The sequence below is a fragment of the Homarus americanus genome, unplaced genomic scaffold (genome assembly GCF_018991925.1).
Source record: "Homarus americanus isolate GMGI-L3 unplaced genomic scaffold, GMGI_Hamer_2.0 scaffold32095, whole genome shotgun sequence".
Classification (NCBI taxonomy): domain Eukaryota; kingdom Metazoa; phylum Arthropoda; class Malacostraca; order Decapoda; family Nephropidae; genus Homarus; species Homarus americanus.
This window is the reverse complement of record NW_024747861.1, coordinates 1-65000: the sequence shown is the minus strand read 5'-3', so window position 1 is coordinate 65000 and position 65000 is coordinate 1. Positions and strand designations below refer to the sequence as shown.

Here is a 65000-nt window from a genome sequence, read left to right as displayed (position 1 = left end):
TACAGGTAACATGGGAACAGGAATGCTATTTCCTTTATTTTTGTTTATTTATTTATTTTTAGTTTTTCATGGTGAAACCTGCCTTTATAATTCCAAATTCTAGTGAACCAATGAGATAATGTTTTATGGGAGGAAGAGGTAAGCCTCTTGAATAGCTGTGTACTATACTAGTGTATATACCCTGTGTAAGTCAGTGAAGTTAAGTGTGTCTGAAATGTGTAAATACTTGCCCCATTTTAACCATACTAAATCAAATCTAGTTTGGTTGATACAAATGGACTCCAGCTCCCACCCTCCTGATGATCCATATCAGTAGCTAATCACTGCTTGGTATAATTTCTAAATTATTAGTCGTGTGATTTTCTTTGGAACAGTGAACTCGCTAAAATTGTCTTTAGGGAAAGTTTACTAATCTTGAAATTTTTACAAGATCATCATAGTCAATTCAGGCATATATAAGCTAATTTTTAATTTTTGGACAGACTTTAGTCTCTCAAAATTTCAAATAAAGGCTCAAGATCAGTGATTGTGCCCCATCTCTGCCATACATCCCTTTGTGATACTTGCCCATTTTTAGTAGCCAAAGATGGTACTATTTATTTCTTGTTATAAGACACTTGTTCTTTGAAGTGTCAAAGACATTGTAGGTTGTATCCAATTCTGAATTATTTTAATTTTATAAGCTATGATGCAAGTTTGCCTTAGAAAAAAATTCCTAACTTGAAACCAACATTCCAGTAATGGTGATTATCTTCAGAATGAGAGTAGATTTGATTTCACCTAGTCCTACCCTGGTAATGTTTTTTCCAGCTATCTGAAAAACATACATATGCTTACCAACAAACACACACACACACACACACACACACACTAGAGATTAGATAAATAGTATATGCTCTTTTGTGATCTTATATATATATATATATATATATATATATATATATATATATATATATATATATATATATATATATTGATAAAATCACACGGGAAAATGGAAACAACGGAGTACCTTAGCTTTCGTCTTTATTCAAGACACCTTCAGAGGCAACTGTTGCCTCTGAAGATGTCTTGAATAAAGACGAAAGCTAAGGTACTCCGTTGTTTCCATTTTCCCGTGTGATTTTATCAAGATTTATCTTATCCACGTTTCCATTGTGGATTTACATGAAATATATATATGTATATATATATATACTTTTTCTTATTCATCTTTAGTTCAGAACTTAAAATTTTCATACATTGATATCAATCAGGCATTAATGTTTGAAACACTTAACTTTCCATATACTGTATATATTATTAGTCATCAGTGACATTGTTCAACTGTGTGAAGTACAGCCAATACTTTCAGTGATCATTATTCCCTATATGTACACAAAATAACCCAGTGACAAATAATCCTAATTATGAAATGTTTAATGTGGCAATTTGTGCTTTTGTCATAAAACAATCAAATCTGAGTATTAGTCTTGAGATCTTGCTGTAACTGATCAGTTTGGTCAACATTTCACAATATCCTGTTGCTCCACAATTTCTGATCTTCAGTGAGCTAGCCAATACTCGATTATATATATATATATATATATATATATATATATATATATATATATATATATATATATATATATATATATATATATATTATAAGGGTATTCAGAAAGATGTACATAAAATTTCAGGGTGTATTCCTGGGACAATTCAAAGCCACAACAAAAATGTCGGAATCCACATATTTTTGTAACTACAACACTTGAAACAGGTTGAGGTAATGATAGTGAGATTGGACTGGTACATCTGTAGCTTTTTGTAGAATTTGATGCACACAACTATAAATATTATGATGCAGAGGGGGGAATTTTCAACATTTACTGTAAGTAATAATGCAGCTGTATTAAATTTTGTAGAGCTATGTGCAAAAAATTACACAAATCTACAGCAGTTTCATCCAACCTCACCTTACATCTTTCATGTGTTGTAGCTCCAAAACTATGCTGATTCTGGCATTTTGTTATATTGACATTATGGCTTAGCATTGCCTCAGGAATACACCCTGCAATTTAATGTACATCTTTGGGAATAACTCTGTATATATTGATGACAAAAGCTATCCATTATTTAATTTGTGTTTTCCAAAGAAGCTTAATACATTTCCACCAAATCAGTGTGAAAACTAAAACCAAGCTTCTGGATTATGTAAACAAATAAATACATTAATAAACCTTAAACCTTTTTATTTGTAAACAAATAAATTAGTAAATTACTCTCCACTATTCCAGATGTTGGTTAGTTCAATGAAGAAAATACCTAGTGGTAATGGGATTTTGTGGATACTTGCACATGTACAGTCTCCAAAAAAAATTCCATAATTTTACTGCCTTGGCAATTTGAAATGCGGGACAAAATGTTTTGATATACTCTCCAGAGCATTGTTTGTATACCTGCTCCCATATACTATACACAACATGATGTATCTGCAGGAATGAAATTTAAATTACCCAGTACTGGTTATTTGAAGAAGCTGACAATTCTCTACACAAAAGTTTAACAAAATATATAATTTGATCTACATAGATAATGGTGTATGACAATACTTGTTGAATGTACCAACCATTGCAAAGCTAGTGGACTAACAATGCTCACAAGATCACAAACTGCTTCGACTCCATAGGTAACACTATTGTTTGGGAGGGACTGTACACGAGGTCTATACGGTACATTCATACTGTACAGTATATTTGTTTTGGAAAAATGTGCTGGAGCTCTAGTTGAAGGTAAGTTGCTGATGATTACTGAATAATATTAATGTACAATAGAACCTTGATAAATGTAGTGAATAATTCATTACCTCATAATTTGTCTCTTCATCAAAATAAATAAATAAATATATATATATATATATATATATATATATATATATATATATATATATATATATATATATATATATATATATATATATATATATATATATATATATATATATACACAGTAAAACCTCGATTAACCGACTTTCGGATTAACCGTCAATCCCGAATCCCTATTTTTTTTCCCACGGGGATTAGCCCACCCGGGCACAGGTCACTGACCCATATCGGGGCCTGGGGGGCGATAATGCTAATAATAATAGTAATAAAGAACCACAAAGAAATGCAAAAGTGAAAAAAAAAATCAAGAGTGAGAAACAATGTACCTGTATGTATGTTGTGTTGTCAATAGTAAGAGAAACAATTGAGACCCTGCAATTGTGTGTAAATGAGGCAGAAAGTCAGATCAGCAACCTGGGACGTGGTCACAATTTTTGTGATGACATGTTCTTTGACTTTTCAATTTTATATTCACGGTTTCTGTGCTGGTTCATATTTATTTACTAAAGTGGTTAATGTTTTAAAGCAAATTCTATTGAAATATGAATGGCAAATGAACAAAAATGAATAGAGGGACTTAAATGAGGTAGGTTAGGGAAAGGTACTTTGAAAATGTATGTTTTATTTCCGTAGACTTTATGTACTATTAACCGACCTTTTCGATTATCCGTCGGCCCCTTCCCCCCATATGTGGTCGGTTAATCGAGGTATTACCAATGAATTAACTTTCTTATATATATATATATATATATATATATATATATATATATATATATATATATATATATATATATATATATATATATATATATATATATACACACACACGATGAGAATTAACAAATAAATTTTACATATATGCAATTACATTCTCGTAAACAGGAAAATTATTTGTGTGAATTGACATAGTAAGAACTTCATGTGGTACTCTGTGATATGGTACCAACAATTGTCATTCACTTTTCTTTACTGAGCATTTACCTTGTACAAAAAAGAATATATATACAGTATATATATATATATATACATATATACATATATATATATATATATATATATATATATATATATATATATATATATATATATATATATATATATATATATATATATATATATATATATATATATATATATATATATATATATATATATATATATATATATATATATATATATATACACACACTCGCCCCTGAAGATGTGAATTACACGAAAGCGCTTGGGAACTTCGTGTTTTCTTTTTTCTTTGTGGTTATCAGCATATATATATATATACAGTATATATATATATATATATATATATATATATATATATATATATATATATATATATATATATATATATATATATATATATATATATATATATATATATATATATTTATTGATGAGCTGCTTTGAACTTTACCTTTCAAATCCTAGCCATTATTGATAAATTATATGATTGAAGCTTGGGATGATTTTTTTTTCTTTACAGGAAATAAAGTTTTAATTGTATTTTTCTAATAATGTACAGTATATTGCCTTGTACAGTAGCTAAAACAACTATCTGTGCACACATTGTGGGAACAATATGAGACCATGGACGATAAATTTTGGTATATGAGGGCTGTCACTAGTCACACGTAAAATTTTGGAGCATATCGACCCCCACCTGCACAGATAGTTGTTTTAGCTACTGTACATTGTATGTTCTAGTTGTTGGTGTTAAACAATGGAAAATTGAACTTTTTGATGTCATTCCCCAAGTATCTCTCGTATACAGTACAGTAGTCCTATGAATTTATTTTCTAGAAACCTCTAAGAAAAAAAAAAATATATATATATATATATATATATATATATATATATATATATATATATATATATTAGTACATACATGTAAATATTTCGGTGTGAAACAGTTTTATCTAAATCTTTAGTTTGGATGGCATTATGTGGAGGTTCTACTGTTTGGTTGAGTGAATAGCATGTTTCAAACATATCTATGCCTTATTTTGATATATAAATTGAGCCAGAAGTGACTTTACATCAATTCCTTGTATAAATCATTATATAAATATACTTCTACAAGTTGGTTGTTCTGTCTACTTTTATTGTAAGTTTCAGAGTACTGTATCTTCTCAGTCTGGAATAATGAACAATAAAAACCTTTTATGTTGCTGATGCCTTTGCATATCTAACTGTTCATATGAACACAATATTGATTCCATCTTCCAAGTTTTTGCCTTCTGGGATTATTCTTAAGAAATTGTTTCTGTAAATATTAGTGGCCCTTGCTCCTGTTAATGCCAATTATTGTAAGTAAATGATTTATCTTGTTGTAGGGAGGACTTATTTTGTTAAGAAGATTAGTCCTCTGACATTGTATGTACAGTATAATGGTTGATGAATTAATAAATATAGTAGAATGGACTTAAACCTAATTTTTCCCATAATAAAGCATATGTAAAAGCCTGTATCATACTTCATAACATTGTATCAAAATTATTATTTTGTATAAATTTGAGTTGTGTCCCTTACTTTAACAAAAATCGAAGAAATTGTTAAAGAAATTTTTTGAATGGGATCAATGTTATTTTGCTTGATTGCAAATCTTTAAATTGATGTATACTGTATACAAGTAATATGTAGTATGTACAATAAACCCTTGATATCTTGGCACCTATGAGGCTCTTGTCTTGCAGAATTATCCCAAATTCAAAATATCAAGGCACCCCCCCCCCTCCCCCCCAATATACAATAATGCAACCATAAAACATTATCGATCCATATACATGTACATGTAATTACTAAGTTTCTAAAAGTAACTCCAACACTGCAGGGGAAGAATAAAGCAACAGAGGCACAGTAGGTGATGAAGGGGGAACACTACACAAACAGTGAACATGTAGTATACTGTGGGGAACAGGTTGTTTGGTTCACACTCAGGATGGGATGGAGAAAGGAAACTCACAATGTGCTCTCTGTATACATGTTGCATTGGATGTACAATGCAGCTTGGTGCTGGGAAGGCAGCATGGTTACAAGCGTTGAGTGGAGAGAGCTGGTTGGTGAGGGTGCTCAGAGGAGGACAAGCTTGTGGGTCGCCATGCTCGCCGGCGGGAGCGAGGGCCGCCAGGCAGCTGCGGAGGTGGTGGTGTTGCTTGCTGCGGCTGTAGCTAGAAGAAGAGAGGTAGGTCACCACGAGGTCAGGTCTTAAATAGCAGAGGTAGGCGTGGCTTAGTAGTTGACCTCCGTCGTGTAAGGCGGCGCTGGTTGACCTAGACCACGAGGCATGCACTGGGAAATTCGTGGGGTCGGCTACTCAGCGACAAGCGTTTGTAGAGGAGAAATCCACTACAATACTACTATAATGTTGTCACTTACACAAATAAAGAATAAATTTTAACAAAAATAATTGTTTTCTCTATTTACAGTATATAATTAAAGTCTCAGTATGTAATTAAACATCTAACTTATATCACTCAGGATATTATAGTCCACCCTAATAAAAACAGTTTTCTTTAATATAGAGCAAAAGAGTAAAAATTAAAACACACTATTGTGGCTTGGAAATGACAATATCATATACGTAAAACTATAAAATAAGAAAAATGAAGAGCATAGGTGTGTGTGTATGGGATGCAAACGTATGTGGAGGCAATGAGTTTACTGCATGGCTAACTCGCCCGCCTCCTTCCCTCCAATGTGACATCATGGCGTGCACACACTCGCACATGTCTCAAGTCAGTGGGTTGACTGCCTGGCTGAACTGTGGCTTCGCTTAGATGATGGTTTGAGTGTGGAAGGAGCTATTTTTTGTACATAAAATAATTTATGTACTACAGTGGTCCCTCGGTTAACGAGCACAATCCGTTCCAGCAGGTTGCTCGTTAACCGAAACCATTGTTTCAATGGGTTTTGGGTAATTGGTTCCAGCTCACCGAAAATTGCCTAAATTCAACAGAAAAGGTAGAAAAGTACACTTACTTTGAGGTGTGTATGTAGAAGGCTCCTGGATGATGATGATGGGAATTAGAATGGGGGTGGAGGAGAAGGGAGAAGAGAAGGCACCCCATGGTGCCATTTCACCCATAAAATTTTAGTTCACTTGGTGTAATTCAAGATTATTTTCTTTAAATCAACACTGCACTGCATTATATATTGTCAATATGTAAAATAAATTTCAAAATGACCAATAATTTGCTTGGAAACAGAAAAAAAGCATTTAGTTGAAGAGAGTTTCAAGCAAGATGTTACCTCCACTGAAAACAGAGACTAACGCCTGTCTGGTGTGTTAACAGGCTGGATGGCACGTCAGAAACTAGTTTCTTTACCTTCAATTATGTTCAATAATTGTTAAAATGACTAAAAAAGTTAATATTAAACTTTTAAAATTATTGAATAGTATAAACTTATTGATATTTACTAAAATAGTAAGGAATTTAAGCCCTAAAACCGATTACTGTATTGGCGGACTAATACTACAGCTGGTGGACCTCCAAATGCAAGCGAAAACATGTTGAAGTCGGCTCGTAAAAAACTCGTTAATCGAGGGATTGCTCGTTAACCGAAGTTAAGAATCTTATGGAAGGTAAATCGTTAACCGAGGGATCACTGTATTGTATTTTATGATATGCTCTGTATCAAATTTATTATCATAGCAATTTTTGTTAAAGCAGTATAGCGCTACTGGTGTCAGACTTTCAAATACCTGTACTGTAAATTCCGAGAGTATAGCTGTCCTGAGTTATATAAAATTCTGACTGATCAAATGCAGAGTTATCCAGGGTTTACTGTATTAATAGTTCTGCCTGTCTTCCTAGGCCATTCCTCAAGTTAGTAGTTGTCTATTTTTATTTTCCAAGTATCTTCTCAGTCTGGAATATTAAATGGCATAGAGAGGGCTTTCCTGTGTTAAGTGCCCCTCATCTAGAGGACTTCCTTTTAGCCACCTCAAACTTATCCTCAGACATTTGCCTCAATGCCCAGGCCCTCCATCTTCAAATAGCCATCTGTCTTACACCTGCCATTTACATGCGAGACATAAAAAAAGTAAATGACATTAAAGGAGTCTATCTACTGTGGATACAAAAGAGGTTAACTTATAAAACGTCGACCAGGGTAATTTGGGACTGATAATTTTAACTTTGTAATGCTGTCAAAACTATAAGGCCATGAAACTCGTCATGAACATGCATACAGTATACTTACAGACTATTATAAACCATAAAAAATTTAAGTACAGTATATAATAATGGTAGTGTACTTACCAAAGTTATTGCCAATTTTTGTGTCCCACTCTAAGCTGCCAAGGGGTAATTAGGGACAATGCACATAATGTTGCTGGATCTTACTCTACACTTTACTTACTGTTCCTAATGCTCTTAGATATAATGTATGAGGATACATACAATTTTTTTTTGTATTTTCAGTTTCTAATTAACTGATTAACTTGCTACACATTTGTACAATGCTAATTACATGTTGTGCACTTTTCACTTTTTTCTTCTTCTTTTTTGTCATAGGAATACTGTTTGTGCTTCCACTCAAGGAACTGTTTGCTATGTCTCTTCATGTTTGTTTCATCCAGCAGCTTGAACTCCTTTGAACCTTCCAGTTTTAGGGATACAGAACAAGCAAATATATGCCCTCACAGAACTGTTTCTTCCTCGGGGTTTGGTGGCTAGAAGTAAGAATTTGAATTTGAATTGTTCGGTAGTTGGTGAACACTCCAGGAAATGTCTAATGTAGAAAAATTTGTCAAAGTCCACAAGGTAGTACTCATCAACCTGTGGCCTCTGCTGAACTTCTTCAAAGTCTTCCTTATCCTCTGGTAATGGGACGTTGTCATTCGTGTCATCTGAGTTATCCAGGTCAGCTTTATCCTCACTCTGCTCCTCTTCACAAGTTGTGCTGCTCTCATCTTTTCTCTTCTTGGCTTTTGGTTTCTTGGAAAGTTTCCTTTTCGCAACAGCTTCCTTTTCAATGACCATGTTGTGGAAGTTCTAATCTGTGGTAACTCTGGATTCTTGATCGATCTTAATTCTTGTTGGTCGTGTGTTTGTTGACTTTGGAGTGGAGGTGCTGGGTTGAAGGAAGGAGTCTGCAATTATCTGGTCCAGGGTTCATGATGGTGAAGCACCTGGCTCCTTTCTTTGAGTCATAGCAGTGCCAACTGAGGCCCTGTCATCACCAATTCTGCTAAAATTGTACGCCTTGAGTAAGGCCAGATCAAACGTGACTGTTGGGTAGCGATCAGGGTCAACTGGATAGATCCCCATTTTACAGAAAGCAGAGAGGAAATTATCCTCGGTGAAGGCAGTATCCCACACTTCCCCCACAAAGTCTGCCTTGTTGAAATGTTTGGCTTGTGTTTCACATTGATGGTGCACAAGATCTTTATCCTACTGTGGCTTCAATGGGAAAATACAGCACATGTTTAGTGGCTAGTGTGTCAGTACTGAAGTGTGAAGGTGGAGCTTCAAGATCACTACATTGTTTTTCAGCACAGTCTTGATAAGCTTGCTTGACATATGAGATGCATGCCCATCATAGATAAGCAAGAGTGAACACAGTAGCACAGAAGTGATCAAACCATGAGTTTAACACCTCTGTGACCATCCATCCATTTTCTGAGACAGCATATTGTGTGCCTTGATAGGCCTTTATCATTTAAGATGCATATACAGTACAGTGCACAGTTTTAATCATTGTCCTGCTTTACCCCAACAGGGCTGTCTCAGAAGGAGTTTGTAGGGGTATCGAGATATTAATGTTGTCTAGCACTCAGGATGGAAGGAAACTCTAATGTGGTTTTCTTGTATAATATATAAGTTATATGAAGACAGTCTGGTGCTGGAGATGCCGTGTAGTGGGGAGCTGCTCAGTAGAAGACGTTCGGTGAGTAGCGTGTTGAAGGAGGTAGATGTGCAGGAGCTTCGTTAGAGAAGATGTTGCCTGTTGCTGGCCTCCTGGTTGAATAAATGTTAACAGTTAGGAGCTTGCTGGAGGAGGTGTTGCTTGTTCAGGAAAATGGGCAGAATGAGAGTTGGTTGGTGAGGAAGCTCAGAGGACGGCTGGTGGGTCGCCATGCTCGCTGGCGGGAGCGAGGACCGCCAGGCAGGTGAGGAGAAGCGAGGGGCTGCCAGGCAGCGGCGGAGGAGGTGTTGCTTGTTCAAGAAGAATGGTCAGAATAAATCTCAATGGAGAGACAGAGCTTATATACCCAGCAGCAGCTATGAGTCATGTTGGGAAAACCCGAGAAGTCGCCGGTCTTTTGGCTCGGTTGCTAGGATACGGCGGGCATTGGAATGCGGATACACTTGGTTGCTAGGGAGGCGGTAGCAGGTGGTGTGCAGCTACGCAGTTTGTAGGGGAGACGTCCACTACAAGTTATTTGAGACAAGAATATTTTGTCAATATTGTACAGTAATATTGTACGTGAAAACTATTACATACGGGGTATACTGAAATTTGGAATTTGCATTGCGATCTACAACATTTCTATTATATTTTTAAGGTATTTCGGGAAATCAAGAACCATGCAGACTGTGAAGAGCTGCAGAAGGATCTTTGTGAACTCCAAGAATGGTCGAAGAAATGGTGTAAGAGGATGCACCTGGGGCGTACCAACGGCAAGGAGGCGTATCATAATTATGTCCCAACGGGATGAAGAAACTCACTATTTGAGACAATGTGAAAAGGACCTAGGTGTGTATGTTGACAATGAGCTGAAGTTCTCGGGCCATTGCGAGAAGAAGGTAAATCAGGCAAATAAATTATTGGGTCTTATAAGAAGGTCGTTCAGATATCTAGAGGGTCCGTGCCTCGTAACGTTCTTCAAGAGTGAAGTGCTTCCCCATCTGGAGTACTGTCACCCCGTCTGGTCCCAGAGATATGCTAGGTACTGTCAGTTGGTTGAAAATGTTCAAAGGAGGGCTGCCAAACTAGTGCCTGCATTTCGGCACCTCAACTACCCTGAGAGATTGGAGCGCCTGAACTTGCCTAGCTTATAATACAGACGGGCAAGGGGCGACCTAATTAAGGTGTATAAGCATCTCAAGAGGCAATACTAAGTCGAGTGTCCTTACTTGGAGCTGGCGGACGCTCGCCCCACAAGGGGTCACAGCTCAAGACTGAAGAAGTCGTAGGTTCAGAAAACTGTGAAGGCAAACTTTCGGAGTGAGAGTTGTGAACTCTTGGAGCAATCTACCAGAGAGTGTTGTGACGGCACCAAGTGTGAGCTCTTTCAAGACCAGACTTGACCAACACTGGAGCAGGTTTAGGTACATTCAGGTGCTGGTGCATGCCTCGTACTTGCCAACAGTGTGTAACAGAGACGTGACCGATAGCCCAAGCGGCTAACGAGCCGATCAGTGGTGAAGAGGATAGAAGTAAACACTTCATTTTTACCGAGACTTCACTTTTAACTGCAACACCGGCACAACACTCTCTGGCAGGTTGTTCCAAGAGCTCACAATTCCCACTCTATGGGCAACTGAGGAGCTGTAAGTTCAAGTACAGTCTGAAAAGAAGAATATACGGCCAAATTTATATGAAAAATATATGAGGAGTTTCTCTTATAGCAAAATTATATAAAAATCAATGAAATACAGACAAAATAGGCAATAATTTAGGATCACCTGAAGAATCATCGCCCCAGCTTATTTCACCTAAAGATTAAACCACCCTTAAAATATTTTGGGAGGATGAGGTTAGGTTAGGTTATGTTAGGTTAGATTTAGGTTAGGATAGAATAGGTTTAGGTTAGGTTAAGTTAGCATTAAGGTAGTTAATCGTCAGGTGAAATAAGCTTTGGCGATGATTCTTCAGGTGACTCATTATTATTATTATTATTATTATTATTATTATTATTATATTATTATTATTATTATTATTATTATTATTATTATTGCACTATCGCTTAGGTTAATATTGTACTGCTGTTCACTATAGTATGTATGCACTGTCTATGTGCACATACGACTGTATAAGCTAAACCAACTTGAATTTGTATGATGACTTTAATTATTATTTATGTGTCTATCCATTTATTTATTTATCGCTCTAACTATTGTCCCTTATTGTTGAACCTCAGTAAAATATATATATATTTTTTGTAAGGATCACATATATAATTTCAACATACAATTTTGCCATGGATCAGTTATTGTTAGTTGTGACCCATAGTTATCAATAAATTGGCTAAATTATGTATATATATAATATATGTATATTATATATATTATCATGGAAGGGATAATCTTCCATCACTTTATAAGCCGTCCCCCTTAGACGCCCAGGAGACATGGCGGATGATCTACCCTACCAAGCTGAGTACGCCAAGAGTGGCCGTGCTTCTTGTAAAGGATGCAAAGGAAATATCGAAAAAGGTTCTCTACGACTCGCCGTAATGGTGCAGGTGATTAACTTTTACTTTTTATTGTATGGTAGTTTGATGTTTCATAGAATATACCGTTGTGAAGCGAGCCATGTCTCCTTCCCGCCAAGTGTAGGAGCAGTGCTTGGTGGTTACTAGGTCGGGTTTTAACATGTGAATAACACACTTCTCATAGTAGTACAGTATTTGCCTTTACTAACGAGTTATTTATGTAAAACACAAAGTATTATTTTAAGTAAGACATGTCGTTTGACGTTTGCTAAGATGGATTAAAATGGTAAAGAAACAAGACGTTGCAGCATGTGTCATGTTGGGTCTTGTTTGGAATGTTTATATGAAATTGATTTTTACTCTAAACTATATTAATTATGATAGTGTTAAAGCTGTTGTTACAGCATATAACAGAGTATAGAATACTGTACGTACTTATAATTGGACAATTGTACAGACTATAGCGGAGTAAAATATGTTACAAATACTAGTACCGTTAGTTACAATGCTTAGTCTTGACCTCTTATAAGTACAATACCTGTATAGTACCTTATACACACCTATGGGATTGTATTATACTGTATATTATTTTTAGGATATTCTAATATTTTTTTCCTAACTGTACATGTGTTTTCCCTGTTGTAGCTATGGAGACACTGCCTATTTTTTTCATTACATACTGTATTAACTTAGGCAGAAATATAATTATTTTGTCTATTGTCTCCAATCTCCATTCATGACCAATCCATTTGTGATGCTGTACTGTATCTCCAGGTGTTGTCATTTATCACTGTCTCTTCCTCCAAACAAATCCAACAATTGCATTTCCATTAAGTTATGTTTGCAACCACTGTACCCACAATATAGTAATCAAGCATATTTTGGTAAATTTACATAAGTGCACCCCCACTCTCTGAGAAAGTCAAAAATATATTTTTCTAGTGTAGTGGCTGGGTTTTTTTATCGATTTTTTTCCTTGGGACGTTTTCCGAAAAAAAATAATGGCTAAGCGAATACAAAATACACCAAAAAACACTAGAAAAACATAAACCTAACCTAACTGACTCTCACCATATGATGCAATCACCTATTTCTTACCTTATTGCCGTCTCTTCTTTGTCTTTGGGATAAGGGATGAGTTAGGACAACGGCACGTATGTTGGTTTTTGCGATATTTACATTGTCTTGTACTTAGGACACTTTACTGAGGTTGGAAGAACACCATGCGATCGAAAAAATGCTAGAGTTTCTTCGTTTTTTTCCCCAAAACTCGCAATCAGCTCCATATAATTTAAGTGACATCCATCACAGACTTCCATGGTCGGAAGTTAATATGAATTTGGAAATATGAGAGACCCAAAATAAAAATCGATTTTGATTGGGCCAAAAATACAGTGAATTAAAAAAAAATCATTTTAATTGGTTGCAAAAAAAAAAGCTTTTGATTGGCTGCGTGATGTGTACGGGAATGCATGCGCGTGATGATTTATGAAGGAGACACACAGTGTGGGAGGTGAGGTAGGCGATAATGGCGAAAGATTAATGGAAGAAAATGGAGAAAATTTTGGTTACGTATTATACATTTGCGACGGTAATGTAATAGATGAAAATTATCTTATAATTAGACGTCTTATTCGAATATGATAATAGATTAGTGGTAGGAATGTGGGGTGTGAAAATGCAAATATAATCATATTTTTACTTGAATGTTTATTTTTGCGATATAATTCTTTGGCAGACCATTGTTTGAATGGAAGTCAGTACTGTAATTATTTACTAAGTACCTACCGATGCGTTTTTATATTAAATTATTTTAAAAGCGCCACAATTTCACTGTGTATTGTAGTGGACACACGTAGTCTGGGCAAATGTGTTAAAAAGTTATTTCTAAATTAAGCCGAACCTAACTTAGTTGATAAGAAAAACAAGTGGCAGAAGCAGTGTTAGAAGGCCTCCCTATCCTAACCAAAGAAACCCACCTAACCTTACCTAACTTCTTAGCTAGGGGGTTATGTCCCCCAGACCCCTCAGCATATTAAACAGGAAGAACTTAATATGATATGGTCTAATTTAAATTTTTTGTGGCTGTGAGAGCAGCCACCCAGACCAAGTGGCTCAGAAACGTAGATTGAGTGTAGGCGTCAATCGGGGCGCCAGCAGAGCACAGTGGAATGTTTTGGAATCCTGTGCATCAATATGATGGCAGTTTACATCCGGGATGCGTCATCACCTCCGAAAAAGACAAAGTAGCGTGCGTCTAGGTGCCTAAATATCTACCAAACGAAGCATTTGCCCAAGAAATGAATATCAAATCAGAACTCAATGATGAAATATATTAAGAAAAGGAACATGAAAACAAATATAACGCGGCGTCAGCGGGTGTCTCGTCAATAATAATCTGTAAATCTTAGACAGTACATGATATTTTTATTAGCCTTACACCAAAGTCAGTTGTTTTATACTGGTAATCTGTGGAACTAAAAAAAATATTAATTTTTCCAGTCTCCAATGTTCGATGGGAAGGTGCCCCATTGGTATCATCAAATGTGCTTTTTTGGGAAACAACGGCCCCGAACTGTTGCTGATGTTGCTCATTATGATTCTCTGAGATGGGAAGATCAAGAGAAGATTAAGGCAAAAATTGGTATGTAATATTAATTATGTTAGAATTTAATGGGATAATATATTAGGATATGAATAGTTGATGTGATTTTGTGAAGGGAAAATATTAAAGTTTGATTTGTTAAGCCTGTGTTTGTGTGTACTGTATTGATTATATTACTAAATGATGGAAATGTGAACTGCATGTGAACTTAAAGTCATTAGTTTTCTTTTTCCTTTGCATGGCTACTTGTTTCTTGCCATCATTTTGATAAAGAGAAATATAGACATTTTGGACTTTTGTCTGTCTGTTTGAACATGAGAGATTACATATATGTTGCTTTTACACATCCACTCTTGTGTGAGGTGACTCGAGGGTTACAGAAACCTCAAAAGAAATATAACTGGGGAGAATGATGCATGACAAGTGTTGAAGTTGACATTAAAGGGCTAGATTGACAAGTAAAAATATCCACACATTTCAAGTATATTCACATTACTTTTTAACAAAAGTTCACCATGCATGCTGATTCAGATCATAAGAGATGAACTTCTAATTTTAACCCGGACAGAAAGTGCTAGTAGTCTTCCTGCTGCTGGCTCAAGCAGTAGTAGTAAAGGAGGCAAGAAAGGGAAGAAGGGGGCAGCCCAGGGCGGCATGCAAGATTTTCTTACTGAATATGCTAAGAGTGGTCGTGCTAAGTGTAGAGGATGTGAGAACAAGATTCTAAAGGTAAGGCAATTTAAAAATACTGTACTTTACTGTATAGGTAATTCAGAACAGAGGTAGGGATAAAATATGAAATTGAAACCCAATACAGACTGTGTGGCTTTGAATTAGCAGATACAGTATAAAATTATAATGGCTTTTGCTCCGGAAGCAAAACATTATACACATACTGTACTGTATAAGTAGCAAGGGAGGAATAGCTAAGAGAGTCATTTATTCTGAGAATATTGTCAAGTAACTTAACTCAATGCTTTGAATTTTTACAGGATGAAGTTAGAATTAGTAAAAAAGAATATGAAAGTGATCATGCAAAAAGATATGGTCCGGCGGACCAGTGGCATCACGTTGATTGCTTTGTAAAAAAGCGTGCAGAACTAGAGTTTTTTGAAAGTGCTGAAGTGCTTCCTGGATACAACACACTTTCTGCAGATGATAAGAAGATGTTAAAGAGTAAACTGAAGAAAATTGAAATGTAAGCTGTAATTATGTTTTTTGGTTAGTGTGAATATACAATCATTATAGAAAAGTCATCAAGTTTTAAGATTGAAAAGCTATACAGGTAGTTTATCCTTAACATTGCACTGAAGGAAACTCCAAAGATGGGTAAGTTTTTTTTTAAACAACTTAATTATACAAGAAGAATTTGAAGGTTTTTAGAAAGTTTAAAGATTATTTGGTTTTATGGGTTCTTCATACTGTGATAACATGCATTGCAATAGGTAACCAAGTTCACCGGGATTTGTATTTTTTTTATACAGTATAGTTAGACACCTTGTTATAAAAATCATAATGTATACAGTATACTGTATATGCATCAGGATTTTCAGTAGCTTAACTCCTTCACTGTGGCTGTATAGTTACTGGACTAACCCTTGTGAGTGGCAGGTTTTTTTAAATTAAGAATAAATTTATCATAACTAAATAAATTGTTTATCATATCTAAAACACTATAGATAGGTACAGTACTCATGGTCAAGAATATGTTGGTCTCATCAGGATGCAGGTACCCTCCTGGTAGGTGTGTTCCATTCTGGTGCAGGGCATAGCTCAGACCATGATACAAGATGTATGGTGGAAATGTGTTTCTTCACTTCTGTGTACATAAATTATGTTTTTGGTAAAGATGGAGGAGACAGGTATCACCAGAAATAACTTATGGAATGACACCAAAATTTCTGGAGATGTTATTTGCATGATACTAGATAAGAAAATGGGAATGACAATGCACAGAGCCTGACCAAACCTGACTTCCTAACCAGGAGGCTACATCCCTGCTAGACCTCTGTAACAGCAAAAGAAACATACAGTACCTGTATATGAAGGTGGGTTGAGTACAGCCATGGCGTGCGACTGTTAGACCTAAACATATATTTTTTCTGTTAATGTGCCTTCTTTGCCAGTGCATTTTGTACACTTGCACAGCCTTCCAAAAAGTACATGATTACATATTAAGTCTTTTAACACGATTTTGATCCTCAAGAAGAACAGATAGCTTATGATAACTTAGGGATTTACCGGTAGACAAGGCTAGAATTGCTTGTTCATTTTAAAATTTTCCTTTTAATTTCATAAAACATTTTTTCAGAAGAATTGGTATACAGATAATAATAAATACTGTTCTTGACATCATTAAACAATGTTAAAATTGATGTGGAATATAAATTTTACCTTTTCGTGCATATTAAGATTAGTCCTATTAGGATTTACCATTTGTTGTACTTTTGATTTCAGAAAACGTAAGGCCGAGGATGAGCCTGATACTGCCTCCAAAAAAATTAAAACTGAAGATGAGGAAGCAGTACGCAAGCAGAACAAAAAAATGTACGCACACCGCGATGAGTTATCCAAAATCCTCCACAAAAAGGAACTTTCCTATATTTTGGAATGCAATGATCAGTACATTCCTTCTGGAGATAGTAGAGTAAGTTTCCTTTTGATTGGTTTACATTTATAATTACCCCTCAGCTCAGACTTAATCTGACAGGTATTGTCATCCATTCCCACATCTTTCCATTTGTCCATTTGCTTGTACTAATTAAGATAGAGTATCTCATTATAGATTTGATGCAGCATGAAAATTTATACCATAGCTTTATCTAATCAACCTTTTGTGCGAGTTTTAAGATTAGTCCTCAACCAACTTTTCAAGAGTATGTAACCAGTTGGCCAAATATGCTGAGGGGTATTTTATTGCTTTGCAGTGCTCTTGTTCTAGCATTGTATATGTGAGTTTATTAATTCAATAGTTAGTGTTTGAATTTAAAATTTTCAAGTCTTCTTATTATGTCTAGCTACTTTTATTTCAAATGGTCTGTATGTGGATAACTTTTTTTTCAAGTACATATCAACTGACAGACAATATCCTGTACACCAATTGTTAATTTCTTTTACATTTTGAAATTATAATTGTTTCTTAGTTTTACAATATATATGTATTTTCTTTTTCAGATGCTTGATGTTATTGTTGATATCATGACTTTTGGAGCGATGGAAAAATGTGGAGTTTGTAAAACTGGAAATTTTATTTATGAGTAAGTACTCTTTTGGTGTGTGTAAGATTTGTGGTACCATCTGTATTCAGTCACATAATATGGGACTGTCTTTTTCACTCTGTTTATTCCAGTGTTGTATATAGCTTCTTTTTTTTTTGCTTCAGTTATACATTCAACTTATCCCCTTAAATATCGTGAACTATATACTTTGTGAAGATTTTTTAATTTTGATGTAAATGAATAAGTGTAGTCTGAAGAAATGGTTGAGGATGTGGTAGATTTCTTTCTTTCTTTCTTACCTTGATGACTAGAACCAAGAGCAAATGCCCATATTCATTTTTACTGCTGTAATTGATGTGTTCTGTTTTGGTACTCACCCTCCACAGCAAGACCCCTAAAATCCATCTACTGTAGGTTATCATTCGCTCAACACCACCCATTACCATCGGTATCAAGCCCTTCCGAAAAATGGGTCTCGATGCTCTGCTGTCCATTCTTCCGCGTATATAGCTACTTCCTGTCTAGCCATCCCGTCACTTGTAGTGTGTTCTTCATCCCATCCTTCCATGTTTACTTGGTCTTATCCCTTCTCTCTCTTTTTTCACCTTTTTCTCTTCTTTTTCTTTTCTCTCTCTGAATTAAAAATACTCCACACCCTCCCCTTCTTCAGTCGTCTCACCAACGATGACACAGCTGAACAAGCCACACACACACACACACACACAGCGAACCCTGATATGTTCTCACTTCCATATTTGGTCCTTATTTCTATGTATTATATATCCTATTCACTCAATTTATTACTCTCGGGTGCAACATTTCTCTTACTTTGAATTTTCTCCATCCTCTTGCTTCCAGAGCCCATACTTTACATATGTATACTAATGTTTGAGGTGCTTAGTGTCCCGGTTGCCATCAGACAAAGTTAAAGCAAGTTTTACAGTTGAATGCCCTTCTTATTGCTCAATGGGAAGGAATTTGTGGTTTGAAGAGACAAGTAAAACTTCTTAGTTTTAACTTTTAAAACGGTGTATAAATTGAAAAAATGGCATTAAAGCCATTGTTACTAGAGTACATGTTTAATTATTAAAAAAAATGCATTTTTTGTAAATTATTAGGGATGGGGTCCATTGGTACTTGAAATATACATGTGAAAGGGTTAGATGTTAGAGCCTCTTCCTTTGATGTTAATGAATTGCTTCCCATTTAAGAAGTTTTTTATTATATCTACTAAGCAACTCAATTATTTCCAGGTATGGCAAGGGCTATGTATGTCATGGTAACCTTACAGAGTGGACAAAATGTACAAATGTTATCGAAGAACCTAAACGGCGGGTATTCCAAGTGCCCGAGGAGCTGAAGAAATTTCCATACTTGTAAGTATTGAAATATAATAGTAATAATTTTTCTAAGTGATAAGTTCCCTTATTTAACCATTAAAGCCTGGGTGATGTTCCTCTACATTCGCTGAAGCGACCCCTGGTGACGTTCCTCAACGTTCTTAATTTTCATGGCATATTTTGAATGTCCAAGTGGGATGAATTACTTTGTATTGGATATTTGTTTAATTGACAACTCGACTAATGGTTAATCTTTGTCTCAAGACTCATGCCTTTTGGTCAGTTACCTGCCAACTATCATGATGGATGCACGTCCTTTTACCTCTGTTCAGTAATTTATAGCTGCCATATTTATTGCTATGATAACAATAAAATCTATGCATAGCATATCATTAAATAAAATAGCACATATTTTATGTGCTACCCACACTCAAACCATCCTCTGACCGACGGACACAGTTCAGGCAGTCAACCAGCTGACTCAGACATGTGGCTGCTGCGTTAGTGTGTATGCCGTGACATTACGTCGGGAGGGATCGCAGCCATGCAGTTATAGCTCAGTAACCCACTGCCTTAACACACTCACTTCCCACATATGCTCTTCAGTTTTCTTATTTTATAGTTTTATATTACATTTTCTATATTTCAAAGCCACACTAGAGTATTGTAATAAGTTTTCCACAACTTTTATAGTTTTATTCCAAATAACAATATACGAGGCTGGTCTAGTTGACCACATAGTTATAGCCAAGGCCTTGGCTATAACTGCCTCCATAGATATTCACCCATGCTCTTCATTTTCTTGTTATATATTATATTTTATATATTTTTAAGCCACATTAGTGTTAAATAAAAAAAATCAACAACTTTTATAGTTTCAATACAAGTAACAATAAATGCAGCATCCTAGCTGATGAGTTAGCCAACAGTTATAGCCCACATATACACACATTCACTTCTCACACACACACGTCCATGCTTTTCATTTGTCTTATTTTATAGTTTTATATCTATATTTATATTATATATTTATGTCTTACGTCGCACGGGCTTTAAGCGTTAATTTTCATTACAGTGATACAGGTATCCCTTGTTTAACAATGGGGTTGTGTTCCTGAAAAACTTTAATTTAAACAAAATAATCACTAAATGATGAATAACAGCAAAGCATGGAGGCCAAATAACAGGTTAAAAGGGCATGGTGGTAAACACTTTGTACTCCCTAGTAATAATAATAAACAACTTGGTTATAAATGATTTCAAACTTAAACAATTGTTTTAATAATTCTAAACTTTCATATAAACAATGTAGTTAAAGTGATTTAGTAAGCAAAAGGTGAGTAATTTAAACAAATTTCAAATTGCATATGTTAAAAATGAAAAAACAAATTGCTATGATAAACAATAAAATTGATACATAACATATCGTAAAATACAATCACACATTTTATGTACAAAATATAGCTCCTTCCACACCCAAACCATCATCTGGGCGATGTGACAGTTCAGCTTGGCATTCACCCAGCTGATTCCGAGGTAAGTGTGTGCGTGCTCGCGCTGTGACATCACATTGAGGGAAGGAGCACGGTTGGGTAGTGAGTCAGCAACGCAGTTACAGCCCACCTCCTTCACGTATAGACACCCATGCTCTTTATTTTTCTTATTTTATAATTTCATATTATATTTTCTTTATTTCTAAGCCACATTAGAGCATTGTAATATTCATTTCACATATTTTCTAGTATTTGATATGAAGATGTGTTAAATGGATCTTAGTGGAGGGAGCCACCCACGCTAACCCCCCCCCCACCTGCTGCTCCCAAGTTACTCTCATCTCCCACACACAATATACCCCTACCCTCTTTTTTTATCTTTAGAGTACTGTACTGTATAGTTTTTTATTTATGTCTGATTTTCAACCCAGGGAGCTGTGTTTCAAATTTTTTGTTGTTGATGTAAAGGTGTTTTAATAACTTTATGTACTTAATGACCCGTAAGTTTTTCTTCTCGACACATTTATCTTCAGCTATATTGACTGGATTTAAGTGATATTTGATACATTTACACTGCATTAGTCAAGTTTTGGGCCTCAGCATACTGTAATGTTGTATAATATCTTCTTGAATATAGCATTTTTTCAGTTATAAACTTCCCCTTTTTTTATTGTTTTAGAATTTAAGGTTATAGGAACATATCTTATTTTCCCTAGATTGTAGTTCTTTCCTTCTTTTTCAGTCAAAAGTACAAGTTTAAGGGTATTGGAAAGAGGATCTGGATTGATCATGGCCCAACCAGTGCTGAGGTTGCTGAAAAAAAAGAAAATGGGTAAGTACAATTTAATATTTTAGTACATTGCAAACAGGAATGTGGAATTGCCAGTGATTTAGCTTTTTAGGGAGCAGCTTTTGCGAGCATGCAAATACAGTATTTGCAGAACTACACTAATTTGCTGGCATTTTACTTGCCCTTCTATTCTTATTAATTTTATCATTGTGGTAATTTTCCTGATGAATGATGTGTAATTTCAGGAATGCTTCGCCAGAAGCAAAACTACCACTAAAAGATATGAAGTTTGTAATTGTTGGTAGTAAGTTTTCCAAAGATAAGAAAGAAATAAAGAATAAAATTAAATCCTTGGGAGGAGAAGTGACTTCAAAAGTAGAAAAAACTACAGCAGCTGTTATAACTACTCCAGGTCAGTGTTGCCACTTCTGTGTATGACTAAATGCCTTCAAATTACAGTATATGTTTATGTCCTAATAATTTGAGCAGATGACTCTGTAATACTCTACTACCCTGATAATTTTATGGGGTCAGTGCCCAAGACAGTGCCTGGTAGGTATTAATCTTTTGCTTAGTTTTACCTCCTTGTTCCAACTATATCCCTCTGAATGGTGCCCAAAAATGTCAGATTATTCCAAATGGATGTCTCTTATTGAAACCCATGAAAGTATTTTACTGGTAAACCTTAAATTTTTTTACCAAATATGATCAGGCGTCCATAGGTCTTGGTTGCGTTCTTGTAAACAGCGATGTTATGTGAAACTACGTTAAGAGAAATTTCGAGGCCACCAGTGTGTGTGTGGCTTATAAGTGGCGTGGACTGAGCCTTTGTCAACTAAGATTCCGTAAATGATGTGGATTTCGTGTATACATTTTCTTTTTTTCATATGGGAATGTCTTTGTTTGCTATTATATTTTTTGTTCATATATAATACAGTATACAGGTACAGTAGCTAGGACTTTTTGTTTATGGGTACAGTATACAGTATAAATAGTTTTGTGTATCTACATTATAATAAAATTTACGTGGTCACATTCCCCAAATCCTATTATTCTTATAAGAGAATAATTCCTCCATTGAGGATTCACCTAGCATGCTGTTTTCAAGTAACCTAACCCCCTTGATGGAGGGGGGCTTACTGTATATGCATACATATTCTATTTCCAAGATCGTAAAAATTTTATGACTATACAGTTATTATACTGTTGCATGGTTTCTTCTGGATCATATGATGTATGCACATTCTCATAATACTTTGATTGTTTTGTACTGAAATAAAAGTTATAGTAATTTTTTAACAAATAAATATTGTTATCCTTAGACTGTATTGGAGGAACAGACAAGAAGATTGATGCTGCAAAGACACTAAATGTGCATTGTGTGAGTGAAGATTTCCTGGATGAAGTAGAGACAGGAGATGCTTTGCTTATGATCGAAAAGAAGAGCATCGCTTCGTGGGGTGGTAATGTATGTGTTCTATATGAGAGTTTCAGTTTAAACAGTAGTTACACAAATTCACCATTATGTGTGTGTGTTATGGGTGTTTTGTGATGTGTTCAGGTGTATATAGTCTATCTCAACATAATAGTCATTGAACTACAAACATGCAGTGCTAGAAACCCCCATAAAAAAAAATTTGCATTATTACAGTTGTACAGTATCTGTTGTACACTCACTCAGTCAAGATGCCTTCCTTTGTGTCTAATTGTTGTCAACCATGACTACCCACTCCCAGATGTTTTCAGATTATCTTTACCATTCCTCCCATATTTTGCCGCTCTTATTTATCCATCTCAGGTTTCTGCCTTCCTCTAGCCCTCCTGCCTTGAATTTTATCCATTGATATTTCTGCCTTTATTATATCCTCTCCTCCCAAATTATATGGTCATTCTTATATTTGTTTTTACCGATTTTCCGTATTTCTCTCTCTGCACTAACCAATCTTTGCATTTCATTTGTATATCTGTAATTTTTAAGGCTCTTTAACATACTTTTTAGCACCACATTTCAAAGGCTTCTGGCCTCCTTGTGGTGTTGGCTTAAAACGCCCACACCTCCTACCCATACAATAGTGCTGGCCATATGGTATACTGTACAGTACTGAATTTCACTGACCTGTTGTTTCAGTTAATATTAATGATCTTTTTGACACTGTCCATTATATTTCTTATTCTAGCAAGTTTCAGGAAGCACAAACTGACCCTTCAGCTACCAATGTGTAGTGTATACAGTAGATTTATGTTATGAGCTTGTTTTGAAAAGAGTAAGTTTTTGCTAAAATGTGTTTGGAGGAAATATTAATGTGTTTAACAATTTAACACTTGCATAAGCTCAGTGCATTGTTTGTCTTCATACTAAAGACATTGTAAGCTCTGCTGTGTCTAACAAGGGTGAGCAAAGCAGCTTGAAGCAGCCAATCACAACCTCACTTGACATGGCTAAGTGATGAGGGGGACACTACGTGGACAGCATGTGTACACGGTACTGGAAAATGAGAGATATTTCCTGAAAAATATAAAAATACATTCTCAGTTCTGGTTGTTTGAAATTTTTGGTATCCAGATTCCGCTTTTTGAGATATTACTTAAGTCCCCTTATGAAATTTTGTTAAAATGTTCTAGATAAGCCCTGGAATAGGATTACATTAGATCAGTCACTCATAATGTGTGACTAATAAGAGTAACTAGAACACTGAAAATATCATAGTCACCTTATGCTTACCTGGTAAAACAATGCTTTTAGTACTTGTTGATTAGCACCTTTAAGGTTTAGTTTTCTTATTTTATAATCATAAATGTTCACTTTTCAGCCTCAAGAGAGGATTCGCATTATCAAGTCCTCTACAAAGTCAAAATCTGGTAAGTAATTATCCTACAGGGAAGATATTGTTTTCAGTTATGTTTGTCTGTGTCCCCAAAATAACTTAAGGGTGGGTTTGTGGGTTTGCATCAGACTTGGCAGGATTGATCATCATGTGACAAGGTCCTCATGATAAACTATTTTATGCAGAAAGCAAATTGTGCCCAAATTACCCAATTGTGGCAATGGTATAGGAGTTTTGGGAGTTAAAGAGGATGACATGAGACGGTCACTGGTTCAATGTTTACCCTGCCATGATAATGGTTCAGGGGCAAGGTCTGTATCCTCTCGCATAATTCTTTAAATTTTTATGTGATCTTTATCTTAAGTTTCTTAAAAGATAATTTGGTTTGCATTTAGTTAATTTGTATATGATAATTTTATGTTAATTTCAACATGTTACCACTGAGATAGTACCCCCTGACAAAGCCATAATATGTACTGTATGCAGGCTCAGGTTTTGGGGTTTTAATATGAAATTCTTCCAGGGTACTTGGAGTGACAATGACAAATGTAGGTTTGGTTATACAGTGGAGGGCCTTTTAAATATTCTTGAGTTTTGCTTCCCCCAAAAAGGGCAGCACAATAATTTCTGTAGAAAACTGTTAGCCAATGTTATGTGCAGGATCTTTAAGTAAATCTTACATATGGTATTAAGAATTCACATATTTTTTAATCAGTCATCAAGATCAAAACAAACAACTTCGATTATTGCAAGGTGGTAGTTTCTCTTACCTAAGTTACTTTCAGTAGTTGTGAAATATCAAACTGGTACACAGTGGCATAGTGACTAAAGCTGGTAGTGGTGAAACATGTGTCAGTCTCAATGTTTCAGTGGTTCTTGCGTGGCATTTCAAGATGTTTGATCTTCACTGGCATCTCTCACTAACCATTTAATTTGTTTTACATTCGTGCACTGCTGTCAAAGATGAACAAACATTCCATCTCCCAGTATGTAGTTTATAGATTTATGTTATCATTAGGTTAGTTTTGAATATAATGATTCATAAAACACATTGATAGTTTGCCATCATTCTGTAAATATGTACATTAAGGAAGTTATTGTATAATACATCATATAAGACACATTTTCTTTTCTGAAAAATGTAGTCTCCTTCAGGCTAATGAATCCCCCAGTTGATGTAGGCTAAATTTTACCTCTCCCAGCTCCAGAATTACAATTATGGTATTGCTTACTTAAACAGATTAGTAATACTTTTAATTAATTAAAAAGGTAATTTTTGAAAATATAAAAGCTGAATTTATAACTACTGGTGATAACCTGAGATTGTGAGTGTCCATTTGGCAGGCACCCAACTCTTCAGAGCTAAGCAGTAACTTATTTCTGAACTCTTACAAGCAACATTTATCTTTAAATCTACAAGTACCTGATATAATTGAGGATTTCCAGATGATTTTCTTTTCACATTTTCATCTATGAACATCGCTGGTGGTCCACTTATAACTATTTTATTCCTATTTTATTCATCCCCAAAGTTTATTAATTGGAAAACACTGCCTATGGTTCTAAAAGGAAAAGAGTTATAGTATTGTACTGTTTAGTGAAATTAATATACCGTATATACCCTTGTGTAGCACGAGTTCTTAAGACCAAATTTTTTGGCAAAAAGTTGGGGGTCGACCTCCATACGGGTAATAGTTTCGTTAGGTTGAAAAATATTTACCAGTAACTACCAGTAAACAATGGAAACGACGCACCAACGCACCACCCGCTGTGAGTGTCGGTACAGTTGTCAGGGCAGATCTCTTGCGTCATCATAGCAAACCCAAAGTAGCCAAATGCATGGTATGGTATGCACAGGAGTATGTAAAACATAAAGTATTCATTTTTAAAAGTTTATTTATAGATATATAAATTTTTGTTAATTAAATTTGAAACATCAATCTTTGTTAATTAAATTTGAAACAAAAGAAAAATACGATACCTTGTTTATAAATATTTTCATTAAAATATTACATCACAAGTATATTTTACCTTAACTGTGCCTGAATGAATATATTCTCAGAAATAAATATGGAAATGTAATATTTTTGCTGAAATGACGTACGTATTACAGTGGAAAGTGGGATAAAATTGTGACGAAAACAATGACTTTCACTTTCTTTCGTCGTTCAAAAGATTTTACCGTAATCGCTTTTCGAATGGTTTTCAGTTAAAAAACTGTTGTATTACAATAATAGTCTATCCTAATTGACCTGAATAAATACTACGATACCATATTTCTGAATATTTTCATTAAAATCCATCAAAATCATTTTCCTTGTCATCAGCACCAAACAGCTACTCCCAGTCCTCTCCTTGAACAGCATCGTCATATGGATCAACACCATCATCAGCCATAGGATCATCAATATCTTCATCCTCAATCACGCTCTCATTAGCCTCATAATCCCACAACAAGTCATCTTCTGTTCCATCAAGAGCATTCGAAATCCCACATTTCTTAAAAGATTTCACCACAATTTCTGGTCTGATTGCATCCCAGGCCTCTACAATCCATTCACATAATGTTGCTAGTGATGGAGCTTGGATGTTGCCTCCCTTTGTGTATGTCTTATCGCCTTCTATCATCCAGTTGTTCCACTTCACTCTTACCGCATCTTTAAATGGTTTGTTTATGGAAACATCCAGTGGTTGGACAAGACTTGTTAATCCACCAGGAATCACAGCTGTATCAGTGTTTTCCTTCCTAATCCCAGCAGTAACACTGTCAACAAGATGTGACCGAAACATATCCCACACAAAAAGACTTTTTTCTTTGCGCAGTCCCCCTGGTCTAAAGTTCCAGACTTTTTTAAGCCATATTTGTATGCTGCCTTCATCCATCCATCCTTTCTCGTGCACATGGATGATTAAAAAAATGCTGTCTGACTTGCAACACTGTTGGTAGGGTCAGGTGGTTCTAACGGCACCTGCCAGGACCCGGTAATCAAATTTATAACAGTGTCTAACCTCAATTACTGTAGTTTATCTGATGTAGGCAATATGAAGTAAAAAATACCAGTTAAAGTGAGAAATTGGAAGAGAATAAACAAGAAAGATGTCGTTGGGCTATTTTTGGTAGGGCTGAGGGAGAGAGTACCAGCTGTTTGGTCTTTTTTGGCGGGAGAGTCACGCAAATAACCGTAGTACTGGTATTTGTTTGGTGTCTTCTGTATTTTTGAAAATGAATACTTGTAAATTAAAAGTACCGTAACATTGTATTATATACAAACTTGTCATATTTCTGGAAAATAAGAAGCAAGAAAATAAGAATACAGTATACCGGTAAACATGATTTCAATGTACGCTAAAATTAAAAGCTGCTTAAGAAGGGCTGATGCAAACACAAAGCCTCCGCGACCAGGGTTCTGCCGTATCAGCTAGACGGTACACGTGTTTTTCGAATCGTTTTCAGTTAAAAAACTGTTACATCACATGTGAATTAGGATAGAATATTATTGTAATACAACAGTTTTTACTGAAAACCATTCGAAAAGCGATTACGGTAACATCTTTTCAACGAAAGAAAGCGAAAGTCATTGTTTTTGTCACGATTTTATCCCACTTTCCACTATAATATACGTACGTCATTTCAGCAAAAATATTACATTTCCATATTCTCAGAAATAAATAGTAGTTTTGCTGAAACGTGATGTATTTCAATGTAAATTAGGATAAACTACATGACGAAAACAAAAGACTTTACCAAACCTTCCGATGTTCAAGATATGTTACTCGTTTTTTTAATAGTTTTCTGTTAAAATACTGTTATATTAGTGATATTCTATTCATACTGTGGTTGATATAATACATTCACGAAAATGTAATATTTTTTGCTGAAATGATGTACGTATTACAGTGGAAAGTAGGATAAAATTGTGACGAAAACAATGACTTTTGCTTTCTTTCGTTCAAAATGTTACCGTAATCGCTTTTCGAATGGTTTTCAGTTAAAAACTATTGTATTACAATAATATTCCCTCCTAATTGACTTGAATAAATACTTGAATGGAAATATACAATATTTTTGTTGAAACTACCCGCGTTTCAGTGTAAAGTGTCGTAATAATAAATGGTAAACAAGTTTATAGGACGTAGTGTTTTTCTGAAGGTTTTGTTTTTCCTTTACCCTCAAAAACTTGGGTCGACCTATAAACGAGGATATCATAAATTAACGATTTCTTGGTCAAAAAATCGGGGTCGACCTATATATGAAGGGGGGTTATAGACGAGTATATACGGTACTTTTTTCCTCCAGGTATACAGTGCATATTTATGAATAATAAATTTTAAGAAGCTGAAAAGGTGCAGGAGGAGATGGGAGCTGTGACCTATAATAATTATTATTATTAGGACTGTAGTTGATTTAATTACTGTACAGGATACTTAAATGTACTGTAATTTATTTCTTGTAGAGTCACGCTTCACTAAGAACATACCAGAAAAACAGAAGATAAAGCTGAAGGGTGGTGCCGCTGTTGATCCTGACTCAGGGCTGGAGAGTACTGTTCATGTCTACCAGGTATGATTTAAATACTACAAGTATGTTTTCTGAATGTTTTCACTTGTAAGGTATATATGCCTCAATATGAATGGTTTTTAATTATCTGACTTAATTATAGTAAGTTTGTCATTAATTATGTAGAAAAATAAAGGATTTAAATATATAAATAGAATATATAGGCATCATGTACTCCAGAACATGCTAATCAGGGATCTGTTGTCTGCAATTTGATATCTGTATAATTGACGTCTCAATAATTTTAATTGCATTTCTAATATTAATTTCTTTTCAAACACTAAATACTCGCTGCCTGTGGTTTTCAAGGTCAATATATATCCTTCATGAACATGCTGATTAAGAATCTTTTGTCTGTAATCGGATATTTGTATAATAACTTGACCAAAAAACATCTCAATAATTTTAATTCTTTTTTCCATCCCTTTCAAGATTTCTAATGTTTCAGTTAGATCTGCTATATTGTGCCTTGTCTGAAGGGTTGTTAGTCCTAAGGCTGTCAGTCTACTTTGATAATTGAGATGACATAGTTCTGGAATCATCTTGGTTGCTCTCTGTTGCACCTTTGCTAAAGAATATTAGGTCTTTCTGTTTGAATTCATAAGATGAAAAATGGATTTCTACTGCTTGTGGAAGATATTCACAAATTGCAGGTTTGTGAAATGAGTAGGAATTAATGTTCAATTTTTATATTCCTGAATATAAACAGGACTTGGCAAAAGGTACTCAGTACTCAACAATAAAAGTATATAGGAATCATTGGATGCTTCCTTGTTGGATTATATGGTTAGTTTTTAAAGGTGTATGCTTGAGTATTTTTATATTTTTTCTTAGATGATTTATTCCAGATTTTGAACTAGGACATTTTATAGCCAGTTTGTTAGGCAGGATGAAGCAGTGTAGAACAATGAGATTTGGTAGGTTTCTTTGCATGTATCCCAGATGAGATTTGTATTGTTTTGCAGTTTCCTTTACGGAATGATAACAATAAGATTTTTACCTATTTAGAAAGTAATATTTACATGTTATAATACTTTTACAGCGTGGGGGCAAATTATACAATTGTGTCCTTGGCATGGTTGACATTATGAGAGGAACAAACTCGTACTACAAACTACAGGTCCTTGAAAGTGATGATAAAAAGAGGTTTGTGACTTTGCTTGTTCTTTATTGAAAGGCTAAAGGAAGTGAAATTTTTATTGCTAGAGTTTATTTATAATCCCGTGGGTGGCTGGACACATTATAGCTTGGTCTTGTCTGTCCATCCATCCATGCACAGGTACTATTTATTTATTAATATTCCTCAAGAAATTATAGAATTTCATAGAAGATATCAAAATAAATTTTGAATTAATTTGTGATTTGTAATCAGATTTAGATTGCTGTATTTATTAGCTCATTGTGCATAGCTTGACAGCATTTGGGATCTTCACTCAAAATCACTTTTGTTTGCTATTCTTACTAAGTAGTATAGTCATAATTCTAGTGATTATATATATATATATATATATATATATATATATATATATATATATATATATATATATATATATATATATATATATATATATATATATATATATATATATATATATATATATATATATATATATATATATATATATATATATATATATATATATATATATATATATGTGTGTGTGTGTGTGTACACACACGCACAGTGATATCCCTGTTAGCCGGAACAGCTGGTGCAGAGCACTTCCGGGAATGAAAGATTTCCAGGTAACGAGACGACTCTCTCAAAACCAGAAAAGATCCCTCCTGCCCGGAATTTTCTGGGTAACGGAAAAATGTTCTCAGAAGTTCCAGAAATTGCCCATTACAGCATCTCTCAAACCCAGAAAAATAGCCCTTATCCCTGGAATTTTCTGGGTAACGGAAAATTTTTCTCGGAATTTCCAGAAAATGCACCCTATTTTCATTTCTCAAACCCGGAAAAAACTCCCCCCATCCCCAAAATTTTTCTGGTCTCGGGAAATTTTCTCAGACTTTTCCGGAAAATGTGCCCCTTGGAAAATCGTTCCCAAAGCCGGAATTTTCTGGAAAATTCGAGCTTGGGGAACAATTTTCTGAGAAAATTTCAATTCCGGCTATCAGGAAGTTCCGGGTTTGAGGGATTCCGGCTCTAACCACAGTGGTGAGAGCCTAGAATGATCTCCCACCAATTGCAGAAGTATTCTAGGCTCTAACCACTGTGGTTGGTGTCAGTTACTATATTTTGTTTCTTACCCTACAAAGTTTTATGTAAAGTTTGCATGATATAATGTAATTCCATTTACTTTATTTTTGAAGATGGTGGCTGTTTCGTTCATGGGGCCGAATTGGTACAACGATTGGCAGCAATAAATTGATATCATTTGAGGACATTAATGATGCCCTCACACAATTTACAGCACTCTATGCAGAGAAAACTGGTAATTTCTTCTTTGAAAATGAATTCAAGAAAGTGTCTGGATGTTGGTATCCTTTGGATATTGACTATGGTCAGGTAAGTGTGTGTGTGTGTGTGTGTGTGTGTGTGTATATATATATATATATATATATATATATATATATATATATATATATATATATATATATATATATATATATATATATATATATATATATATATATATATATATATCCCGACTTACGATGGGGTTAGGGACCCAAATCCAGGTCGTAAGTCCGACATAGATAAAAAAAAATTAAAAATCTACAATGAAATACAGTACTCTAAACGTAAAAAATAATGAGGAATGGATACAGTGTGACTGAGCACTTACCTTAAATGTAGTCAGCTGAATGCACACAGGGCCCCCATAATTTTCTATTTACAGGATACATGGAGACTATATTAATTGGAAGAAGCAGAAGAGGAGACAGGGCTGGGTGGGTCATCAATGTCGCTTTCTTCAGACAGGTTTATGTACAGGGGTAACTTGCTGGTTGAAGGTATTGGATCATCTTGAGGGAGTGAAGAGGCAGCACTGGTGGGGCGTGAGGAGCCAGTACTGGGGGACTTCTTGAAATAGGTGTCCAATTTAGACTGCACAGTTTTCTTTTTCTTTTCATTATAAATTTCTCTGTAGCAAGCAAGTGAATCTTGGATCATTCTGTCAACTTTGGCATAACGCTCATAATTTTGATCCATGTCATCAAACATTTGCATTGCTTTATTAATTGTAGCAAATGCCTCTGCCATATGTTTCACTGAAAACTTTTTGGGGGTGCAGGCTCTTCTTCTACATTTTGTCTCTCTTCTTCCTCTGCAACTTTCTGTGCATCTAGTTCAATAAGATCCTCGTTACTGAGCTCTTCTGCTACACTTTCAACCAACTGTCCAACATCTTCAGTATCAATTTCTAACTCCAGCTGTTTACCTAAGTCCACTATCTTGTTACTAATATCCAAAATAACTTCACTTTCATTAAATCCTTTGAAACTGTTCACATATCTTTTCAGGATTTTCTTCCATATTCCATTCATGCAATGTTTTGTAACCTGATCCCATGCTGCACTAATGTTCTTTATACATGACAAAATGTTGTACTCCTTCCAAAACTGTCTGAGCGTTTTCTCACCTTCAGTAGCAGCAACAGCCTGAGCGAAGGTCGTGCGTAAATAATATGCTTTAAAGGCAGAAATAACACTTTGATCCATGGGTTGGATGATAGAGGTAGTGTTAGGTGGCATGTACACTACCTTAACATCAGGGTGCATGTCGTCCAGGTGTGGTGGGTGTCCCGGAGCATTATCCAAAATCAGTAAAATCTTGAATGGAATCCTTTGTTGCAGACAATACTCCTTGGCTCGTGGAATGAAACAAGTCATGAACCAATCCTCAAATAGTACTAGGGTCATCCAGGCTTTCTTGTTACTGCGATAAAACACTGGCAGTGTGTGCTTGCTGACATGTTTAAAAGCCCTGGGGTTCTCTGAATGATAGATCATGAAGGGCTTTAGCTTGAAACCAGCAACATTCCCCCCAACAGAAGTGTAATTCTGTCCTTGAATGCCTTGAATCCTGGCATTGTTTTCTCCTCTTTGTGGATGTATGTCCTCTCAGGCATGCGCTTCCACAATAATCCAGTCTCATCCACATTGAATATTTGCTCAGGCAAATAATTCCCTTCCACAATCACATCATCTAACTCCTCCTTAAAAGCTTCGGCAGCACCAACATCGGCACTAGCTGCCTCTCCACTCACCTTAACACTGTGTAGACTGTAGCGTTTTTTAAATCTATCAAACCACCCTTGACTTCCTGTAAAGGTTTGATCACATTCATCTCCTGCCTGCTCCTTCAGGCTTTGGAACAGGCTTCTTGCTTTAGCCTGTATGGTTAGAACACTTAAGGGTACACGCTTCTGCATCTGGTCTTCTATCCATATCACCAATAATTTTTCCATATCGTGGATAGGACCTTGTCTTTTCTTTGTTATTATAGTTCCCTTTATAGGTGTTGTTCCTTTCACTACTTCACGAATACGTTCCTTGTCCTTCAGAATAGTGGATATGGTCGAGTGTGAGAAACCTAGGTCGCGTGAGATTGTTGCTATTGTTTTTCCATTCTCATACTGTGTTATTATCTTCAGTTTCATCTCAAAAGTAATTGCCTGTCTCCTTTTCCTTGGAGTACCACCAGCACTCTCACTTTTACGCTTTCCAGTCATTATAAAGTCAATTAAATACAATAATAACGAAAGTTCACAGCGCGATCAGTATAGGATACGATAGCCAAACACAAACAAAGCGCTCCACTGAGTGAGTGCAGCCACGAGGCGTCCCAAGCCATCCCTCCCTCTCGCCCGGGACGGAAACGTTTCGGTATAGAAAATGCGCGCGTCATTTGAAAAAATTTTTGGTCACGGCGGTCGCAGTCGTATGTCCCGTATGGACGTACGGTCAAAGCAGGTCGTAAGTACCATTGGACGTAAGTCCGTATAGTCGTAAGTCGGGGTTTAGGTGTATATATATATATATATATATATATATATATATATATATATATATATATTATATATATATATATATATATATATATATATATATATATATATATATATATATATATATATATATATATTTATATTTATATTTATATTTATATTTATTTATTTTTATTTATTTATTTATTTATTTATTAGTGATGGGTGTCAAATCTGTATCCACGGAGCAACTACAAAAATTTCACTTCCGCATTCAATAGGTGCAGATGTTTCGGATGTATGGAGGTTGAGGTATTCATATTTCAGTGCAGTAGGTGTCTGACAAAGCTGACAGGGTAATTCCAAGGCTTGCAGGTAAACAGGGAAGAAATGTGAAAAAATACCAAATTCTTGGGTAATTTTACCTGCCATTGCAAAGCCTACAGTATTTCAGCCAAGGGCGGATTTTCCAACAGGCTTGTGAGGCTGAAGCTTCAGGCCCGTAATTTTTATAGGCCCGTGTCAAACAAGAATTCAACAATTATTTGAATTGAGATTTGATTTTATTCAGTGTGAACCAAAAGTCACTGCACCTTCCGTGGACGAAGAGTGTATTCAGAGTATGAAAGTTACTGAAACTGAAGTCACTGAACACAGACTCTACATATGCTGCTGCACTTGAAGAACCACCCAGTAAATGACAGAAAAACGATTCACAAGCCACTAGCAGTTGAACATCACTCGATGAAATACTGAATCTACTATTAGCTTCCAGTAGTGATGATGAAGTGGAACCGGATGCAAAAAAATCATTTATGGAGATGGTGAAGAGGTACCACAAAGAAAAGAGAGTAGCAGCAAGTGGTAACAGTTTAGAACGGTGGAAAGAAAAGTGTGCAGAATATCCCGCTTCAGGCAGACTTGCAAGGCAATTCCTTGCCTACCCTCCAAGCAGTACAGTAGACTTGCAACTTACGCGAGGGTTACGTTCCTGGGACCTCGCGTAAAGTCAGAAACACTCTTAAATCGCCCTTAAATCACTATATATATTTACGTACATATACACTAGAACTAATAAATCACTACTTTAATTTGATACAGGTGATTAAATTTTATCTCTTGTGCAAAATATATGATGTCTATATTCAAATTATTTGCTGTCTTGCAAGGATTCTAGCAATGCAAGTTATATTCTCCTAACTTTAGTCTATGATATTATATATATTACTGTATTCATTAAATTTACATAAATACATTATTTCAGTACAGTATTCATATTCATTAAATTAACTGAAATAAACAACATGTGTGTTACAAGTAAATGTGTAATTGACCAATATGCTGGGCTGTTTGTAAAGTGGTCTGACATTTAATGACACTATACTGAAAGGTCAGGTTTTAGGTCATTTTGCAAATTAGCTGGTTTTTTTAACAAGGCTATAATACAGTATACATGTGTGTTTGTGGGGGTATTAAAACATCTTGTGTTTGGCAAAACAAGTGCAGGATTTGGTAGTACAGTACTACTTATTTTTTATGTGGACTGTAATTATGTGTTATTCAACAGGATGATGATGATGAAGCATTAAAACCTCTTGTGTCTGGATCCAAGAGCAAATTAGCAAAACAAGTACAGGATTTGATAGTACTTATTTTTGATGTGGATACAATGAAAAGATCATTGGTGGAATTTGAGGTAAGTATCAATCATTCACAATTTTTATATATTATTACACAACCACATGGAGTTATTTCACACATATAGTAATGAAATGAATTAATGTTAAATTTGGTTTAATGTGGATACGAAGTTGATGATTTGAGAAAATGTTTGTTGATATTTTTGTTCTTTCTTGCCTGGTCCAAAGATCTAGTCTGTGTGATAATTTGCAGGGTTGGCAAAAAACACTTTTTTTCTTAGTTTTTAACCAAAGACTGTAGGTTTATTTATTTTTTATGCTATTTTGTTGGGTTTGATAAGTTATAAGTATTTGTAGCCCTTTATATAACTTTTTTATATGCTATGAATCATAAACATCACAATCAGAATGATTTAGCAATCATTTATACTCTTTTCCATCTCTAAAATTCAATGTGAAAAGGCCAAATACACAAACTTTGATCAGTCACCCAGACTCCTCCTACATGCTTAAAGGTAAAAACTAAGTTTATGTTCATTTTAATGCTTGTAAAAACCTATTCTTCTTTTACAATTGACAGTTTTAAAGAATTCATTTGGGTACAGTTGGAGTGAGAGAGAGAGAGAGATGGGCAGTGGCAACTAGGCTCCCCTGGACCTGTATAATACGTGATCTGAACACATTAGAATCAGAGGCTCAGAACCCAACCATAAACAGAAGCTATCACCAGTTATACTGGACAGTGGCAACTTAGCACCCTTATAACCAGCCATGTAAAAAAGCTTATTATCACCACTTTCACTAGTGTATAATAGTTCACATCCATGTACAGTCAACCCTCACTTTACGCGGTCCCACATTCCGCGTTTCCACGTTTACGCGGTGCCCTGCCAGAACCCAGGATGCTCACATTCCGCGGTGGGTGTACCCCTTTACACGAAGTATAATTTTTTTTATTTAGCTCATAAAATTCATACAAATTATCCGGCCAGAATATAATTTACATTGCTGGAATTCTTACAATTTGATGATCATTTTGAATATAAACATCATAGATTTTGCATTAGACATACAAATTTTAGATATAATGTTTACTCTTGAGTAAATATGTTATCTTTTGTGCAAAATATATGATATTTATATTCAAAATATTCCTGGTCTTACAAGGAATCCAGCAATGTCAATTATATTATCCTAACTTTAGTCTGATTTATTATTTATTACTAAAAAGGTAAACAGTCTGGTATTCCCACACATTTATCTAGTAGGGACGTTGGTGGGGGGAGGGAGGGAGGGACCGGCGACCGACCATCTGTTACCGTGTGAAGAATATTTTTTTTTTATTAACTGAAGATTTTTATTTTAGCTCATAAAATTCATACAAATTACCCGGCCAGAATATAATTTACATTGCTGGAATTCTTACAATTTGGTGATCATTTTGAATATAAACATCATATATTTTGCATTAGACATAAAATTTTTTGATAAAATGTTCACTCAGAGTAAGTATGTTATCTTTTGTGCAAAATATATGACATTTATATTCAAAATATTCCTGGTCTTACAAGGAATCCAGCATTGTCAATTATATTATCCTAACTTTAATCTGAGGTATTATTTAATACAAAATGTTAAAATTTATTTTTTTCACCCACTCTTTCTCTTGAAGGGAGGAGTGGTGGGGGGTGGGGGGGAGGGTTGGGACGGACTGACCATCTGGCGCTTGGAAGAGGGGAGGCAAGGTGGGGTACTTTGATTGACAGATAGTGTCGTGAAGAATATTTTTTTTTTTTATTATCTGAAGATATTTGTTTTAGCTCATAAAATTTATACAAATTACCCAGCCAGAATATAATTTACATTGCTGGAATTCTTACAATTTGGTGATCATTTTGAATATAAACATCATATATTTTGCATTAGACATACAAATTTTAGATAAAATGTTTAATCTGAGTAAATATGTTATCTTTTGTGAAAAATATATGACATTTATATTCAAAATATTCCTGGTCTTACAAGGAATCCAGCAATGTCAATTATATTATCCTAACTTTAGTTTGAGGTATTATTTATTACTATACCTGGTTTTTCCCCCAAAATTTCTCAGAGGGAAGAGCCAGCAGTGTAGTGTGAGAAGAGGGGGAGGGAGTCGTGTCCATTATTTGAATGGACATTAACTTGGCGACTGTATTTCTCTATTTCTCTTAAGTATTAATTGTGTGCATGTACCATCATAAAATTAAGATGTTATTTTTACTAGAACATAGGTATTGTGTTGGAAAAAGTGGAGTTTGGGGGTCAGCTGGTCTCTATTTCATTTAATCCCATGTTATGTTATTCACTTTACGCGTTTCTCACTTTCCGCGGTACCCTGTGGGTTACATTAACCGCGTAAAGTGAGGGTTGACTGTATATATTGAACAACCACAGGAACAAAATGCATCCCTGTTGAACACCCACATGTATTTCAAACGTTTCACTTTCATTTGCATTTACTCTTACTGTTTCCCTGCTGTTCTCCTAAAATGCTTTTACTGCATTTAATAGCCTTCCTCCCACCCCATACACTTGAAATACCTCCCACAGTACTTTGCTGTTCACCCTATCATACACTTTTCCAAATGTACTATAAATCATTAAAACCATCTGTAAGTAATAAAAACCAACAACAGAATTATTAAAACCAAGAAAAGGGGCATAGATTAAAAAAAATGTGGTTTAAATTGGCCAACCCTGATAATTGTAAATGTAATATCTCAGATATTGTTTAAAATTTTGTGTACTTGGAAGATTATTTTCATGATTATGTATTGTTACAGGTGTTAGGGAATGAATTTATTCACAAGACCTTAATGTACCCACAGATTGATGTGAAGAAAATGCCATTAGGAAAACTAAGTAAGAAGCAGATTCAGAATGCATACAAGGTTTTGTCAGAAGCTCTAGAGCTGATGAAGAAGCAAGAGAAGAAACCTGATGGTGAAGAACTTGAGGAAGCATCAGAATCTACTGCTGCTACAGTTATAGCCCAACTGTTAGATTGCTCAAACAGATTCTACACTCTGATCCCCCATGACTTTGGAATGAGGAAACCTCCTCTTCTGGATGATTTAGATCTTATAAATGTAATTTTTTATTATTGTTTTTTTTTTTTTTAGTTTGAGTTTTCCTCTTCTATATACGGTATAATCATTATATCAAAAGTAGAAAGTACCGGGTATGTTATGGTTGCTGTTGTGGATTGTATATATAATAGTGATTGTGACCCTATGAGAGTTCCCAAAGTTATCCCTCTCGTTTTTAAGCCATTTTCATATTTTTCAAAAGTAATAATGTTATTGAAATTGTGATGAGCAATAAAAGAATGCCATGTCTCGGGGTTATGGCTGATAAAAAAAATACTTTTTTTAGGATTATTTTATCACTCATTTTATTTTTACTCTAATTTTATATTTTGTTTTCATATTATAATCCTGCATATATAAGTACAATATCAGGGAGTGCATGGACAAATTGAATGCTTATAATAATGATATTCATATGTTATTCAGCAAAAGGCAAAAAATATATTCAAATATCTGGTAAAGACAATAAATGTTCTGGATATATGCAGTCAGAAAAATAAGTATTGGCCATGAGCAATGACAACCAACTGATATCGGTAACCATAGGTATACATTAACAGTTTTCGCACAATGTTTCATGTTGTTATGCACGGCAGGGTGGTAGATACATTTTTTTACTGTGCAGTCTGATCTTTCTATATAACTTCCATTTCCATAAATTTTCAATCGTGCATGACTCAAACCAATTTACAGAATTTTTTTTTTAATGATGCTGAATTTTAGTACCTAATTGTAATATAACCCACAGACAAAGATTGGTATGCTGGACAACCTAAGTGAAATTGAAGTGGCATACAACCTACTTAAATCTGAGGATGGTGAGGAAGATAAGGATGGTGACCCCATTGATAAACACTACCGCAAACTCAAAACAAAGGTTGATGTGGTGGACAAGAATTCTGACGAATACAAGATGATTCAAGATTATGTATCCAACACACATGCTTCAACACATGCACACTACAAGCTGGTTGTTGAGGAGGTATGGCTATTGTCCCAGTGAGTGTATTTTGTGTTACCTTTTGTGTGTATTTTTGTTTTTTTTACACACATGTGATGTTTGTAACTTTTTCTCCAGATACATTTGTTTATTGATTGTCTTCATACTTTCATATGATTTTTAATGTATATAGCCACATACATTTACATCTGTATTAATGAATTCTTTGGTGCCAATTTGGCTGTCTTTTATGTAAAGGATATTTTGCTTGTACAAGTATAGACCCTATGTTCAATATTGAACCGGTTTGGGGGAATTTCCGGTTTCCTGGGTCCTATGTCATCCATATTTTACCCTAGGCCTACCAGTAGGCTACATCAAGTTTTGCTTCCACATGCACTCGTACATGCTCAGTCAAACATTGTTTGCATGGGTTTGCTGTGATTATCAGATGGCATGGTGTCCCAGTTGCCATCAAGCAAATTTGAAGCCCTTCTCATCACTGATCCACTTTTATGGAGTGGTAACTGGCATTGTGTAAAACTTCCAAGTACCCTTTCAGCTGGCAGGGCAGAGTCGTTACTCCCAGGAATAATCAAAGGTATTTACATCAAAAACTTAAACTAGGTTTGCCACACCCAGATAATAATGAAGTGACTAATATAAAGGGGGAATGACAGTGTGGCAAGTTACTGGGAGTAATGTTCTGGCCCATCTTAGAGTATAGGTATAATTCTATTATGGTAGACTTAATCACTTGGCAGGTCTTTGTTAGCACTGCAGCTGTTGGACCATTTTCAAGAACTTGCAGTATGTCAAACTGAGTTTTTTAGTAAGTTTCTTCAAAGGGGTTTCTTCACTTATAGAAGAACTTAAAGGCTGCTTGGGAGGGGGGGTGGTCATTATTGGTGGCAAGAAGACAACAAAGAGTGTCAGTGATTAGAATAAGTATTTTAAGTGTAAAATCTTCAGGTGCATTCTGGTGCTTAAAATGCATTGTATGTGGAAAAGGTTAAAGGTGCAAGGTTCATCTGAATATGTGGACATAATTGCCTAGTTTATACGAAGCTTGGGTGTAAAGAGTAAGCCTTGTATGTACGAATCCGGTCCTTGTAAAGTTGGCAAAGGCAAGGATAACCTGTATACAGTACATGCAGTGACCTTTTCTCAAATGTCAGTAGTAAAATATAAATCTTTGAAAAAAAAGTGAAAAAATTTAAGAATCATTCTTAAACAGTACGAAAGTAAATGACATCTTAAAAAATGATGGAAATAAACAAAAACTTGTGTAACACCAGATGATAATATAAACTTGAATGATGATCAGTCATTATTTCCATGAAAAGTTAAAGGTAATGTATGTTAATATATGTTAAGACTTGGCAATAAACCATTTTTTACACCAAATGTATTCCATCTAATATTTTAATTTTATTTATTTTTTAATTTTTACTTCAGGCATTCAAAATTGAGAGGGAAGGTGAGAAGAAACGTTACAAGCCTTTCAAGAAGCTCCCCAACCGTAAACTCCTGTGGCATGGCTCTAGGCTCACAAACTATGCTGGAATTCTCTCTCAGGTATATATGAACATTTTCATCCCCCAGTTTTTCTGTTTTCTCTGTTGAAGGTAATGCTACTTGTTCAGAATACTCAAAATTCCAGTCATCATCTGTTCACCTTATTCATTGTTATATAAAAGAAATTTTTTAGAGTTTGTGCAGTATTTAACATTTTATAAAACTGACTGGAAATGAGTATGACCATGACAGAAATTAATGTTTCCATGTACATTCAATGGTTGTCAGTTATTTACAAGTGTTAAATTATCCTGGCTAATCATGAGTGTGCAGCCGTGCGTAACCAACATTGCACCACCAAATACTCGAGGACTGCAGGCAGTATTTTAATGAAGAAACAGAAACATACTTGTAGAAAAATTTCAACACACCTGTATGATTGTGTACATGATAGTTGATGTTCCTAGAACAACAAATGTAAATTTCTTATAGCAAGCACAAATTATCAATGAAATGATGATGATTAAGTTCAGCCAAGTCAGCCTCACCACAAAGGAATGTGGTTCTATTAAAAACCATATCAATTATTTTTAAATGGCAAACCAGCTGAGAACAAAACTGGTGCACAGAATTCAAGGATGAGTAACAGAATAGAAATAAAACAGAATTTTATAATATTAACATTCTGAAACATTAAATCAGTCACTTGTAAACCATAACACTTTTGTGAAATGCTGACGAGGCTACAGAATAAATGTAATGATAAGGTTAGGTTATGAATTCTCAGCTATGTAGCCATTTGCTAAAAGGTAAGGCCATATTTCAGGATGGATGAATATGTGCATTTTCTTGCACAACTTTGCCCCTCTTGAATAAAACTAACAAATTAGCTATATTACTCACTTTTACTAAGTAAAATCACATACTACATCAAATTAACTCTTGATAGAATCACAGGCTTTATAGGAAAGACCATATTTCAGCCTCAAGTGGAATATGCTGTTATCATCAATGATTCTCCAATATATATCTGTTGAGGAAGCTACAAAATGGGTCTATAGCAATCTTAAGAGAGTTAAAGCACAACTGTTTTCATTGTGGTGTCTAGTCCATTTGTTCTAATAATGTCCAGAGTACTTGCACAGGGCTTTGCACTTGAGTGCAGCTTGTGCATCCCTTGATACACCCACAATGAAGCAGTTCACAGCAAGATTTTGCAGCCTCAGGAAGGATGGTCCACAGAGGTTCCCATAATCCTTTGGAGTTCTTCATCCATCCCCCTTCACTTGGTTCCAGTAGTTTTGGTGAGAGAAGGAAACACTGACTCCAGATATGTCCTAAAGTAAATTTCCTCTCCACAGAATGAGACATTCATCTATCACCTGTTCAAAAACCACTTGTACACCTCTTTGAATTTCTGACACAGAAAATCAAACACGGGACGTATTTTCTTCATCTGATCATCTGGGGGTGTGGTATCATTATTATAAAAATGCAGACTCCTCGGTAGAATGGAAAATCTATCAGTTGATATTACCGGAGCAAAGAATGGGGTGCCAATCAGTGGATCTGTGCACCAGTAGTCTCAAAATTTGATTTTATTTACTAGCCGCATCAAAGGCAGTAAAGAAAAAAATATAAATTTCTTCTACAGTAGTGTCATACCACTGACAAAGTCATGAAGGTGTCATGTCGAGATCCTGTGTCAGAAACTGAAAATACTAGTTAGTTTCCTGAACAATCACATTCATTAATTCCAGCAAGGGGGGGGGGGGGTTAGAATAATCAATCACAAGACTCATTAGTGATATTTGCATCATCACTAATACCACAGCCAGCATCATCGAAGTCATGGACATCTGGCTGAAAACCCTCCATCTTGCCAGGTCCAAATATCTGGGTCTGCATTTGGCGGTAGGGTTGGTGGAGAATCCAGATTCTCAGATTCACCTGGTGAACTTTGAAGGTCAAGGCGGGAGGCACGGATATATCATGTACATGAAGAACCGGTAGGTCGTGGTTCACGGGTATTTCCTCTGCCGATGCCATATTCCTGGTGGTATTGGAGGTGAATCAAATTCCGTCTTATACGCTGACATATAAGTCCTCCGTGATGTCACTGATGACTGTAGCCTAGACAGGCCTGCAGCAGGTTCAGGTAAGGCTGGTTGAAGTGGCATCCTACTTCTGGTATGTCTCCCTGAAGTGAGATTCACTTCATTTTCGTCTTCATCTTTGAAGCTGGATAGATTTTGTTCATAATCAGGGTTTTGAATGTTGTCATCCAGGTCATTATCTTCAGCTCCAACAGTTGTGTAGTTTGTCGTGGCTAAGTTATCTTTTGTTCCAACATCAGGGAAAAGAATGGCATCAATATATTGTATATCTGGGTAGTGGACCTGCCCCAAGACATGCTCCACAATTCATTCGTAGGTTGAGTGAGAGGGGAAATGACAGGCTGTGGTGTGGCAGGCCTACACTCAGGAGTTCTATCCCTCATGCCCCCACCTCCACCCCCCTCCCCCACTACTACCCACCTGGATGCCCAGGACAGTTGTTACTAGTCACCTTTTCACTTTTTAGGCTGTAAGCTGTCACTAGTGAATGCGGGAGATTCGTAAATACAATGGCATTGATGCTGCAGTGATGATGTGGTCCTGTAGTTTTAAAACGAAGCTGACGCTTTATGGATTAAGACTATTAAATATACAATTTTGTCATATTTATTTCATAAATTTCTATTGTGAACCTATAAAATACTAATGACCAGTATTCTTTATTTTATACCTGTTTTTATACTTATACTACTCACAGGGTCTGCGCATTGCTCCTCCTGAGGCTCCCGTTACTGGCTACATGTTTGGAAAGGGCGTGTATTTTGCTGATATGGTGTCCAAGTCTGCAAATTACTGTTGTACTTCACATAGTAATCCTACTGGCCTTATTTTACTGTGTGAAGTTGCTCTAGGTGACATGTAAGTGTTTATATTCCTTATCTTTTGGTTTCAGTATAATTTTCTTTACACAGTTGTAGTTATTTTTTTTTTTATTAAAATTAAAATTAAAATTTAAAAAATTACTCTTCTGTTGCAGGTATGAAAGAAATAAGGCCGAATATGTGGAGAAACTGCCTAAGGGTAAGCATAGTACTAAAGGTTGTGGTCGTACCTGCCCTGACCCAAGTCAAAGCATTAAACTTGAGGATGGAGTGGAAGTACCTTTGGGCAAAGGTATTACAGCAGGTGCTTCCAACACTTCTTTATTATACAATGAGTATATTGTGTATGATGTAGCTCAGGTCAATGCCAAATATCTTCTTAAACTCAATTTTAAGTATAACTATTAAAGTAGTGTTGTTCCAGAACAATAGATCAATAACAAACTGGATTATTTGGGTCTTATTGCTTAATAGAAGTACTGTAGAGAAGGATTTCAAAGTTTTCAGGTATATTTTGTTTCATTGGGACAAAAATAATGTTCATAGACAAGGTTTTTAGTTTTTAATCTTGCTTCATAAAAAGGATTACAGGTTTTAAAAGTTATAAAAAAAAAGACAATTTAATATAACTTAATAAAAAAAATTGTAGTATTCAGAAGAGATATAAATACTCCTATGTTTTACCTTCTTAGGTGAATACCCATTTAATATGCAATTTATTATGGTTGTCACCTTTGTCATTGTGTTTTTTATATCCAACCTTGGAAATTATTAACCCTTCAACCCCGACTTACGACTGGGTTAGGGACCCAAATCCAGATCGTAAGTCCGACAGATATTTTTTTTTTTTTTTTTTTTAATAAAAATCTACAATGAAATACACCTAGACCCCGACTTACGACGGGGTTAGGGACCCAAATCCAGGTCGTAAGATCCGACATAGATAAAAAAAAATAAAAATAAAAAATTAATAAAAACTCTACAATGAAATACAGTACAGTAAAAGTAATGAATAATAATGAATGGATACAGTACAGTGAAAGTAATAAATAATAAGGAATGGTTACAGTGTGACTGAGCACTTAACCTTTAATGTAGTCAGCTGAATGCACATGGGGCCCCCATAATTTTCTAATTATACATGGAGACTACATTAACTGGAAACGTTTCGGTATAGAAAATGCGTGTGTCATTTTGAGAGAGAAAAAAAAAAAAAAAAAATTCTGCGGCGGTCGTAAGTCCCGACGGTCGTAAGTCCACGTAGTCGTAAGTCGGGGTCTAGGTGTACAGTACAGTAAAAGTAATGAATAATGAGGAATGGATACAGTACAGTGTAAGGAATGGATACAGTGTGACTGAGCACTTACCTTTAATGTAGTCAGCTGAATGCACATGGGGCCCTCATAATTTTCTAATTATACATGGAGACTACATTAACTGGAAACGTTTCGGTATAGAAAATTCGTGTCATTTGGGAAAAAAAAATTAATAAAAAATCTGCGGCTGTCGTAAGTCGTAGCAGTCGTAAGTTGGGGTCTAGCTGTATGTTTGCCACACATCTGATCCAAACTGGCTGTCCTTGCATATGCCTCTCAGTCAGCTTCCATTTTTATACCTCATAAAGATTTTAGTTTATTAATTTTAATTTAAATTGTGGTTTCATTTATGGCAATTAAAATAAAGAATGAGTTTGAAGATGGGTGTTCTTGACATTCTTTTTCAAGGTCATGTGTCTGCTGTCTTTTTTCTTTTTCTTTATTTAATAGATTGTGGGTTATTTAGTAATTATGGAGCTCTTGGTTTTAGCTGTGTCAGCCAGTTCTAAGTATCCCGTTTCTCACTGACCAGTTGAGAGAACTTTTTGCTTTTGAATGGCCCATACTGAGAGAGAGATATACAGTAAAATCCCATTTTTAAGAAATGGCTTGGGACCAAATTCATTCCATATAAAATGATTTTCCTTAAAACCAGTAATAGGTACAATAGTTTGACCTAAGAATTGTACTGAAATACAGAAAATATGCATAACCTTGGAAAATAAACTTGTAGACGTGTTTTTCCTTCATTAACAAATGTTTACGATTGTATGATTACAGTAAACTTGTAGACGTGTTTTTCCTTCATTAACAAATGTTTACGATTGTATGATTACAGTATTGATATATTCATATTAAAAAAATTATATAAAATTGACATGACTGTACAGCACAGCACCAAAATGTTTTTAATACAGAAAGTACTTGAAGGTAAGTTAATGTATGAAACAATTGTTTAAATACAATACAGTAGAAGCCAAAAATCAGGACTGCTTGGGGATTGGGTCGGTCCGGATTTTCCGGATTCTCAGGCAGTACTTTTAAATTCAAATTTCAGGAGAAATAAAGAAGAGATGAACAGGTATATTTTGATAGTTTATTCATTAGCAAATATAGCATGCTTCATTTATCAAAACGAGCAGTTTTAAAGATAAAGCTGTGAATTCAAAAATTTTATTCTTTGCCTCTTTTATATCATAAATTGTAGACTTTCCAATGTCGTATGTTTCCATTAGAACATTATTGCTCACACCACGTTCTAGTTTCTTAATTATTTCAAGTTTGTCACTCAATTTCAACGTGTTCTTCTTTCTCTTCACACAACGAAGTTTATCTACTTTAGGAGCCATTATTATGGGCTTGTATAGTACGGTACTCTGTAAATGGAAAGAGTAGGACTCAAAATTACATAAGTTGTCAGTTTGATTGCTCGTTCTAAAGTGGCGACCGCGTGGTCGCTTGTTGTCGCTGTGCAGCTGTGGCGCTCACGCATGCACACATACACACAAAAGCCAGCTAAAAAAAGAAGAAAAAAAAGTTAAGTTTGAGTTTTCGAAAAGCCGGATTCTCGGGTGGTCCGGATTTCTGGCATCCGGATTTTTGGACTTTTACTGTAATGGAATTGATACATGTTATAGTGCATAAAAACAATGTTATACTCCTGTTCTGTTCATTATCACACAAACAATTGGTAATAGATGATGTGTTGTCATACTTATCTGTTGAGTAATGGAACTTATGTGACATCACGGGCACCAAATTCTGTTTCCATACGTCTTAACCTGTAGCCCACAAACTTGTATGCACACCAATTATTATACTATATGTGGAGGAGAGAATGTCATTACTGATATTTATTCATTATTTATATACTGAGTTACATAAGTGAATCAAACAAAATATTACTGAAACCTAAAGCACTGAATAATACCAAAGCAAAATTATTTTACTGCAAAAATATGTATAGTACTATTCCTTAATATGGTACAATTCAAATTTAGAATTTTACTGTAATTTCTATCCAGTGTCCACATGTAACACACTGTTTATTGATGTGTCCAAGTTTGTGAACATGTCTCAAATTTAAAAAAAAAATTGGCCTGTCTGTAAATAAAGAATACAAAATCTCAGATTCATTCAATAATTATCTGTATTTTCCATCATTATCATGAAGTGTTATTGGTCCTTGCATGATCGAGGATTTGGCCACCATTAGTCGTATATACTTTTGTTTTACGTTGCTAATTTGAAGAGTTGGGGTATATGACAACCAAGTTTAGGTGGATGTGTAGGAACCTTTCTCTCTCAATCCACCTTTTTTCCATCTTGTTAATGATAAATAATATTTGATTTGAAGGTTGAAAAAGTTTGTGTTGGCAAACGGAAATTTTTTTGCTATTCTTGTCTCTTTTGAATAGAATTTTGGTTTTACACTTATTTTTTCCAATGCAGTAATTTCTGCCATTAATTACAGCTACACTTTAATTTTTTACCTAAAACAGGCAGGTGAATGTATATGTTGGTGTAAAATGTTGCATATGTGTTGTATCAGTGAAGATATATATGCACATGTAGAGTTACCTGCATACCGGGTATGTAATGTTCCTCGCTTCGCAGGTGCCTTGGTACACGTGGCAACACAACAGTGATAGTCAAGGTACCCCCAATTGGTTTTTCCCCTCCACCTCCCCCATTTGGGGTACCCTTGCTATGCAGTGATGCCACATGTACCGAGACACTTATGAGGTGAGTAACATTACAAATGCGGGAAACTACATACAGTATTGACATGGTGAACCTCTTTGTGAACAAGACACTGTTCAACTTGTCAAGTGGGCCATGGATTTTATGATGATATTAATTACCACAATGAAAATTACTAATCCAGCAAACACTGACTGTTATTCATGATGTAAGTTTTCAGTTTTCCATTAAGTAAACAATGTACAGTATAGTACTGGTTAATGGCATTATAGGTCCAGTAAACAAGGTGTAGTACTGGTTAATAGTTGTAATGTGGATGTAATAACAGAAACTTCTAGAATGGGTGGTGAAACAGGCCCCCGGGTCATTTTTTGGCCCACCGAGGGTCTCAGGGTGGCTGGTCAACCAACCTTATGTTCAGTGGGTTTTTCTCTCTCTCAGGGGAGACTCAGGGTGATATAGAGTTTGTTGATTGATATGGTTGAAATTTAAAGGATATATACTTACCGTATATGTCAGCGTATAAGACGGAATTTGAACCATAAAAAAATCAGCCCAAAATTAGGGGTTGTCTTAAACGCTGGGTATAAAATCCGAACCTCTACACCCTGTGGTTTAGTGTGTATATTAAAATAATAAAAATGAATTATAAACCTGTCTAACATACCGTAAAATAACATAATAAATGCAGGTATCATCACGCACCCCCCGCCATTTGGAACTGCCGCCAAAGTAAACAAACAGCCGTCTTTAAATACCGGTACGGTTTCTTGGATATGCTCAAGTTGCCACTCCTTCATAAGCAGTAGCACTCTCTCTGGGTGAACATTATACAGTGGGGTATGCTATAACGAATCTAATTGGTTCTAGAACCTTGTTCGTTATAGCATTCGTTTGTTATAGGATTAATCCGTTCCAGGCCCCCAAATACAACCACTTAACACTGAAAAATATAATATAAAATTGTAAAAATTGTAAAAAAGTGCATAAATATGCATCTAAACCCCTGAAATAAAGAATATCATTAATATTTGTAATAATAAAACAATAAATTAGAAAAAAAAAAAAATTATGTTCGTTGTAGGAGTTTCGTTCGTTATAGCATTCTCAATTTTATAGGTAACACCGTTCGTTATAGGAATATTCGTAGTAAGATCCGTTCGTTATAGCATACCCCACTGTATTAATATCCAGCTACCATAAATCAGTAAATCCATTTCAAGTAAATGGTAAAATTTTACTCGACACCAACATTAGTTCCAGTAAAATAACCGACGCCCAAGTGACGTCACTAGTGTTTACACTACACCAGCTGGTAACGTTTGATGCCAATACTTGAAGTGAATTGGCTTTATTTTAAATAACCAAGGATGTGTTGCTTAGCAGCATCACTCCACTGATCAGTGGGATGGTTGGTAAAGGACAACTGGGGCAGTAAGCTCCCAGTGGTAAGTATCAGATTTGCGGTTGTCTTATACAGCAAGTATAGCTCAAAACCTACGTTTTAAATGGAAATTTTGGGGGTTGTCTTATACACCTTGTGGTCCTGTACACCGACATACACTATTATAAAACTTAACAATAAATAATGGACCTGCAATACGATGATGTTACAGGGTAGCAGTCATACCCATTAAATCTGCATAGATTATTATTAACATTGAAAATAATAGATGGCTGCCAAAGAACTTATAATTTCAATGTGGCCTACTGATCAAAAAAATTTCCCCAACCCAGTTCTAGAACAGTGGAAAGTAAACATTACAAAGAACTTATAAACTCCATGTACATAAATAAAAAGATATGGTAAATGCAGTACTGTACATCATAGTTTAGAAAAGTACCATAGTTAAAAGTAGACAAATTAAGGAAGTGATGCCTTTCACACACACAAGCCCTTTACCACAAACCATCTATTATCACCACGGGGGAAGGCTGACACGTGTGGGTCCACTCTATGAATTAGTGTTAGCTGCAGGCAACACACTACACCTAATGTATGTATGTAAGTTGGGAGGTGAGTGAGTGTGTGTGTTGGGGGTAAGAGGACGTGTGAAGGTTGGGGAATAAATGTCTGTTGAATGTTAGTAATACTGTAATTACCGGTAATAGTTTATTGAAAGAACATGGCAGCCAAAAGGCTGAAAATATACAATAAAAAGATATTTGTATGATAAAAGTTAATTTTAATTGCTGGTTTTTTGTTTCTTGAAAGTGCCAGTTCTTCTAAATTAAAATTAAGGAATTCAGCAGTTATCCGCTCTTTTGTCACTATCATATAAATAAAGTATCGAATGAGCACCAAAAGCCCATTACTTCATTCTTTATATTCACATTAATTGAAATATTTAGTTTCACGGATAAATAAGACGAGACAAAACAATAATGTATATATACTCAGCCCCATTTGTCTTAGCGCTTGAACAGCAATTAAAGCCAAAATTTTGCCTCTGCCACAAATCCTCCAAAATATATATATAATATATATATATATATATATATATATATATATATATATATATATATATATATATATATATATATATATATATATATATATATATATAAACTTGAACAGATTCATACCTTTCGTTTCCTCCTGGGGCTTCATTCTGCTAGTTTATTAGAAAAGAACAACACAATAAATATAAAATAATTGTTGAATACGACGATGGAACTTAGAATTGCTGCTAAGTTCCTCGACAATGTTCATCAAAGTTTCATTTGTTTCCTCCTGTAAACAAACCAACGAAATTATTAAAAGGAACTGTATCTCCCTCAGACCTCTGCATAACCCACCATCTAGTGGCTGAGGCCGTGACTGGGTATTCGTCCTAAACAAAGAAAACGACATTTTCTATTTTGAGGGCTAACTATGATTTAGCGCATACAATGGACTATACAGTACAAGTCCACACAGTACTTGTTCATATTCTCAGTTTACACGCACAGTATACCATGTGAATCTTTAATCTCCACATACAATGCACTCATAGTGCTTCATATTTGTTTGTTTTTTATCAAACTCTTAAGTGGGGCACATTTATATCGCCCCCGACAGGAATTGCCTAGCTTATGCTACAGGTACTGAAGGGGCGACTTAATTGAAGTTTATAAACAACCCAGAGGGCATTACTCAGTCGAGGGTTCATACTTGGAGCTGGGGGGCGTGCCCCACTAGCCTAGCGGGGCGGGTGGTCACAGCTTATGGTTGAAGAAGCCACAAGTTCGGAAAATTGTCAAGGCAAACTTTTTCTGAGTTTGTAAACTCTTGGCACATTCTGCCAGAAAGTGTGACAGCACCGAGAGTGAGCTCCTTCAAGACCTGACTTGAACAACACTGGCGCAGGTGCAGATACATTCTGGAGCCAGTTCTTACCCAGTATTTGCCAATGACGACATGCAGCCTGTCTGGCATTGAGGATCTGTTTGGTGGGGTTCTTGGCCAGCCAGATATTTGCCTCAGCCCAGCCAGCCATTCACCTCAGCCAGCCAGCCATTCACTTCAGCTAGTCAGCCGTAAACCTCAAGCCAGCCTCAGAGAGCCAAACAATCTAAAATAAATAACAAACCCTTCCCCGCATCCACCCACTCTCACTCCCATCCACCCACCCTTCATCCCATCCACCCACCCTACCTCCCATCCACACACTATATCTCCAACCACACACCCTTCCTCCCATCCACATACCCTACCTCCAATCCACACACCCTTCCTCCCATCTACACACCCTAGAAAGAAAAATAAATTAATATTTGATGATTTTGATATTCTTCATGAGCAAAGAGCGAGTCATCAGTTGAACATATTAACCCACGTCTCCGGCCTAAAACCCCAAATAATAATAATAATAATAATAATAATAATAATAATAGTAATAATAATAATAATAATAATAATAATAATAATAAAAATAGTTATGGAAGTATTACGCCTATGCAAACCGTGGAAGCCAACTGCTTGTTTGGGTGTGGACTAGTTTTGTGACGTAAGAGCGGATCGTTGACGAAGCTTCGAAACTCATGACTATCTTTCGTTAATAATTATCAGTTTTATTTTAGCTTATGGTGGATAGAAGTGATTTAAGAAAATTAATGAGATTATAGATGACGGACCAATCGTGTGTGGTGTTCTTTCCGCCGTCCAGTCGATTATTTTCATATGAATCAGTAAAGCGAACCAATGAATTAAGGAATCGAAGCACCTGGGGTTCACCACTCGCCAGTGATCATTAGAGGTACGGCAGTGGTGGCGGTATCATGTGTGTGTGTGTGTGGTCATGCAGTATTTGATCGCTATTTCCATGTTTTACGTTTGCTGTTTGTGGATTACCTCGTGTTTATGGCGTCGTGAGGACTTCCAGTACTCTACGTTGTGGTTATTAGCAGTTGAGTGAAGGTAAGGTGATAAGTTTTGTTGTACTGTGGGGTCCAGGGAGGAGAAGGCGGTAGTGTAGCTCTCCGCCGTGTGTACAGGAGTTGTGGATGTCGTGGCTCGGACAGAAAATACTGCTATTGAGATGGCTATTAACCTAAGCTAGTAAGTGGATAGACAGACAATACTGCTATTAAGATGGCTATTAACCAAAGTTAGCATGTGGTATAGACAGGTAATACTGCTATTAAGATGGCTATTAACCTAAGCTAATAATATGTGGATATATGAATAAAATCCTAGAATTAGTATCGGTACATTGTTGTTGCAGTGCGGGGTACTTATCCACCTGTACTGGGACCTTGATTTTGTATTAATTTATTGAGTAAAAATCATACATACATACATACATACATACTTGAGGGTTATCGGCCTGGTTATGTCATGTTAAACACCTTGTTCAGTTGAAGTTTTTGTTAGGGTAAGAGTGGTTGGTATCGTCACCGGGGCCCATATGCTGCTATTGCTGAAGTAAATTATGTAATGGGATCACTAACCAACATTTCCAATATAATCATTTGCCCTTGATAGTGTAAATACCTAGAGCGTCACTTGGATCAATTCAATTCAATTTCAATTGTTTATTCCTTGATAGAGGAAGCGGGATCCTAGTGCCGTCACAAGGAACCCCTGTACAATAACACCAGAAGCATCTGGCAAGTGTCACAATACAGTATAAATATTATAAAGGGGCTTACTAAAGCCTAAGGAAGGAAGGATATTCCTTTAACACATAATCAATGTTATTTACATAATATCTGGCCAGTATGGGGAGGATCATCGTGTCTCCGTCATAGGGTCGTGGAGTGGTGGTCCAGCAGGCGTCACGGAAGCGTTGTGTGGGGACGTCTTAGGAGGTAGTGGATAAGGGTGCGGCTGTCGGGTCTTCTGCATAATGCACAAGGGCGTTGCTCAGGGGATGCGGGGATACCAATCTCCCAAGCAAAGTCATACCCAATGATGATACGGGCAGCAATCACGTCCCTTTTCCGCGACCCTTTCCCATAGACATAAGAGAGGTCAGGAAGTTTACGGAGGACATCGTACCAGGTGGGCGGGGAGTCCAGGGGGATGGCTGCTTCCCGCGCTTCTCTCTGTATGCTGGGAATTTGGGTCCTAAGCTGTGAAAGTGTTCGTGGAACAACGTAGTCTGGTGTGGCCTTGTTGCGAAGTCAACAGAACCATCAGTGTAGAGGACGACCCTACCCGGGGACCAGTGGGCAATCCTGGAGAGGTGGTATTTGCAGAGAATAACAGGGTTCACGTGGGATTTCGGGAGCGGTCCACCGAGGGCAATCACTTCAGGTTGAAAATCCAGCCCGGGAGAAGTAGACGAACCAACAGCAGGGGTTCACTTGGATCTTGGTGTAATGAGACAAATCTCTCCCACAAGTCCAGGGTTCGAATCAACTCTGGTTTAAATGTATGTCTGACGTAGCACGATTTCCGGTTTTCGCCTGCACCAACATTGGATAAACTAACCACCCAGATGGCTTGTGTCTCGATATCAGGTGTTCTTATACAGGGTATATGGTAAACAAAAATACTCAGCCTTTGGATACGCCCCTAGTAACCACGCCACTAGCAGCTACGCGTGTATTATCATTTTATATTTAGCCTTTCATCCAGAGGTTTGCCACTGAGGGAATTAGTATGACTGAACATTCATAAATAGTAAATGAGGAACTCTGAGGTAGGTTATTATTGCACGGGGACGAAGCCATAATGTGGGGTGAAATGAAACCTAACCTAACCCCTGTAAATCAAACCAAGTGTGTCTGTAGTGATCAATCATCATTATTCATCATCACCATTATCATCATCATTTATTATTTATCATCATTCATCATCGTCGTCATCACATATACGCCATCATTATCGTCATCATTCATTATTTATCATCATCGTCATCACATATACGCCATCATCATCACATATACGCCATCGTCATCATCACCACCACCACCACACACATTTTGAGCCCTCTCCCCGCCTTGACTACCAGCAGTGTCAGTTGGTACAAATTAGTGGTTATTTCGGTTCGTTTACGCCATTAGTGGTCATTATGACGCTTGGAATCATTAATTTTTCGACTCTTAAAATATTCCTTAGTTTTTGGGTCGAAAAACGATTTGTTCTCAAAATATCACTCTAGGTCGTCCTTGACACGCTGATTAAGCATATGTGGTCAAGAAGTCGATGAGTTGGAAGTTATTATGATATTTTTGTCGATGGTAATTACTGTATTCGCTAACTATGAGATTCCGGGGTGACTTTTGATGTTTCAGTGTTGTTATTCCAGACACATTAATAAATTATCTAAATTTACCCGATAACATAAACCCAATATAACCATTACTATAAAATCGGGAAATGGGTTACCATTTCCCTTAAATCTTCCATCTACCTGTTCTATTTTTAATCTCCCCATTTTTCCTTCCAATACAGGTGGACTGTGTAATGGGTGAATGGGGCCCATGGTCTCCCTGTACTCATTCTTGTGGACCAGAAGCCTTACAACAGCGGTCCAGGAACGTCATTGTGGAGCCTCGTCATGGGGGGGGGGGCGGTATGTGGGGACCGGTATGAGAGGCGGTACTGGTGAGTCTTATTTGAATGAGTGTTACTTGAGTGAGTCTTACTTGAATAGGTATTATTTGAGTCTTACCTGAGTGGGTATTATTTGAGTGTGACTTGAGTGGGCATTAGTTAAGTCTTATTTATGTAAGCGTTATTTATCTTACGTGAGTTTTAATTAAGTCTTAACTGAGTCTGAAAGGTATCTCACCTGCCCTACACCTGCTCCATATGTAATTCCTGATTTATTTATATATTTAGTTTTCTTTGTTTATTAAGTATTTAGTTATTTTATGTTTCTATAAGCATTGCATGTGTGTGTGTATGTGTGTGTGTGTGAACCAATTCATCTTTTCGTGTTTATGCTTTTGTCTGTCTGTCTGTCTGTGCACCTGTCTGTCTGTCTGTCTGTCAGCGCATGTCTCCGTATTTTACAGAACCGAGAGCTGGGATTATCGCTTCACCAATAACTGGATGAGATACCGTTGAAACTAAGAGAAATGAAGGAACAAGTAAGTTGAAAGAAACGAGAAGGGAACAACACACAATTAAGATAAATGAATGAAATATGAATGAAAAGAATTAATGAACTAAGAAAGAAGATGTAAACACAGACTAAATTCCTCTAATATATCATGTATACACCTGTAATATATCATGTATACAGCTCTAATATATCCCTGTGTGTATTACTTACATTCAGCACTAAACAGTAACTAAGTGGAAATAATTAAAGCTGTTTATTGTGACCCTAATTAATTACATACCTACTAATACACCTGACTAAACCAATTCGCTAATATAACCTCACTAAACCACTTCGATAAACACGATATACCTGAACGATATAACACAACAGTTCTCTAGGTACAATTAAAACTATCCATCTCATCTGTAAACTTAAACCTGGGTAGCTTTTATTTCATCTTTTTTATAATTCCCAAAGGAAGATAATTTCTGACGTCCTTTCCCCCTCAGTGCCAAGATCAGACTGATGAGTTTTTGTTATTGTTGACGTCCATCAGCTGGGCGAGCTGGAGTTGCCAGTTACAATCATATACTCTATTACCTTCTTATGAGAGGTTAATGACACAGCTAACTTAACCTAAACTAACCTAATCTCAACAGACTATGGAGAGTAAGGCATTTTGTTTTTCCCGTCTGTCTGTTAGCATGCCTGTTTGTGTATGTATAAATTCCCTCTTAATTAATCATGTCATTTTCTCCCTTATTTAGACTCGGGAGTATACGTTCTCTCGGGTCTTTAAATCATGTTACTTTTTTTTCCCAGAATGACATGACTGGTTTTAAATAACCTACTAAAAAATCATGTTTACTATATAAGTGACATGATGGCGTGTAAATATTCAAATGCATAATCATTCCTGGTTGGCATGATATATAAACAAGCATAAAAATATCATGTCTTTTCCTAAGATGAGATCATTTGTAAACCTCGTGTCCTTCTCTCTCCTGGCAGAGGGTGAGAGACGAGGGTGTTGGTGTGTGTTGCTTGTGTTGCCTACGCTGAGGAGGAGCAGACTACAGCAGACTACAGCAGGGAACAGTAGACTACAGCAGGAAGCAGCAGGAAATAGCAGATTACAGCAGGGATTACCAGATTAAAGTAGGGTACAGAAGACTACAGCAGGAAACAGCAGACTACAGCAGACTACAGCAGGAAGCAGCAACTACTACTAGAGGAAACAGTAGACTACAGAAGGAAGCAGCAACAACTACTAGAGGAAACAGTAGACAACAGCAGGAACAGAAAACTACTTCAGGAAACAACAGAGTACAGCAACATAACAGTAAATAATATTAGACAGCGGTAGAGAACAGCACAGTACTTGATAACAGCCTCGAACAATACCAAACAGATGCACAAAAAAACAATACTCAACATCAGACAACAAAAACAGACACAACAGATAAAAACACAGACAATAACAGACACCGGAAACATACTACAACAGAAAATTGCAACAGACACGAGCAGACAAGCGCGTAGAGAAACAGGTCAACCCAGTTTCCTCTGTGGTAAAGCTAGGTCAGGTCAGGTCATAATATACCAAATCAAAACCAAGGTCATGTATTCGTGGTCTGTTGGTTATATGGACTCGGGATAAGGTCAAAAGAGGTCATTAGAGGTCCGGTTAGCTTTGGTTATCTAGAAAGGGAATGAGGTTAAATGACATCGTTCCGTGCCAGGTCAGTTTAGGTCACTTAATGACCTTGGTCAAGGTGAAGAAGAGATGACTTACTTGAACCTAAAGGATTGTCATTTTGTTCTAAGTCTGTTTAACTGGATAACTGGAATGCGTTGTCTTAGTAACTGGTAGACTGTCAACTCAAGCTCTCCTCTCAATGTAAGTGGAATTCTATATACATATATCTAAGAAACAAGAAGTTACTGTTAACTGTTACTGCCAGCACAGTCTCTTCTCGGTCTAAATGGATAGCAGGAACATCTATCAGTAAACTCCTTTTATACACGGAATAAGGCAATGTTTTGGGTTCTATATTAAAATATTTAATTCTATCTAATTTCTTGTACTGTACATAGAGGAACGAGAAGTCTTCCTCGTGTGTGTGTGTGTGTGTGTCCTCGCCTCTCATACTTATGTAAAGACAGACCCACGCTGATTCGGGTTGAATGTTATTAATACCAGGTTTGGATCGAATGTAAACAACAGTTGATGTAAACAGGTTATATAATCAGGTTCTGTAAACAGGTGATGTAAACATCTGATGATGTAAATAACAGTTGATGTAAACAACGGATGATACGCACAAAAGTTGATGTAAACAGCAGATGATATAAACAACAGGCGATGTAAACAAATGAAATAAACAGATGTAAAACAAAAGTTGAAATATTTTTTAAATTGATGACAAAATCCCTCTATATCTCTATTGTTTATATTGGTAACTTATTAACTATCTCTTATTTTACTATACACTGTCAGGGTGCGGTGGAGGACACGGAGTGTTGACTGGTTGTTGCTTCTATTAATACACTGGTTCGATCCCCTCCCCCCCTCCTTCCCTTCCTCTTTGTCTTGGCATTATCCACAATTTGATCTCTTCCACTCCTCCTTTTTTCTCTTCCTATTCCTCCTCCTTTTCCTTTTTATAATCTTTTTCCTCCCCTCTTTTTCTTCGTTACAATACATTTGTATGTTTAACATGTTACGACATCTGACTTGTATTCCGACGCTATTACGGCGTCACATTGACACGACCTTACAAAACAACTGACAGGAAACGACAGAACACATTTACAGAGACTTTCACCTCCTGACACTTGCTCTTTAACTCTCATTACAATAAATCTTTAGTTTTTAACTTGACAGAATTTGTGGAGTTTGATGAACTCTTCCAAGGGAACATTGCTGAAACTCTAGGAACTGATGATGCTTATATTAATCAGCTACTGAGACTAACGTGAGTTATAATAAATAAATATACAAATAATACTAATTCTAAGGTTAAAGTTTTATACTAAATATAATTTTAAATTAATTAAGTTGTATATTTCCAAATCAAATATTTATTAAAGTATAATATTCTACGTTTGTTTCATAGTAAGCTTGCAGATTATATTAATACATAAATATACTGTATAGTTAATGGTGTATGAAGTATACGTTATGAGGAGTATGCAGCTCGTATATGTAGCATCAGTGTGAATTGGCGTGCTGCAGCGTATTGAGTCAACATTACACGTGTGTCTGGTAACTGGTAGGCTGTCAGCTCAAACTCCTCTCAGTCTAAAATTGCAGACTCATATATATCTAAGAAACAAAAAGTAACTGTTAACTGTTGCCACCGCCCGTCAATCTGGTCTAAATGGATATGGGGCATAATATTAAACTCCTTTTATACACGGAATAAGGCAAATGTTTTGGTTCTATATTGGAAGTGTTTAACTCTATCAATTTTCTTGTACTGTTGCAAAAGAACAGAAAGTCTTCTCGTGACCTTATTATTATTGTGTGTCCTCCGCCTCTCATATGCAAACAGACCCGCGTTCGGGTTGGTGATTCTTATATAATACCAGGTTTGGATCGAATGTAAACAACAGACCCAGTGTAAACAGGGTTTATATAATCAAGGTTCTGTAAATGGTGCGATGTACATCTGGTGTAAATAACGGTTCAGTGTGGCAACGGATGATACGCACGAGTTGGTGTAGATAATCGCAGCAACGACGATGTAAACAAATGATATAAACTTATTAACTTCTCCTTATTTTACTACTTGCTATTCAGGGTGCGATGGAGACTGGAGTGTTGACTGGTTATTGCTTCTATTCGCTTCACTGGTTCGATCCTCCTTCCTTCCTCTTTGTCTTGGCATTATCCACAATTTTGATCTCTTCGCTCTCTTTTCCTTCCTATATCTCCTTTTATAATCTTTTCCTCCTCTTTTTCTTCGTTACAATACGACACAACATCATTTCCAGCATGTTTGCGACACATCTGCAACGACACGACATGTTCCGACATATTTACGACACGCCATTGACCGGCTTCGACCACAAAACAACAGAGCGACAGAGCCCAGGGCTGCCACTCTGGCCACTTGCTCTTTATGTTTTAATGATGTCTTCTTTTAAACAATTTGGGTTTTAGATGAACTGCTTCTGAGACATTTGTTTATATTTGGTAACACTAGGCTCAGGAACTGATGTAGTGTAACACTAGAGATAACTTGTGGTAGAGTTATAAACTAAATAAATATATCAATATTTATTCTAGGTTCATTTATCATCCTATTTTCAAAGTCAATTGGATTATATATTTCAAATAAAATCATTTTGTTGAATATGTATTGATCTACGTTTTGTTTTACGCATAGTGATGTACTGTCACATGTAAACACTAGTTATATTAATACACATTAATATACTGTATAGTTAATGGTGTATGAGGAGTATGGTGTATAGAGGAGTATGTAGCTCGTGTGTGTATAACATAGTGTAGTTGGCGTCCTGCAGCGTGAGGTCAGACATTACACGTGTCGTCCTAGTAACTGGTAGACTGTCAACTCAAGCTCTCCTCTCAGTCTAAGTGGAACTCTATATATATCTAAGAAACAAGAAGTAACTGTTAACTGTTACTGCCAGCTCAGTCTCTTCTCGGTCTAAATGGATAGCAGGAACATCTATCAGTAAACTCCTTTTATACACGGAATAAGGCAATGTTTTGGGTTCTATATTGAAGTGTTTAACTCTATCTAGTTTCTTGTACTGTACATAGAGGAACGAGAAGTCTTCCTCGTGTGTGTGTGTGTGTGTGTGCCCTCGCCTCTCATACTTATGTAAAGACAGACCCACGCTGATTCGGGTTGAATGTTATTAATACCAGGTTTGGATCGAATGTAAACAACAGTTGATGTAAACAACAAGTGATGTAAATAGCAGTTGATGTAAACAACGGATGATATTAACAAAAGCTGATGTAAACAGCAGATGATATAAACAACAGGTGATGTAAACAAATGATATAAACTTATTAACTATCTCTTATTTTACTATGCACTGTCAGGGTGCGGTGGAGGACACGGAGTGTTGACTGGTTGTTGCTTCTATTAATACACTGGTTCGATCCCCTCCTTCCCTTCCTCTTTGTCTTGGCATTATCCACAATTTGATCTCTTCCACTCCTCCTTTTATCTCTTCCTATTCCTCCTCCTTATCCTTTTTATAATCTTTTTCCTCCCCTCTTTTTCTTCGTTACAATACACGACACAACATGTTCCAACATGTTACGACACGTCACGACGACACGACATGTTCCGACATGTTACGACACGTCACGACGACACGACACGACACGAAACGACACGACACGACAGGAAACGACAGAACACGACACAGAGACTTTCACACTCTGACCACTTGCTCTTTAACTCTCATTTACAATAAATCTTTACTTTTAACTTGACAAATTTGTGGGTTTAGATGAACTGCTTCCAGGAACTGATGTTTATGTTGGTAACACTGAAACTCTAGGAACTGATGTTTATGTTGGTAACACTGAGACTAACTTATGGTAGAGTTATAATATATAAATAAATATTACTAATTCTAAGGTTAAGTTTTATACTAATATAATTTTAAATTAATTAGGATTATATATTTCCAAATCCGATATTTTTAGTAGGTATAATAAGTCTACCGTTTGTTACATAGTGATGTACTGTCACATGTAAACACTAGTTATATTAATACACATTAATATACTGTATAGTTAATGGTGTATGAGGAGTATGGTGTATAGAGGAGTATGTAGCTCGTGTGTGTGTAACATAGTGTAGTTGGCGTGCTGCAGCGTGAGGTCAGACATAACACGTGTCGTCCTAGTAACTGGTAGACTGTCAACTCAAGCTCTCCTCTCAGTCTAAGTGGAACTCTATATATATCTAAGAAACAAGAAGTAACTGTTAACTGTTACTGCCAGCTCAGTCTCTTCTCGGTCTAAATGGATAGCAGGAACATCTATCAGTAAACTCCTTTTATACACGGAATAAGGCAATGTTTTGGGTTCTATATTGAAGTGTTTAACTCTATCTAGTTTCTTGTACTGTACATAGAGGAACGAGAAGTCTTCCTCGTGTGTGTGTGTGTGTGTGTGTGTCCTCGCCTCTCATACTTATGTAAAGACAGACCCACGCTGATTCGGGTTGAATGTTATTAATACCAGGTTTGGATCGAATGTAAACAACAGTTGATGTAAACAGGTTATATAATCAGGTTCTGTAAACAGGTGATGTAAACATCTGATGATGTAAATAACAGTTGATGTAAACAACGGATGATACGCACAAAAGTTGATGTAAACAGCAGATGATATAAACAACAGGCGATGTAAACAAATGATATAAACTTATTAACTATCTCTTATTTTACTATGCACTGTCAGGGTGCGGTGGAGGACACGGAGTGTTGACTGGTTGTTGCTTCTATTAATACACTGGTTCGATCCCCTCCTTCCCTTCCTCTTTGTCTTGGCATTATCCACAATTTGATCTCTTCCACTCCTCCTTTTTTCTCTTCCTATCCTCCTCCTTATCCTTTTTATAATCTTTTTTCCTCCCCCTTTCTTCGTTACAATATATCGACACAACATGTTCCAACATAAAGTTACGACACGTCACGACGATACGACATAACCTGACATGTTACGACACGTCACGACGACACGACACGACACGAAACGACACGACACGACAGGAAACGATAGAACACGACACAGAGATTCTTTCACACTCTGACCACTTGCTCTTAACTCTATCATTTACACAAATCTTTAGTTTAACTTGACAAATTTGTGGGTTTAGATGAACTGCTTCCAGGAACTGGATGTTTATGTTGGTAACACTGAAAACTCTAGAACTGATGCTTATGTTAGTAACACTGAGACTAACTTGTGGTAGAGTTATAATAAAATAAATACAAATAATACTAATTCTATGTTAAGTTTTATACTAATATAATTTTAAAATTAATTAGGATTATATATTTCCAAATCCGATATTTTTAGTAGGTATAATAAGTCTACCGTTTGTTACATAGTGATGTACTGTCACATGTAAACACTAGTTATATTAATACACATTAATATACTGTATAGTTAATGGTGTATGAGGAGTATGGTGTATAGAGGAGTATGTAGCTCGTGTGTGTATAACATAGTGTAGTTGGCGTCCTGCAGCGTGAGGCCAGACATTTCACGTGTCGTCCTAGTAACTGGTAGACTGTCAACTCAAGCTCTCCTCTCAGTCTAAGTGGAACTCTATATATATCTAAGAAACAAGAAGTAACTGTTAACTGTTACTGCCAGCTCAGTCTCTTCTCGGTCTAAATGGATAGCAGGAACATCTATCAGTAAACTCCTTTTATACACGGAATAAGGCAATGTTTTGGGTTCTATATTGAAGTGTGTAACTCTATCTAGTTTCTTGTACTGTACATAGAGGAACGAGAAGTCTTCCTCGTGTGTGTGTGTGTGTGTGTGCCCTCGCCTCTCATACTTATGTAAAGACAGACCCACGCTGATTCGGGTTGAATGTTATTAATACCAGGTTTGGATCGAATGTAAACAACAGTTGATGTAAACAACAAGTGATGTAAATAGCAGTTGATGTAAACAACGGATGATATTAACAAAAGCTGATGTAAACAGCAGATGATATAAACAACAGGTGATGTAAACAAATGATATAAACTTATTAACTATCTCTTATTTTACTATGCACTGTCAGGGTGCGGTGGAGGACACGGAGTGTTGACTGGTTGTTGCTTCTATTAATACACTGGTTCGATCCCCTTGTTGCTTCTATTAATACACTGGTTCGATCCCCTCCTTCCCTTCCTCTTTGTCTTGGCATTATCCACAATTTGATCTCTTCCACTCCTCCTTTTATCTCTTCCTATTCCTCCTCCTTATCCTTTTTATAATCTTTTTCCTCCCCTCTTTTTCTTCGTTACAATACACGACACAACATGTTCCAACATGTTACGACACGTCACGACGACACGACATGTTCCGACATGTTACGACACGTCACGACGACACGACACGACACGAAACGACACGACACGACAGGAAATGACAGAACACGACACAGAGACTTTCACACTCTGACCACTTGCTCTTTAACTCTCATTTACAATAAATCTTTACTTTTAACTTGACAAATTTGTGGGTTTAGATGAACTGCTTCCAGGAACTGATGTTTATGTTGGTAACACTGAAACTCTAGGAACTGATGTTTATGTTGGTAACACTGAGACTAACTTATGGTAGAGTTAAAATATATAAATATATATTACTAATTCTAAGGTTAAGTTTTATACTAATATAATTTTAAATTAATTAGGATTATATATTTCCAAATCCGATATTTTTAGTAGGTATAATAAGTCTACCGTTTGTTACATAGTGATGTACTGTCACATGTAAACACTAGTTATATTAATACACATTAATATACTGTATAGTTAATGGTGTATGAGGAGTATGGTGTATAGAGGAGTATGTAGCTCGTGTGTGTGTAACACTCTAAATCTATGATTAATCTGCAAGTAGAATTAGACATAACACGTGTCGTCTAGTAACTAGTAGACTGTCATAGCTCGGCTCTCTCCTCTCAGTCTAAGTGGAACTCTATATATATCTACTGAAGCAAAAATAACTTTGTTGACTGCACTGTTCACCACGCAGCTCGATCTCTTCTCTAATTCTCACAAATGGATGGCAAGACATCTGTCAGTAAATATTTTATGCACAGGAATAAAGGCAATGTTTGGGTTCTGCTCATCCAGAGTGTTGGCTCATCTGGTTTTGTGTACTGTACATAGGGCAAGGAAGTGTTACTCGTGTGTGTGTGTGTGTGCTCACTTTCTATTTTATGTAAAGAACAGGAGCCCGCTGATTCGGGTTGAATATTTGTTAATACTATGGAATTTGGATCGAATGCGCAAGCAACAGTTGATGTAAGCAGGTTATATAATCAGGTTCTGTAAACCAGGGTATAAAACATCTGGTGGGTACTAAACTGTGGTTGATGTAACAGCAGATGTTGCGCAAAAGTTGATGTAAAACGGCAGATGGCGTCCATGAAAACAACGGGCAGTGCTAAACAATGATATAAACTTAATAACTATCTCTTATTTTGCTATTACTGTCCAGAATTTACTGGTGGAGGACTTTGGTGTTGGCTGGTTGTTGCTTCTATTCAATACATGAGGTTTCAAGTCCTCTTCCTTCCTCTTTGTCTT

At 36.0% G+C, this 65000-nt stretch overlaps 2 protein-coding genes and 1 long non-coding RNA gene across 7 annotated transcripts in view; all 3 read left to right on the top strand.

The window, feature by feature from the left end:
- The window catches only part of LOC121879876 (serine/threonine-protein kinase 26-like), a 112499-nt gene extending 111518 nt beyond the window's left edge, over positions 1-981 (top strand). For all 4 annotated transcript variants that reach the window (XM_042386662.1, XM_042386661.1, XM_042386659.1 and 1 more), the window contains exon 9: positions 1-981. This exon is cut by the window's left edge and continues 881 nt beyond it. The gene's annotated coding sequence lies outside the window, so the exon portion shown is untranslated.
- An 11175-nt stretch (positions 982-12156) lies between these two features.
- Positions 12157-45032, top strand: LOC121879875 (poly [ADP-ribose] polymerase-like). Its single transcript, XM_042386657.1, has 20 exons — positions 12157-12276; positions 14749-14890; positions 15420-15580; positions 15844-16049; positions 17309-17498; positions 18026-18108; positions 19323-19445; positions 21645-21734; positions 21938-22104; positions 23015-23160; positions 24503-24551; positions 28972-29078; positions 30118-30221; positions 31392-31587; positions 35580-35708; positions 38523-38783; positions 39532-39765; positions 41182-41301; positions 44056-44216; positions 44335-45032. The coding sequence occupies exons 1-20, from the start codon at positions 12163-12165 to the stop codon at positions 44585-44587; spliced, it is 3036 nt and encodes a 1011-aa protein (XP_042242591.1). The 5' UTR covers positions 12157-12162; the 3' UTR covers positions 44588-45032.
- A 10217-nt stretch (positions 45033-55249) lies between these two features.
- LOC121879873 lies at positions 55250-62103 on the top strand. 2 transcript variants are annotated; one of them, XR_006091458.1, is made up of 4 exons: positions 55250-55722; positions 56691-57882; positions 60583-60622; positions 61945-62103. It is a non-coding gene; the product is annotated as an uncharacterized LOC121879873 (long non-coding RNA). The 2 variants fall into 2 exon arrangements; XR_006091457.1 differs by lacking the exons at positions 55250-55722; positions 56691-57882 and having other exon boundaries at positions 60074-60622; positions 60703-62103.
- The last annotated feature ends 2897 nt before the right edge of the window (positions 62104-65000 follow it).

What these genes read in the sequence shown, in the direction of transcription:
- LOC121879875 (XM_042386657.1), top strand. Translation starts at nt 12,163, where the DNA reads ATGGCGGATGATCTACCCTACCAAGCTGAGTACGCCAAGAGTGGCCGT. An exon ending in GAAGATTAAGGCAAAAATTG is followed by an intron (nt 14,891 to 15,419) that starts GTATGTAATATT and finishes TAACCCGGACAG; the next exon opens with AAAGTGCTAGTAGTCTTCCT. An exon ending in TGGATATTGACTATGGTCAG is followed by an intron (nt 31,588 to 35,579) that starts GTAAGTGTGTGT and finishes GTTATTCAACAG; the next exon opens with GATGATGATGATGAAGCATT.